General features: G+C 36.5%; 2 protein-coding genes and 2 long non-coding RNA genes across 6 annotated transcripts in view; all 4 read right to left on the bottom strand.

The window, feature by feature from the left end:
* The window catches only part of LOC126410483 (uncharacterized), a 17610-nt gene extending 14295 nt beyond the window's left edge, over positions 1 to 3315 (bottom strand). The window contains exon 1 of the long non-coding RNA XR_007574543.1: positions 3064 to 3315. This is a non-coding gene — a long non-coding RNA (uncharacterized LOC126410483). The remainder of the gene's footprint in view (positions 1 to 3063) is intronic.
* A 14174-nt stretch (positions 3316 to 17489) lies between these two features.
* On the bottom strand, positions 17490 to 24317 carry LOC116262043 (uncharacterized). The gene is made up of 2 exons (XM_031641055.2): positions 23890 to 24317; positions 17490 to 17811 (listed from the first exon to the last, which is right to left on the bottom strand). The coding sequence occupies exons 1-2, from the start codon at positions 24103 to 24105 to the stop codon at positions 17656 to 17658; spliced, it is 372 nt and encodes a 123-aa protein (XP_031496915.1). The 5' UTR covers positions 24106 to 24317; the 3' UTR covers positions 17490 to 17655.
* An 11299-nt stretch (positions 24318 to 35616) lies between these two features.
* LOC126410463 (uncharacterized) lies at positions 35617 to 37008 on the bottom strand. The gene is made up of 2 exons (XR_007574500.1): positions 36386 to 37008; positions 35617 to 36157 (listed from the first exon to the last, which is right to left on the bottom strand). It is a non-coding gene; the product is annotated as an uncharacterized LOC126410463 (long non-coding RNA).
* Positions 37009 to 44801: 7793 nt separating this feature from the next.
* LOC116261701 (protein DCL homolog, chloroplastic) lies at positions 44802 to 56817 on the bottom strand. Of its 3 annotated transcripts, none has more exons than XR_004174357.2 (4): positions 56169 to 56817; positions 45753 to 45867; positions 45168 to 45404; positions 44802 to 45073 (listed from the first exon to the last, which is right to left on the bottom strand). XR_004174357.2 is itself a non-coding variant. In XM_031640504.2 (3 exons), exons 1-3 carry the CDS (start codon positions 56585 to 56587, stop codon positions 45228 to 45230), a joined length of 711 nt encoding a protein of 236 aa, XP_031496364.1. In that variant the 5' UTR covers positions 56588 to 56816; the 3' UTR covers positions 44802 to 45227. The 3 variants fall into 3 exon arrangements, 1 of the variants encoding a protein (XP_031496364.1); XR_004174356.2 differs by having other exon boundaries at positions 44802 to 45061; XM_031640504.2 differs by having other exon boundaries at positions 44802 to 45404; positions 56169 to 56816.
* Positions 56818 to 72089: the final 15272 nt, after the last annotated feature.

Below are 72089 nucleotides of genomic sequence, written 5' to 3'. Positions count from 1 at the left end.
GCCATTTTAGGCTAAAGTCAACCAAATGTGAGCTTGAAAATGGGTTATGGAAGCTCCTGGTGATTTTCAAACATGAGAATTTTCATAATTGAAACGTTAAAATACATTTTCCTAGAGTTCTAGGTCTATTGCATGAAAATTAGATAAAATTTAGGGAAATAGAGGGTGTTCTGGGGCAAATTGGTCATTTTTCTTACTGGAAAAAGTTCGATCATATGGGTCCAACTGCTTGGCATTTGGATTATAAAATATGTATATGTGAGATCTTTGGCCTTAGCCTTTGAAAGATATATGAGAAAATTAGTTCATTAAAAGGGGTAAAAATGGTATTTTTTTGTAATAAAAATTTTGGGGGTGTCTACAAAGAGGTTGGCAGCTTGCTATTGGCCAAATGGTCAAGGGAGTGCTATTGGCAATATCCAGCAGTCCCTCTCTCTCCCTCCCTCTTTCTCCCCCTCTCTCTCTCTTTGTATGATACAAGGGGTTTTCATGTTCTTTTTGTCATTGGCAAAGGGCTTTCCTTATCCTTTTGAGGACTTGCATTAATCATTTCACATATTGAAAGGACTAAAAAACTTACTCTAATTAAAGCCTTTTGAGGTTCTTGGACAAACTTTCCTTCATTCATTTTAGGAACTTTTGGAAGGTAGACTCTATTTTCATGAAGAAACTCATAAAAGAGCTTGATATAATGACCTTCAGACAACAAGGAATTTCATGTTGTTTATAGCTGAATTTTGGATTGCGAACGATTGCAACCTTTCAAGTAGGCACTCATTTTCTTTTTCTTTCATTTTTGCTTTTCCATCCTTCCTTTTGAATTTGTGGCCATTTGGCTCTTGAATTCTTTTGCTTGATTTTACTTAAGTTGGCCTTCACCATGTGGGGAAAATACCTCACCACCCCATAGACTACTACAAAGCCTCACTGCTTTGTTGATGATGTATAGCCCTGTCATATGTAATGTCATGTCTATCGGGCTTTTTTATTGAACTTTTGTAATGAGTTTTTAAGTTGGCAACTGCTAGGCTAGTTGGCCTTAAGGTACAGATATGAAACACCTTGGAACTTGCTTGCTCGAGTTTAGAAGGCACAACCAAACAAAAGTTTATAGATCACATAATTTTGCATAATAAGCACAAATCAAACATTACATCTACCTGATACTCTCAAGTACTGATCCATAGGGAATGGCTATACTTTTTCTAAGCCCATTTTCAACTCATTTTATAGTGATTTTGCTTGACCAGCCCGAATTAACTCAATCGTTGTCCTCACATGAATTTCATTAGGTTAAGATGGTACATTTGATCATTTTAATCAATACTATTTACTGAATTTTGATTCTCTCAAAATCATTAAGTCTACTTCCATGGTTCATAAAATGACTTTGTTGAGATTCTTCTTTCTTGAATCTCCTTTAAGCGATAATTAGAGATTTTTTCTCTCTCATGCAGTAGAAAATTTTGATAAACAAGTCCACTTGAGGTATTCAGTTTCAAAATTCACATGTTTTACTTTTGAATGCTGGTGTGTGCTTAAGCATGGAAAGCAGTATGCGTGAAGAATGGGGTATATCAAGGCATGAGACAAGGCTCTGGTGCAACTAGATATGACATTTGGTGTATTTAGGTGTTAGCTCAAAGGCCCTGTTGTACCTAAACATAGAAAAAGAGATGCATTTTGGCATGAGACGAGCTTCTATTGCACCTAGACACTACATAGGGTGTGCTTAGGTGTTACTTGAATGCCTCATTGCACCTAAACACATAAAAAAGGTGCATTTAGGCATGAGACGAGGCTTTGGTGCACCTATACACTACATAGGGTGTGTGTAGGTGTTAGCTCAACAGCTCTGTTGCACCTAAACCTAGAAAAAAAGGAGTGCATCTAGGCATGCAACATAGCTCTGGTGCACCTAAACACTACAAAGAGGCACATCTAAGCGTGTGACAAGGCTCTAGGATTTAGGCATGAGACAAGGCTCTGGTGCACCGAGAAACTACATTAGAGGTGCATTTAGGCATGAGACAAGGCTCTGGTGCACCAAAAAACTACATTAGAGGTGCATTTAGGCATAAGACAAGGCTTTAGTGCACCTAGACACTACATAGTGGCACATTTAGGCATGAGACAAGGCTCTGGTGCGCCTAGGCAGTAGAAAGGAACACATCAGGTATGAGACGAGGCTCTAGTGTGCCTAAACACTACAAAGGAGAGCATCTAGGTGTGAGACAAGGCTCTGGTGCGCTAGATACTAAATAGGAACGCATCTAGGTGGGAGACAAGGCTCTTGTGTGCTAGACATTAAATAGGAGCCCATCTAAGTGTAAGATGAGGCTCTAGTGCTCCTAGTCCACTACAATGATGTGCATCTAGGCATGTGATGAGGCATTGGTGCCCCATAAACTATAAATGGGTGCATCTAGGTATGAGACGAGGCTTTGGTGAGCTTAGACAATAAAAAGGGTGTATCTATGTGTGATTACCTACATATAGACTTGAGTTCAATGCTCTTGCGTGACATTTCTTGTGAAAATTTTGATTTGCAAAAAAGGTTGCGCCAAGGTGCAAAAACTTCCATGCAACATGTGTGCATTTTCAAAATTTTGTACTTGTTGGTGTTCAACATTAATCTTTGTAGTACTTGGAAAAAGAGTTTGGAAAACATTTGCTTGTGAAATTTTAAAATCTCTATGAAGTCCTTTTTATGATTGCAAATTTGAAGACATGTGCATTCAAAAGGTTTTCAAAACCTGAAGTTTCTTTTCCCTTCCTAGGAAAAAGGTCTGGATAATTGGGACACTTGGGAGGTTCTTTTTTTTTTAGAAAACCTTTTCAAAATGATGTTGAAATCATTCCTTTGAAACTTTATGGCTAATTGGAAATTGTGATAAAAATCACCCTAGTTCTAGAACTGAAACAAAGATGAATCATTGATCATATGAAATAAGGTAAGTACGACCATCAGAAAATGTAATCGTTATTCATGCCAAGAACAATAGTACATTAAGCTTAAAACTTTTTCAAATGGAGTAAATTAATAGGATCAAGTAATTTTACCTCGTCTGAGGCGGTAAGAATTCTTGAAAAGAATCTTTTATCACATATAGCCCATCCCTCTTTGGTGCCCACTTTCTTCACTGATGATGCTTCGATGGAATGGTCGATCTGAGTGCTTCTCTCGATGAATAGCTTAGCATAATGTTTGGCTACCTTCTAGCAATAAACGTCGACATGTTTTGCAACATTCAATCTTTTTCTCTTCGAGGAGGTCTAATTGTAATATACTGATATTGATCCATAGGCAATGTTGTGACTGCTGCAAATTTGAATGTTATCTTTTGTACATGAAGTGGCCATTACTATATCTGTGCTATATGCTAACTCTACAGGGGTTGCATTGGTGGCAGTTCTAACAATTGCTCTATATGCTCATAATGCATTATGAATCTTTTCATGTCATCTTGACATAACTCAACCACTCATTATATAAAATTTTGATCAAGATATTGTTTGTAACTTCTGCCTAGCCATTGCCATGTGTGTAGTAGGATGCTAAAAATTGATGCTTTATTCAAATTTTTCATGTGTTCATTTTTTGAAGTATGTCCCATTGTCTGAGACAATATCATGAAGTACCCTGAATCTACACAAGCTGTTCTTGTGAATAAAAGCCACAGTATACCTGCCTTCTACTGATATGAGTGCGACAACTTTTAGACACTTGGAGTAATATTATGTGGCCACACCGAAGTACTTATAACCATTAGATGCAGAAGGATTGATGGGCCCTACAACATCAAATGCCCACATTAAAGAAACCCATGGTAAGACCACTGAGTGCAAATATGCAGCTAGTGCTTGGATGGATTTTGCATAAAATTGGTCTTTGGAGCATGTATTTACATATTTGTAGTAATCTTATGGCATTATTGGCCAATAATAGTCTGCTTTGATCAACTATTTGTTGAGAGTTTGATAGTTTACATGGCCACCACAGGTTCCTTTATGAGCTTCTTTGACTACCGCTTGTGCTTCATCTTTGTCTGAACATCTAGAATATCCTATGCTAAAGCCATACCTCTATAAAATTTTGGCCAGTATGAAATATCAATGAGACATTCTTTGAATGGCATGCTTTTCTCTTTTGGACATGTCTAGAGGGAAATCTCTGGTTTACAAATAGTTCTTTATTTTCTAATACCACGGTGCTTATTATGATTCCACGTGATTGACTTGTTCTGTTATTTTATAAGCTAGTTGGGCCAGCATTTCAACTTCAAAGGCTCTACAAAGCTCAGATTTCTTAAGGCAATGGTAGAGCCTATACTGGTTAGAGCGTCTACAAACTGACTGAATTCTCTTTTGATATGTAGAAGTTGAAATTTGTCAAGCTATTTGATCAGTGCATTGGTAATCTCTTGATATGGCATGAGTTTGGAATCCTTCACTTTTTAGTTTTCATTGAGTTGATTTACAATAAAAGGGAATCTCCTTAAGCATGAACCCTTTTGACTTTAAATTTCAATAGTATCTTGAGGTCTTGAATAAAAGCTTCATATTCTGCCACGTTGTATGTGCAAACGAAATCCAGCCTAAGAAAATATGGTATTATTTCTTTTTGAAGTGAGATTAGAATTATTTCTATTCCTTTTCCCACCATCTTCTTGGAGCCGTCAAAAAACAAGGTCCATGTTTGTGCAGACTTCACATGTAAGATTTGCTTATCATGATAGTTGTCCTCTATTTTCAGCTCTTCTGACATGAGAAAGTCGTTCGACCAATCAACTATTGCATGTCATTTTATAGACTTCTGAGGAATGTATTGTTAATCATACTGTATGAGGAGTACTTGCCATTTAGTGATTCAAGTATTGATAAATTATTGTTCAAGGATGTACTTTAGGGGATTCAAATGAGAGATCACCTTGACTTCACTTGATAGAATGTAATGACCCAGTTTTTGACACATTCATATCGATGTTGGACAAGTCTTCTCCATTGGTGAATACCACTTTTCATATTGGAAAAAAGTCTTGCTCACACACATTGTGTGCTCAGTTTTGCACTCTTCTTCATAGTGAGCTAGAAATCCATCACAAGCTAAGTCATTCATAAAGACCGACAATGGAAGTGGCTTTCTCAATGCCAGTGGCTAAAGGATAGGCGGATCCAACAGATAATGCTTGATATGTTCTAGAGAATACTCACATCACAAGCCAAATTCAAATTTGACCCCTTTTCTAAGAAGATGGTTGAATAGTTTGCATCTAAGAGCTAGGTTGCTATAATTCTAGAATTCTGCCTTGTAAGCTTCTCCCCTTAAGAATTCTTTGGGGATGCATATCAATTATGGCCTTGGCTTTCATTGCATCTATTTCAATCCCTTTTTTACTGACCATATGTCCAAGAAGCTTTCCTAATTCAACACTGAATACACATTTCTATGGGTTCAACTTCAGTTGGTATTAAATAAGCTTGTCAAATACTTTCTTGAGGACATTAAGATTGTCAGTTCGAGTCTTGAATTTGACCAAGATGGTCATCACATATGCATCTATAAATTTATATATCTGATCATGAAAAATTGTTAACATTACTCTCTAACATGTAGATCCTACATTTTTTAGTCTGAATGGCATCACCATATAGCAGAAGGTACTTGGAAGAGTTGTGAATGCAGTCTTTGGTTGATATCCAATTGCTAACTTGATTTCCTTATAACCTAAACAACCATCCATGAAAGAGAAAGCAAAGAAGTAAAAAATAGTTCAGATCACAAACTTCTTCAATAGAAGAGACAAGACCCACAAATGAGAGAACTATGCATCAAACAAGTTGGTGCAGTAAGTCAGGAAACAAGAATTCTATAGAAATGACTAACATTGCAACAGTTTTTGCATGAGTTTCAAAGAGATGAAAAATAGGGTTATACAATTCTTCTAAATCTAAAATTTGATTTATAGGTTCCCTACTTATCAAAGATTCTATGAAAACTTACATATTCAAAAAAGTGCTTCTGACATTAAAACGAAAAAGTGGCGAAGTTTCTGTAGATATGCTTTTCTATAGTGAACTTTTCAAGCACTTGATTTTATGATCTTATTCAAATGAGGTAGAAAACTTGGTTTTGGCTGAAATTTTGAAGGTAGACTCATGACAAGACAGAGAAACTAAGGAATTTGAAAGAACTCAAAAAGAGTAACTACATAGAAAATAATACATGTGCAAACGTTAGTAGAAATTTTACTTTCTTCAAAGTTCTATCCAACCAAAAGATTTAGTTGAGGAGCCAGACACATACAGCAAACTCCTAGATTTTATAGAACTCAATTTGGGCCCTTGGATTGAGAGAACTAAGTTAATTAATTTAGGGAAATTTCATAACTTAGCTCTAAAAAAAATCTAAGATAGAAAACCAGTTTCTAATATTGACATGACTTGTACATCAAATCATAACACAAACTAGACACGTCACAAAACCAGTTTTATTATGCATTGTGAAAACAATTGCTGGTTTGAGAAATATAGTTATTTTAATTTATGTGAAAATTAGTCTCACAACATCAAGTCTGATTTTCATTTAACTTAAAACTTAATATCTCTTAAACTATATTTTGATGAAAATCCCCTGAAGTGACAGTGTTAATCATGTGTTTCAATCATCTAATCATATTAGAATTAATATAAAGCAAAAAAAATGATAAAATAACAACTAATACATAATTGAATGAAACAAAACAAGCAAATTATGCATGAAATCAACAAACTACGTGCATCTACCTGTGCATGTGATCTATGTAAAAGAAGAAAACTAATGGAGACCAATGGGAGGTCGAAGAGTAGCATGATGCTGACATGAAATCCATGAAGGGGGGGAGAGAGATACTTGCCTTTTCCTCTCCTCTTCTTCTTCTCTTCTTCACTTCTTCCTTTTCTCTTCTTCTACCTTCTTTTCTACTTGTTAGTCCACACCCAAAACTTTTGTAATACCATGGAACCTTAGAATACATGCCAAAAGAAGAATAATCTAAGGTAGCAAAATAACCAAAATAACTAAGTAAACAAAAGAGAAGGGAGAGGGTATACCTCAGAAAATTGTGCCACATGGGGAAGAATAGGGGGTGTATGACCCCCCCACCCCTTTTTATAATGTTTTTGCCTAACTTTTAGCCAATTCTAACTAATCAGCTTTTTAGATAATAAAAAACAAGGGTTGACACAGTGTCACATGATTCAATAGTTAGGATCTCCCTAAAAATCCAATCAAGGGCCAACATTTGCTTGATGATGTTGTAATTATATTTGATCTTCCACGAAATTAGAGTGGCCCAAATGAGGGGAGGGCACTCTAGGATCTTCCCTCTTAAAAATGATAAAAAACCTAGCCAGCACTGAGATGGACTGCCAAGATCGATATGTTTAGAACTCTTGATTGAGAATTTGATGCTTGATCTGAATTCCAGTTATGCACTTTGAATTTGGATTTAGATGAGAAGTTTAGATCTTGCTAAAGATTGAGAAAAGTAATTTTGAATATCGGATATGAGATTCAAAACTAAAATAATGTATATAGATTCAGATTGCATAGTTGGAATTTAAAATTAGGATCTGAGATCTAGATGTAGAACCTGGACTCAGCCTGGGTTCAAGCTCATTGCTAGGATGTTGACTTGTGCTTTATATGAGTCTAGATTAGGTTGGACGCACGTCAAGAATGGGCTCAGGGTCAATTGGGTTCAATTTTAGGTCAAACTGAGCTAATTTGTTCTAGGCTGGGTTCAAGGTGGGTTCAAACTTTGTGTGAGCTATACTGGGCTTAGGTTTATTATATGAAACATTTAACCTAAATTCATGAGGTTTCTAACTTAGGAAAATATGAAAATGATGCAAATTTGGCCCAAAGATGCATCTACCCCTGGCACAGAGACGATGTTTTGCTAGTCAGGGTGGACATCATACCATGCAGGATGAAAGGCAATGCAAAAATATATGTTCATGTGAAGTTTCATGGAAAAATGACTTGATTTGCCCTTAAGAAAATTAAAACTTTCAAAATTAACCAAGCTGTAAAATAAAAATGTGAAATAGACATATTTTGTTCATGAGAAATAGACATATTGATACTCCTCTTCAAGTGACACTAAATCCATTGATATGTTCATATTCAAAACTAAAATACTGAATTGATCAGAAATTAGCTCTAAAGCCACAAGTGATCATCTCTGGATTCATATAAGGTTGAGTGGCACAAGAAGGTGATGAATTGTACGATATGGCTGTGATTTCTCTAAACTAAAACTGATTATACTATGTCGATTTGTTTTTTATCAATTTGTGTAAAAAATCACGAATTTGAATTCTGGATTGTGAGAATTTGAGCTCATAAACTTTGAGTTGTCACTAAGAGCTCTAGACATGCTAGAGAAATCAGTGGAAATGGAAGATGATCTAGATTCTTGATGAATTAACCTAAAGATAGTCATTTCTGACACTGAAGAACATGTTGTTAGCTCCACACAGCATGACTAGCCATGAATTGGGAGAATTTCAGCTGAGACTCTCAAAATAAATGAGAGAGCGATCTTAGTGTTAGGACAACTGTCTAAAGCTCAAATTAGGATAAGTGAGTGAAGAATAACTTTGAAAATACTCTCTTGGCACTAAGAAGACTTTAATATAGGTTCAATGGAGATTGACAAGGTGCCATTGCTGACAATTATGCAAATCATTGAGCCAATGAGCTCATTTCAGTGAAAATATATGGAAATGGAAGGCTTATGATGGGATTTTGCTTTAGAAATTGAGGGTTTCACTAAAAATAGTCTACCGGTACAAAGTTGGCGAGATCAGCAAACATTCTGGTGTGAAGAATTGCTAAAAATAGTAGGGCAATTTTGAGCTAAATTTGTCCAAATGTGAGCCAAAAAATGAGTTGTGGAAGCATTTGAAGATATAAGAATTTTCATAATTCAAATTATAAAACATAATTCCCAGTATTTCTAGAGCTATTTCATGAAAATTAGATGGAATTTGGGTGACGTGAATGTTGTTCTAAGGCAAAATGGTAATTTTTCTTACTAGTGACAGACTCGGTGTTTTGGGTCCAACTACCTGGCATTTGGATTATAAAATCCTTGTCTATGTGGTCTTTGGCCTTTGCATTTGAAGGATATTTGAGAAAATCACTTCATTAAGAAGGGTAAAATAGTCATTTATCGCAATAAAAAATTTGATGTGTTTGTAGGGAGTCTAGCAGCTTGCTGTTGGCCAAATAATCAAGGGAGTTCTATTGGCAACCAGCACTCTCTCTCTCTCTCTTCATATATATATATCAACAAAGGGTTATTCTTATCCTTTGCCAGCATCTCGACAAAGGGTTCTCCTTATTCTCCAGTAGTGTAGGCATCGTCTGGTGTCTATGTCTACTTCCTTTAGGGAAAGGAGCGAATGAGGGAGGGCCGTCATGACTAGGGGTGGGTATCAGGCCGGGCCGGGCCGGCCCGTCGGGCCCGGCCCGATAATATTGCCGGGCCAGGTACCAGGCCGGGCCGGCGACCTCCCTCCTCCTGCCCGCCGACCTCGACCGCTCCGGCAACGCCTGCATCGTGGACTTCGGCCTTGCCAGCCTCGCCTCGCCAGTCGTCGCGGCTTGACCGACCGGATACCGCGCACTGGAGGAAGTCACCGGCAGCCCCGTCGGAGGAAGGCGGCGTCGACCTGCCGCGATGGGTTTAGTCGGTCGTTCGGGAAGAGTGGACGTCGGAAGTACCGGGAAGTGAAGCGCAGCAGCCGCAATCTAGGAGGTAGACTATCCACCAACTGCTCCTTTCCTTCATCCTCTTAGTCTATTTCTTGCACCCCACATGGCATCGACACGCCCAAAAGGAGCTAAGGTGTGTGTGTGCCAGGCCGAAAAGAGGGTTTTCGTGGGTTTCCGTCTATGAGCTTTCCATTTTCTTCTGTTTCTTTACTGGTTGATGGATTTTGATGAGTATGATTACTTAGAGCAGACCATTAAGAACCCTGGATTGCATAATGCGTCCACGGAGGGTGGGAGTGGGAATTCGGGGAAGTGGCAGCAATCCGAGAAGAGTTCCAAAGATAGGGATGATGGGGATGGGGAGATCATGGAGAGAGCAATCGCCGTCCCACGAATCCTTTGAAAGGGGGAACTGGGAAGGGGAAGGGGGAGGAAGACGGGAAGGGGGAACTGGGAAGGGGAAGGGGGAGGGAGACGGGAAGGGGGAAGGAGAGACGGGAAGGGGGAGGGTCGGAGGGAGCCTGGTAGTCGGGCCGACCGGGCCGCCGTCGGGCCTGCCTATCCTGCTTGGGCCGGCTTGTCGGGCCCGGGCCGGGATTTTCCCGGCCACCACCTCTTACACGAGAAAGTACATATAATGAAATAGTGTATTTTGACAAGTGGAAGCATTCTAACCGACTGAGTTTGTTGCTTTTGCAATCAATGGTCGCTAAGAACATACGTGGTGCTATCCCACCTTGTAGATCGGTGAGAGAGTTCTTGGATGCAGTTGAGGCTCATTTTGTCAGCTCTCATAAAGCCAGAGCTAGTACCCTAATGTCAAAGTTAATATCTATGAAATATCAAGGAGGGGGTAACATTCGCCAGCATATGTTAGAAATGAGGAACATTGTTTCTCAATTGAATGACATGAAGTTGACTATTTCTGAATCTTTCTTGGTATTCTTTACTTTGACCTCTTTACCAGCTGAATATACTCCTTTTAAGATCAGTTACAACACACATAATACTGAATGGACATTCAATGAATTGATGTCTAAGTGTGTTGAAGAGGAGGAAAGAATGAAGGGTGAGAAGTTGCAAAGTGCACATATGGTTTCTCACTCTGGGGCTGGTAAAGTTGGCATAAAGAAAAGTTCAATGAAAAGGAGTGCCAAGAAGAAGTCAACATGACAAACTGCTTCTCAAACTGCACAGACTAACTTAACCCCTATAAAGTGTTTCTTTTGCAAGCAAAAGGGGCATAAGAAGTCAGACTGCATCAAGTACAAGAATTGGTTAGAGAAGAAAGGTAACATGTCATTTGTTTCACTTGAAAGTAATATGTTACATGTTCCTATTAATAGCTGGTGGATTGACTCTGGTGCTACTGTGCATATTGCCAATAATTTACAGAACTTTCTGAGCAAAAAGGAACCAACACTACATGAGAGGAGCATTTTCTTAGGAAATAAAATGCGCTCACATGTGAAGGCTGTAGGAGAATGCCAGATTAGGCTTGATACTGGCTTTGTTTTGGATCTTCATAATGTTTTCTTTGTTCCATCATATAGTAGAAACTTAATTTCTGTATCAAGACTGGACAAATTTGATTTCTGTTTAAAGTTTGAGAATTCAAAGATGTTCATTTATAAAGATCTTGTTGAAATTGGTTCTACTATTTTGTGTGATGGTTTATACAAGTTGAATGTGAAGATCCAATCTCCTGAATTGTTGGTTTCTAGTCATTGTATAAGTGGCAATAAGCGTAGTACCATAAAGGATGATTCATACATGTTATGGCACCGCCGTTTGGGTCATATCTCTGAAAAGAGAATAAGGAGACGCATAAATGAAGGGATCTTACGATCTCTTGATTTTACAGATAACGACATATGTGTATATTGCATAAAGGCAAAGCAAACTAACATATATAAAAAAGGTGCCGAGCGATGTACTGAAAGATTAGGAATTGTTCACACAGATGTTTGTGGACATTTCCCTTCTTGTTACACAGGTGAAAAGCTCGGTATTTGTATCTCTACTTAATCTTTGAAAAATCCGATGTGTGTCAAGTTTTCAAAGACTATAAGAAAGAAGTAGAGAAACAAACCGGTGAGGTTATCAAGGTAGTCAGATCAGATAGAAGTGGTGAATATTATGGTAGGTTCACTAAGATGGGACAAAGGGAGGGACCATTAGCGCGATTTTTAAAGGAAGAAGGCATTGTGCCTCAATATACTATGTCAGGCAGCGGCTACCAAAATGGTGTTGCTGAAAGAAGAAATCGTACGCTTAAAGAAATAGTTCGAGCTATGTTAAATTACTCTACTCTCCCTCTAACCTTGTGGGGTGAAGCTCTCAGGACAGCAGTGCATATACAGAATAGGGTTCCTACTAAGGCTGTTCCCATAACTCCTTACGAGTTATGGACAAGTAGGAAATCTTCTCTTTCTTATATGCACATATGGGGATGTCCTACTGAAGGTAAATTGTATAACCCCTACATAAAAGCTTTTGATCCTAGAACAACCAGTGGTTTCTTTATTGGTTATCCAGAAAGATCGAAAGACTATAGGTTTTATTCTCCATTTCATACACCACATATTGTGGAAACAGATAAGGCTAACTTCCTGAAAGATGGCTTATTTGGGTTAGATGCATTACAAAACCTCACTTTTGAAGAAATACAGGATACTGAAAGTAGACCTGGTAAAGAGAATATAAATGTGTATGATTATGTTGTCTTCCAGGATGACATGAATGCAAATCATACAGGTAATGCATCAGATCCAAATGAATTAAATGTAGATCATACTGATGAACACGAACAGGATGTAGACATACAAATTGAAAATGATCAATTACCTGTTCGTAGATCTGCAAGAGCCAGGAGATCTGTCATATCATCAGACTATGTGGTATACCTACAAGAGCCTAGTGATTTCATAGATGTTGATGATGATCCTTTCACATTCAATGAAGCCGGTGAAAGCAAACAATACAGGTTCTGGATTAATGTCATGAAAGAAGAGCTTGACTCTACGGCTAACAACCAGACATGGAGTCTTGTATCGTTGCCTAAAAGAGTAAAACCCGTAGGGTGTAAATGGGTCTATAAGACCAAGAGGGACTCTAAAGGCAACATAAAGAGATACAAGGCAAGATTAGTTGCTAAAGGATTCACACAAATTGAGGGCATTGACTATAATGAGACATATTCACCTATCTCTGCTAAAGAGTCAATCAGGATTGTCCTTGCACTTGTAGCTCATTTTGACTTAGAGCTACATCAGATGGATGTGAAAACGGCTTTCTTGAATGGTGATTTGGATGAAGAGGTATATATGGATCAACCTCAAGGGTTTTCTGAGAGTGGTAAAGATCATTTGGTTTGCAAGCTTAATAAAGCGATTTATGGACTTAAACAGGCCTCACGTCAATGGTACATTAAGTTTTTCGAAGTCATTACGACTTTTGGGTTTACAGAAAACATCATTGATCGATGTGTGTATCTTAAGACATGTGGGAGTAAGTTCATAATTTTGACTTTATATGTGGATGACATTTTGCTTGCTTCAAATGATATTCAATTGCTAACAGAAACTAAACATTTTCTCGCATCTCATTTTGAGATGAAGGACATGGGTGAGGCTTCATTTGTTCTCGGCATTGAGATTCATCGAGACAGATCTAAATGTGTTTTAAGTCTCTCCCAATCAACATACATCAATAAAGTTCTTAAAAGATATGGGATGGAGAATTGTTCTCCTATTTCGGCACCCATAGAGCCTAAATGATTGTCCAAAGAACGAATTTGAAAAGGCACAAATGATCAACATTTCATATGCATCTGCGGTTGGCAGCTTGCAGTATGCGCAGATTTGTACTAGGCCTGACATTTCCTTTGCTGTTGGCATGCTTGGTAGATTTCAATCTAATCCAGGCATGGCACATTGGAAGGCCGTAAAGAGAGTCATGCGGTACTTGCAAAGGACAAAAGATTACATGTTGACATATCGCAAGGTGGACCATTTAGAAGTAATTGGCTATTCTGATGCCGATCTTGGAGGATGTACCGATAGTAGAAAGTCTACTACTGGTTTTGTTTTCCTTCTATCAAGAGGTGTCATCTCATGGGGGAGCAAAAAGCAGACTGTGACTGCTGCTCACACCATGGAAGCAGAATTCATTGCATTATATGAGACTACATCACAGGCAATTTGGATAAAGAATTTCATTTCACAGCTCAAGATAGTGAATTATATTGATAGACCACTTAAGGTTCACTGTGATAATGAAGCTGCAGTGTCCTTTTCCAACAACAATAAAAGTATTACTTCTTAAGCATATGGAACTTAAGTATTTTGTTGTTAAGGAAAGGACAGAGAATCAACTAGTGTGTATTCAACACATTGGAACTACAGATATGGTTGCAGATTCTCTTACTAAAGCGCTAGCATCTGGTATGTTCTTTGAACATGTTAAGAGGATGGGTTTGTGTAGTTCAATGTAAACACGCTATTATGCAAACATTTATGAATGTGATCACATACAGTTTGTTGATTCTCATTAAGTTTGTTGTCTATTTATTTTGTATTCTCATTTGTTTGTTGAGAAGTTTTGTAAGACAACAAAGTGGGACCTTGGAATGGATTTTAAGGCTAATTCATTCATTTTATTTACCCTTGATATCGACTTGGACTAGTGGGAGATTGTTGGGATTTTTCCATCTGGATAGTCCTGCGTCGATACGGGTCCATATCCGTTTCGGACCCTAAGTATAAATACTTGTGTCTTGTGATGGTGTGAGACACATTAAGTTTTACCGTCTGGGTAATCGGTCCCCTTAGCCATACGTGAATTGCCTGTCCCCATCACTGGGCTGTTATGGCTGAGGAGAGAAACTCATTGCCGCCGCCGCCCTTGCGTCTGGGAAACGACTCTACGGGGACTGTAGCCGTTCTTCCCACAGCCGCCGACATTCAGTCGGCGGTCGCCTCTATAGGTTCTTCTTCCGCCCTTTATGAAACACATGAATCATGAATGTCTCTTTCGATTTCTGCATATTCGTTTGTGCGCTATCTAGATTCCTAGCAAAGTTCCAATAGTCCTTTCTATGAAGTGCTTCTTCTGTAAGAACTTCTGTAAGGAGAAGGGACATAGGGAGGCAAACTATGATGGCTTATTGAATAATCAATCCTACATGCTTTGGCATTGTTGTTTAGAACATATATCTAAGGAGAGAATCCAACTACTTGTGAAAGAAGGATTTTTCAATCCATTGATTTCACAAAGTTATTAACGTGTTTAGACTGCATTAAGGCTAAGTAGACAAACACATACACGAAAGGTGCGAAATAAGCAACTGCATTAATTCCTTAGTTTGATTATCTATCTTAGACTTCAAAATTTTCAAATCAAAGGTAGAGATGTATATACAAGAAGTAATATTCAACAAATGTGACAAAATACCTTTACTCCATGTAACATGGGGTAAATTGTGCCATAAAGGTAGTCCGATTAAATAGATGTAGCAAGTACTATGGTCATTTTACTGTGATGAGACAACTAGATGGACCTTGAACACATTTTCTCAAGAAAGAAACGTTGTGCCTCTGTACACCATGCTCAGTAGAGCATATCACAATGATATAGCTGAAAGGAGAAACTGTACGCTTAAAGAAATGTTTTGTGCTATTTTGAATTATTCAACACTCCCTATTACATTGTGGAGTGATGCTCTAAGGATTGCCATGCACATTTTGAGTAAGGCTTTTACGAAAGTTGGTTTTAAAAACTCCTTCTAAGTTACGGATAAGTTTGAAGCATTTGCTATTGTACATGCACATTTTGGGTTGTCCTACAAAAGGTAAGTTATGTAACCCTCGTATAAAGGCTTTTGAACTCAGAGAAAACAGTGAACCAAGCGTATTGATGTCAAATACCATTTTATTCGAGATATTATTGCCTGTGGTGAAACTATTACATTGGTATGGCTAATAACTTGCCAATGCTTTAACCAAGCAAGTTCCAATTGGCAAGTTCAATCACTGCATGAACTTGATTGGTATTTTTACTCCTTAATATGAGGTCGTTTCGGGCTACTTTGGTGAAGAAGGTGGAGTATATTAGCTATTCTGTCAAAATTATGATGGTGTTCAAGTCAAGGTGGAGATTTGTTACTTGTGCCTTGAACTCTACAGAAGAATGTAAATTCACATTGAGAAAGAGAAAAGGCATCTTGGTTTTCTATCTAAGGCGAAGGCTCCATTTTTTTATTTAGAGGCTATTTTCTTGAGGTATTTTAATATCTTTTTTCCTTTCAAGAGAGAGAAAGTTATTTTTCTTTTATTTGGGTTCCCTCTCCTTTTTGTTATTGGTCCTTTCAAGGATTTGCCGAATTTGGGAAAGAGTGGTTTTATTATATTGCCTCGTAGCCTCTATTTGACTTGATTATTAGTGGAATCGTGCTCTTCCTTTGCCCATGGATATAGGCATATCACCAAACCACGTACATCTTGTGTTGGTGCATTGCTTTTGTTCTCTGCAATTTACTAGACAACTTTTGTGGTGGATTACTTCGATCGGACAGTATTATTTTCTTTAATAGATATAAATAGTCATGCAACACTTGACCTAATGGAGATCATGATTTACATGCAATCTAGTAGACCAGTTCTTACGTTGAAGAGTGTGTGAAGTTCAAATAACATAAATGGCTAATTATTGGTGGATAGTGGGTTCGCTTAAAGGGGGTTGAAAGAAGCCTTTCATGTCCGTGTTCTTTTTCTGTGATGATAAAAGAAATAAATAAATAAATGAAAATAAAAAATTTTATAGCTCGCCAATATTGTAACTCGAGCAACGCCAGATTAAAACCTAGTTTTGTAGTAATCTCAGTCACTGTAATCCGATACTTAGATTTGGTTTCCATACATCATCCAATCTCCAATCGCTTACGTTACGTTTTGAATTAAACTGTATCTTTTGTCTGCTTTGTGGATTATAAAGTGCAGGATTTTTCAGTTATTATTCATGTCATGTCACCAGCTTCCCCATCCAACTTGTTCTTTGATTCATGCAGGTTGTTAGCAACATGTGAAAATATTGATGTTGCATGAACAGGAGAACTAGAAGGCAGAATATCCTGTTGGACATTCGTGAAGATATACGGTCACTTCATGTGCTTATTGGGTACACCAAACACGAGTGACCATTGAGACCAAGAGCATTAGCAAACCCTTGCCACGTTCAGGATTCCACCGGTATCAAACAGCGGACAGTCTCAAATAGTCAAGAAGATGCCTCGTGTTAGCTTAAAGCTCCACATTGGAAAACTTGCTGGAAGCTGGCCGCGTGAACAATTTGAGCACTTATTTCGCGATAGCTTGTGAGAAAACATAACTTTACATGCCTCATATTAACAGAGATGCGACACTTGCTACAATTGATTATTGAGTCATGCGATGAACTATTATCGAGTCTCAGATGAGTAGAATCTTCTCAAAAAAAGTTTAAATATCTATTGTTAAAAGGTGGTTTAGGTTCGCTATATTGACATTTCTCAAGTTTTTTTCTATCAGTTCCTTCCCTTTCTCTACAACACTTTTTATAAGGAACTTTGTAAATGTCAAATGCATATTATATTATATTTGCTTTAATGTAAAGAATGAAAACCAAATTATTGTCATTCAAACGATAGCGCAGTTAAGTAAGTGAAAACCAAGTCCGGAAGCCGTCATCCAAACACTCAAAACCAGGTTTCCAATAACTTTCAAACCCAAACTTGTCAGAGAATTAATTCATGACGCAGAAAAGTAGCCCTCATCACTCACCTGGTACATGAACACGTGGATGTTCTCAAAGTGCTTCAACTTGAAGGCATACTACATTGAAACACCAAACTGTTAATGATCCAAGGGTTCGACAGCAGTCTTAAATAGAAGAATGTAAACCTTATCTATAGAGAAATACAAGAAACCTCCCGTGGTATGTGTAACATATGAACCAAAGCTGGTGCCCACAATGCAGTGCCAAGCAGGACCACATGATGAATCAAATTCCTGCAACGAAAAATTTTAATGTTCACAACTCAATACTTCTGCAATAAACTTAATAAGCAACCATATTCTGAATACATTAGTTCTTCCCTACTTTTTGACAGTCAAAGAAAGTTGTAGAAATCAGCAAATAATTAGTGAGACGGACAAGGAGCCTACAGCAGAAACATGGAACTTGGCCTGGCTTTCTGTTGCTTTACTGTATACTACCAGTTTTTCTCAATTAACTCTGAGGATATAATATGAGGTTCAGCATAGCCATGACCATAAATACATTGACCAAATTATTTTGGTCAGGTATGTCAATTCATGTACCTAAAAATATAAAGTAGCCAAATTGGGTTCAGTATTTCCGCTGTAGATGCTACATCATGCATTTGAAAGAGCATTGAAAATCCAAGACCGATTAAGAAGCAATTTAGAGAAATTAAAGCTAAAGATGCTGTAAACAGAATAAATGGTCTGCTAGTTTCCCTGATCAGCAGTTGGACATATAAGCAAGGTCTTAAAGCACTTCTCCCCTAGAAAAAACCATATTGAGAAGGAAGTTCATGAAGAGAAAATATAGATTAAAAAGAAGACATTCTCGCATAAGCAGTATTGACTGTACAGTGTCAATCAGCCATGCGTTTGAAAGAGAAAATAGGAGATCCAAGGTAAATGACCAACATAAAGAAAGTAAAGCTGATAAAATTGCTGTAAAAAACCTCTGCTATTTACAAGTTCTTCCTAATAGGATTTGAATTCCCTAATCAGCTTTTCAACATAAAACCAAGTATGCAGTCTGAAAGCACTTCTCGTCCTAGAAATAATATATTGTGAGAGAAGTTCACGAAGTTAGTTCTTAGAAATATTGACAAGAAAAAAACATAAATTCTTCCATATCCAGTATGCAAGTACAGTGCTAATCGGAGAGCCAGAAAACCAAATTCTAGTAGAAAATAAAGACAACAAGCTCTTAAATAAGGCCTTCAGACTCATAATGCCAAATCCTTCTACTGTAAGCTTGAATTGCTGAGATCACTTCATCTGAATAGATGACGTCAACACCTCCAGGCTGTGTGTCTCAAAACCTCCAAATTTGTAGCAAAATTTCTTACAGGGTTGTCACACCAGAGTAACTTGTCTGAAATTGGAGTCAACCTGGTTCCTAAGACAATCACAGGCAACATGTTCTTTACCTAAGCTGTAAGCTGTAGTACATGCCAAAATAGCTACTGTACAGATGTTTCATTTAGTTGAAATGGTCCCATCATATTCTTGCCTATCTTAGGCACTAGGCATCTATAACATCCATTCTCTGCGCCCACTGAAAGGACAGGCATGATTTCTGGCGTCTGTTTATCCTTTGTTTTGATGTCTGTTTGTCATTTGACAAGACAGACAATAAATGTGGATTTATGGATCTGAAACATAAAATAAAGGTCCAAACTAAATAACTTAATCAAACAAATAAAAGCAAATCCATTCTAAGATCCAAACTAAATAAATTATGTCTGTGTCAATCTCCCAAATTGAAGAATTTAGCTCCAGACAAATGAATGAGTGCTGCAATGATGATGACAGGCTTGATGGGGCTGCCCCTTAGTCTGCTTGAAGCATGTATGTGGGGGTATATTGGCCTTGTTGAGGTTGGATGGGAACAGAATCCATTACTGAAATAACACTACATATACAGGAGTCCTGTTGTGAGCCCAGTGCTAACTAGCCTCTGCCTGGCATATGACTGGTCTGAGCCTGCTAAACTGAGTCTGATGATTCATATAACAATAGGGAAATAGATCAATCATGAAAGCATGTCAATATCCACCGTTTTGACATTCACCCCAAATTCCCCCATAAGACAAACTGACAAGCTCTCACGCCTTCTCAAGCCTTTCGCCCCCAGAAGAACTACTTTAACTGCTAGGTAGACAAAACAAACTTTTCTCTAATGGAATCTGAACGACTATGTCTTCCTATGGCCATCATGAAGTCTTTTTGTCATACTGCCTGGATCACCCAATAGAATATGACAGATAGTTATCGCAACCACATTACACTATACATGATCCTGGTAAAAGTTCTACATATAGATTTTAACTAAGCACATATGGGTGATAGGGACTTCATCTTTCATTTTAAACCAAGACAGCTTGTAGGGATGGATTATCTTTTTGGTCTTTAGGTTCAGAGCATTAATGCTACCTGCGGAAGCCATATATTCACAAAATCTCCTATTTATAAAGAGTAAAGATATTACAAACATTACCCCTGCAGTGACAGTAGGTCCTAGAAATATTGGTCTGCAACAACTTGGGGTCAGATGGGGTTCTTGGGTCACCTTAACATGATGCACAGAGAACAAATTGTGCATGGTGTTCCCTTCACACATCAGAACCTCCCCACTATTATTTGAATCAGTCTTTGACTCACTTTGAGTGTCTTCGTTCTCTTACGGGTCCCTTCATTAGGCACTACATTGACAAATTTTTTTACCATGGTAGGACACTAGGATGGACATGACCTAACTCCTAACGCCTAAAACAATGGAAAAAACGTCAACACTTTAAGGGACTTATGTATTAAATTCATGACCTTTTGGTCATTATTGGACGGAGGTTGGGTTGGAACTCTGAATTAGAGTCTACCAACTTTGATGAGTTTACTCCCCAAGTTAAAGCAGTCGACTTAGGTTAGTTGAAGACTTCACCCTCCGACATACGAGACTCCTGTTTACGTCTAAGGGATTCCTCCACTTTCATTGCGTAACTGTTGGCATTATCTATTATCTCTAATGTAATGCAATTGACAACAAAATAGATAATAAGTGAAGACCAAAGATACACGTGGTTACTTGTTGGCTCTCAGTCTCCACAAGCTAAAAACACAATGATGGGCGATGGAATTTGGTGGTATAGTTTGTGATAGTCCATGTCCCTTAGTGAAGCTCGAGGAATTCCTGGTTGCCCTCTCAGTGAAATTTGAAGGAATAAGCTTTGCTTGCATCAGCCGCTGCATCTCTACCCATGTGCGAACTATGTCTGGTTCCTGCCTCTCTTTGGAGCACTGCAATTCGACCCACCACGTCTATGCAAGCACCATCAACTTTGTAGAGGTTAAAGAAACTTGATGGTGCTCTGGAACTACGTAGTAGTCGAAGGCAAACTTTACAACATAAGTCCAGTCAAAGAAAGTCTCAATGTCGAACTTTTCCATGCAAGTCCAACTTTAGTTCATATCTAGATGGCCTCTTATGTGCCTACTTTGGCCTCTGATTTTTGTCCACCAGTCCTCAGGGGTGCTTGTGCCAAAAGGCCTTATCCTTTGGATCCTTGAATTCAGTAAAGTCATCACCTTGGTCAGCATATGACTATGGGCATCAACACTCTGTCCTAACTTGCAGGCACTCCAAGGATACCAACCCTCATTGTGCCTATGTGTCTATAACCCAACGGGTGGCCTGTGAGTGACCTTCTGGTACTAGTGGTGCTACTATAAGGTTTGGTGTGTCGAAATATATATATATATATATATATATATATATATATATATATATAGTCATATCTACTACAATGGTCAAAGGGTATAGTTGTCCCTTTCTATTTTGTTCAGTTTGTCCATCCGTTTCTGTCATAACTATGTACTAGGTTATTTATTGTCATTGTTTTTATAAGTAACGGGCAATGTGGTTAGGTTATAACCCTCACTAGGTGAGTTTTCTAATTTGTCTTGAAGAGGATGGAGTCAAGTCTATGTCACACGGGTACTCCTTAAGGAGGAGTACCCGTATGGTACGGGTACGGGTACGGCCCTGGTGCGGTCAACACAGTACCGGGTACGGTCAACGTACCCGGGATCATTTTTGTCCATTTTTGAACTCGGTCAACTTTGACCAAGTCCAAAGTTGTCCAGTTTTTGAGTTGAAAATTAAAAATCCCCCTCTCTTTTATTGTTTCCTTTTTCGTTCTAAACCTTTCTTGTACATAGTTCCTCACAACTTTTCATTTAAAATCTTCCATACAATGTTTCGAAAATCCATTCCTTCTCTATAACTTGACTCTTCGATAATAGTGTGAGCCATAACCATAGCGATGTCAATATATCTTAAAAGTGTGACCTGTTGTTCCTTCTAATCTTGATGATGCGACGGAGAATCAAGAAAGCTGATATATTTGTATGTTAATTACTTCCATACTGTGTTTTGTGAATATGTTATTCATTTTGAAATTTTTTGACATATATATATATATATATATCCGCGTGTGTGTACAGTCGTACCCCCGCACCCAAATTTTTTGAAAATGGTCCATACCCGTACCTATGTGACATAGAGTCAAGTGTGGCTGTAGTTGTTCTACTCTTGTGCAAAATGGAACCACAATAGATTATCTTGTTTTTTGTGATTGGTGTTTGTAACTCTGAACATGGTATCTATCAGAGCCAAAGAATGTGATTTTGGCATTGATGGATGGATGCTATTCGTTTCATGAAGTAACATTTCATATTCCATGGTAAGTGATCTTTATTTGTGGCTGCCTGTGGAGTTTGGCTACATGCTTTGTTTTGGATCAGCTTTGGGCGAGGTTTTTTGCTGTTGAGCCTTGTACCTAGCCATTGAGTAGATGCCCTCTCTATAAATAGAGGGCAGTCCTCCTCTACTTTTCAATCGTTTGTAGTTTTTCTTATCCATTCTAATAAAACTCCTATTTTCAGATTTCCGCCTTACTGCACATCAAGTGTTTGTGATTAGAGTTCTTTGAACCCAGTGAGAACAGATCCTTGGTGCTCATTTTTGGTTCTTAATCAGTTCTTGCTAATTTCCATTACCCATATTTCCTCTTCATATCACAAGCCAAATTTGAGTCAAATTGGTCCAAGCCAAGCCTACTTGATTCTTCAAGGACTCAAGTCAAGTCAACCTGCTCCAGCTAAGCTCAGCTTAGGAAGCAAGTTCAGGCTCAGCTGAAAATGTATTTTTCATATATGTATTAAACAAGCTTACTCAAGCCTAAACAAACCAGGTTTGCTGAGCGCAAGCTTCATTCAAAAAATTTCTCCGTAAATGTTTAAACAAACTTACTCGAGCATAAATGAGCAGACCTCACCTAACTCAAGCTCAACTAGTTAAAGATGGCAAGTGAAACGTTTTACTCAAACACAGTTTATTTAGTAGACAAGTTGAGCTGCAATCGTGTTTAGATAAGTGAGCTCGAGTTGAGATGAAGCAGCTTAACTCACTGTGCAACCTGCCCATGTGCGTAGCAGCATTGATTCAAGAAGAGCCCAATAAATGTTTTATGAATTTGAATCCCAAGAAACTAAATAAAGTGCACTGAGGTCCTTAATGGCAAAGAACATGTTCCATGTGCTTAGATTTCAATTCTTGTCTTCTTCTTTTTCATGATTAGTTAATCCTTCTTAAACTTTAGTAGAATGAGTAATATCAATTATCAACCACCTTAAGCACAGACATATCACGTTGGAAAAAGGTCCAGTTTTGCTAAGCAAAAGAGGCCAACTATTTCCGCTGTTCCTATTCTTGCTTTTGCGTTATTGCACCTTTTCATATGGCACTGATCTCTTAGGCGTAGGCTGTTTTAGCTGTATTTGGTTTCCGCTAAAGAGAGTAAACAATAAATAAAAGTCGATAAACATTAATCAAGTACTTTTATTGCATCAATACAGCATAATAAGGAAGGTAACATAAATATTTAACCTGAGCATATTTCATCTCGAAGTTTAGTTTCGGCCGGCTGACACTGAGTCTTACTAACATATTAACTTTCAGGGATATGCACAGGAACCTGATGCAGAACCAAGAAACGAAACACAACAAAGAACTGCATTTCCAAATATTGCTAGTAACCAATAAAAAAAAGGATTATAATCTGAAAGAAAAAAACAAAAACAGAAAGGACCATTATCTAAGAAAAAGAAGAAACAACCAAGAAAAGATTTTTCAATGAATGCCACGGTGCTTGAAGGATGAAAAAAACAAAAAAGGGAGCAAAAACAGAAAAAAGGAAGGTTTGAGAGTGAGGATGAGCAATGACGAGGAAGGGATAAAAGGGTGGAAGATGGAGAAGGGTGTATCTTTACCCTTTTAATGGCGAGGGCTAAGCATTTGCTGTCGAGCTTCTCCATTGAATCGAGCATTTCCCTGGCACACCTGAAAGCTCGGTTCTGGAGGTGGGTGGGCATGTCAGAAGCGCGCAGTCTGACGTTACGCAGCCGCTGCTCCCCTGCCTTCTTCTTCTGTATGAGGGAGTTCAGGAATTTGCTCCTCTTCTCTAGCTCTTGTTCTGCTCTCTCCATTGTTTCACCTCACCATATATTTCTCTCTCTCACCCTGACCAATTCCAACCCTCTGTCTTCTTCAACCATGGCCTCCTCGTGTACCATTCAAGAAAATATACAATTTGAGAAAATAGACTCCTGGAGAACGACAGGAATTCCCTTGGAAAAATATAGCCCGTCTCTCTTTTTACTTTCGCTTTGCACGGTTTTCCTCGGCCTTGCCTGGTGCGGGTCAATGATCTAAATTTACGGGATGCGTAGGCAGTCCGCGGCCGAAGCGGGTCATCTGCGCGATGTTTGTGCTCGGGACTTGTGGCATGGTGTGAAATAACCAAAATATCCCAGTTCATTAAAAATGGGACAGTTACAAGGACAAAAAAAGAAAGAGAGAAGGAGATTGTAAAAATCATTGTCGAAAATAAAAATTTCCTTTTTTGAAAATCATCAAAATACGCTGCATCCCCTTTCTTTTTCAGTGGATATTAATCGCATGCACAACGCCATCAAACAAAAAAAAAAAAAAAGGCTCTCTGATAGAATGAGTTGCGTGCACCACCAATGTACAAGGAAAAAAACGAAGTGAGAGCAGGCTAATTTGGTGATTTTAAAAAAAGTAATGTTGTTATTGGCCTTTTAACTTTTACATTAGCTTTTTTTTTTATCGTTTTCACTGATTGGTGTTTTTTTGGTCATTATGCAATCTAAGTGTACAATAGATGCCTTTGACTGAGTGACAAATGAAAAATGAACAATCTAGAAATGCCCTCGACTTATCCCCTAAGTAAAGGCATGTTTCGAACATATTTCCTCCACTGTTTGTGCACATCTCACCTTTGTTTCCACAAATCCACTTACCTCTTCGTTTCCACATATGCTTATCAAACTCCACTATTTCTTTCACTCTCTGCCATTTTCCCTCCTCTTGAAGCATCTGACAGCTTATTTTTTTCAGTCTTCCTACCATCTGCCCTCCCCTTGAGGTGTCTAACCTCTAGTAGGGACCTGCTGGTAGATGACGTCTTCATTATACAAATATGTGAAGTATATAAAAACTTTGCTAGAAACTTATTAACATTATGCATGACAATAAGTATTTAAGTCACTTGTTATATGTTCAAGGGAAGGTATTGGAAGAGCAGAATGTGAACGAGATTTTGTCCAAACATAGTTTTACTAGAGCATATAGTACTTGGTCATGATCACGTCCATTGAGAGACACAATGGGATTTTACACATGTTTATAATCTTCTATGTCAGATTACACTCAAGCACCATCTGCAAAAACATCATCATTATTCTAGCATCAAGTATGTGTCAACTATACATTATCATTTTAGTTCAGTTTATTTGGATTATATAATTGTCATTGAAATATCTATCTATTGAAAACCTGTTTATTTAGTGGTGAAGTATGTGTAACTTTGCAGATATCATTATCTAATGTTAGCTTCATACATAACATACAATTGTATTAGCATTGTACCGTTATTTCAACTATGCAACCATACTATAGTAATGGCAAAAGAAGCATAACATAGTAATCATGTTGTATTTTTAAAATGCTAGGATCATTATGAGGACCTATGCTTTACTATTTTAGTTCACATGATCGATATGATGCTACTACAATTTTAACAACGTACTAGTTTTTGCTATTGAAGACTTGAATAGTTAGTGGTGAAATATTTGTAAATTTAAAGGGACATTTGGTTGTGTTCCATGAATATGCCCTAATAATTGGGCTATATTCATGGAACACCATGTTATAGTGTTTCATGAATCTAAACCATTTTTTGGAGTAGGTTTGTATGACACTATTTACTATTATATTAACCAAAGACCCCCTAACGAAATAATTGTTTTAACACTGTGAGTTTATTGTCATTATACCATTGTATCGACTTTGCAGTTGTAGTGTAGTAATTGTATGACAAGCATCACATGGAATGGTATATTAAGTTTCATAAGATGCTATTATCATTATGACAACATTTCATGTTTAGCTATTAAAGGTTTGACTATTAAAACTTTTACATGTGACTTTAATGCAAGCCTGATCTATGACACAATCAGTCTCCTATCATTTACCAATATATTGACCATACTACTATACTATAGTTATTATGTAGTCCTAGCATTTAATAAAAAGTTGTCACATTTTTTACAAATGTTGTTACTATTGTGACAACATACAAAGTTTAACTAAATTGTGGCCTATAAATGCAGTTGTAAATGTTGAAGACAGCAATCATGAAAAGACAAAAGAGATGGGTAAAAAAAATGTAATTAGTGTGATTATATTGAAGAAGATTTTGAATGGGGTACTTATTTGCCTAATATGCATAAATCAGGGAAAGATTTTCTAGTATTTGCATGCATGAATTAATAGACTGGTGATAAATTCTATCGCGTTTGTGAAAATTATTTTGATGAACATGAAATAGAGGAAAGTATTCTAGTGGATATGTGCATGCACATACAACACAATAGTGATCTTGACACAGGTGAGGATTATCATGAGGTGCATGGAGCAAAGGATAATATTCCAATAAATGGGTGCATGAACAAATAAGTGATGAATTTTATGCATGCAAAGATCATCTTGATGCACACATACTAAGGAAAAGTATTTTAGCATATATGTGCACACACAAATAGAAAGTGGTAAGTTTGATGCACATGAAGGTAATAAGAACACACATAGGGTAGAGGAAAGTATTCCAATAGATATATGCATGCACAACAAGGCTATGGTGAGAAGTGATAGAGGCAAGGGACCTGGCAAGGGCTATGGGCCCCCTTCCCACCTCCCCCTTTTGATTTTGAAAAACAAAAAACCACATGTTAAAACTTACAAAAATTATGGTCTCACCCCTTTACAATATATTTAGCCCTAGTAGAAATTTTGGAAAATATAATTCGGCCTTCTTAAGAAAAAATTCTTGGCTCCACCACTTATGGTGAGTTTGATGCTTACATAAAGGAATGAAATTTAGTAACAATCAAGAAACCTTCAACTTCTAGAACAAGTATGCTTTCAATCTTGGGTTTGGAGTTCAGCTACAAAGAAGAAACTTTCATCTTGTATAATTAGTATGCACTCACCCTTGGGTTTAGTGTGTAGAAGTTGAGAAAAAAAAATCAAAAAGTGGTTCTTATATATATATATATAGGGGTATGTAAAGATGTGGATCTCATACAAAAGATTGTAATTAAGGGGCTTTTAAATGGTAATTTTTTTTGTTAGAATGTTCATTACCGATCAGAACCACTTCTTGGCTACCCTTACAATTGCCTGCATGTTGGGGCCATGTTAAAAGATAACACACGCTCATGCAGCAATTAAAGGGTTTATGTTTGATGCTAGTATCTCTCTAAGGCAGATATACAACTATATCGACAAGTGGGATGAGCAAGACAATGCATCATTTAGACCATCAAACCTAAAGAATCACCTTCAGTGAAAGAGATAGAGTGTTATGAAGTGGTGAAATGCATGTTGTAAGCTATTTCCAAATGAATTGAAAATGGGTTTTGACTTTTATATTGCCTTCCAAATGGATGAGCATATGTCAAGAATTTTTTTTTTGTATTTATGTTCATGTTTTGCTTTGTTCCAGGTGCACAAACTTATCAAACATCACAAACATAGCCAATTGACTAATCACATGAATTTATAGCATATTAAAATATTTATCTAAAAATCAGTGTGCTATTCTTTGAACTTAGAGCAAGAGACTCCAATCCTAGGTTACTAGTGAAGAAGAAATTGGGGACAAGCATCTATAAATTGACACATCTTGCAATCAGAATGTGGAAAATTTTGTATACGTAAAAATTATGTTATAAAAGTAAGTATTTACATCGTTGATGCAAATTGGTTCATAAATTCTAACTCCATACACAAGGCCATTCCAAAGAGATTCTATGAGTGATTAATGCTTAATCATTTTCCTATTTGCCCAAATTGCACAAGAGCATCACTATAGAAGGCATGTATATCATTGAAAGAAGCTCCAAAGATTGTTGTTTTTAGAAAATTATAAATTTGTAAAGCAAATAGATGTAAATGATAAGATCATGACAAAATTTTTCTTGAAAATCCTTTCTAACTAAAAGTGTTGGAGTTAGTTTTCATGATAGAATTGTTAGCATGAGTGCATAAATTTAAAATGATAAACTGTAACTCTTTTTCTCAAAAAATTGTTATGAATGCATATACCAAAAACAGTAATCATTTCTAAATTACCTTCAAGTAATGAGAATATGCTCAAGAAAAAACTATGTCTTGATACTATCATTCATGTCCATTTATATTATAAGTTCATCAAATTTTCTAATGCCAACATTTGTCATCACTAGTCACATATAGATGCCAGTATAGTGAAAAGCTCCTTCATATACTTCAGCCCTTGAACAAATTTGTGTCTTTTCTACAATTCATTTGTGGAATTTCTTGCTTACAATCTCTTTTACCAAGTGCAAATATGAGAGATAATCCATGAACATCTAAGATAAGAATCCATCACTCCAAGTCTTTTGAGGTAAGGATGATGGGGATTTATGATGGTAGATCATTTTGAACGTCAATCATTATGATAGTATGTTGGGATAGTTACATGTCATGTTGACCATCCATCACAATACCATTTTTGTCGTAAATTAATGAATTATGAAAATGATGATGAGTCTTTATGACCCAGAGCATCATGAACCATTGATCATTAAGGCACACATGTTAGCTTTCTTCATGCATGCTGTTGGACAAGTGAGCAAGCAATACTCACAAGAAGAGGGCACTTGTCACTATTGAATGTCGTTTGTATGCTAGTAACAAGTAAATAATAATGAGAAGAGGGCAGATGTCGTTCTTGAAGGCCACTTTTATGCTAGAAGATTGCATTAATAAACTCCAATCTCACATGTCTAGTGCATTTTTGGATTCTAGATGAAATTGGTAAGCAATTCACAAAATTGTGTGCAAAAATATCATCTAGTTTTTGCTAAAACTAAGCAAAATCTTGTCACTATGTCACTCTCACTTCACTTAGTGAGACCTGATTTAATTTCCTGCTCAACCAAGATTAGTCAACCTAGGCCAAACTAAGGTCAGGTTCAACAACTCCATTTAGCATAGGGGGAGAACTTGGGAAATATAATTGGAAGTGTTAGCTAGGCTTGTGGAAAAAACCTTCAATTACCCCCAGTTTCCCTTGAATTAAGGTACTTCAAAGACAACTTAATTTTCTATTATTCAAATACTATGCTCACTAATTTCACTCTCTTAGTGGCCTGTGTCAATCTATGTATTATTTTGAGCTGAATTTTAAAGGGATTTTTTTTAAAATTTCTGCATTTTTCAGCATTTTCTATTTGTGACAACCCTGGTCTAAGTTCCTCGGCTACCTAGAGAAAACTCCATTAAGAACCTTTCTAGAGTCCAATTTATCTAGTTTTCTTCATTAGTTTGTCACTTTACTTGTGGTTTTAGCATAAATTGAGGCTGGTCAATCTCTAAAAATTGAATTATTAAACAAGTTTTTGCTGTTTGATAAATAAGAAAAATGAAAGCGTAAATAATCCAAAAATCCTAGAAATTTGTCAAGGGAAAGTAGCGGCAATTTGGAAATGCTTCCATGTATCATGTTTTGGATTTTCTTAAGTCTTATGCATATAAATCCTACATTTTCATGAAGCATTAATTTTTTCATAAGACTTAGCAAGTTGTACAACTGAATCCATCCATATAATCAAGATTGGCTCACTTATAGACTTCATCCAGAATTAGGGCATGCCCTAGGTCAAAAACTTGAAAGCTGTCCAACCCTATTTTCTCATATCCAAGCCTACTAAGCTTAGTTGGAGATGGTTGGGCCAAGTAAACTTATTTCTAGCAAACTAAGCCCACTGGTTTCAAAGTAGCTCACCGAGGTTAGGCCTTAGACTAAACCTAGTCCCAATTACACCATGTGGAAGTAGTTTCATTGAAAAAAGTTTGACAACATGTTCAATTGAGGAGATTGGATGAATAGCTCGAGTAGATCGTACAGACATGATAAATCTGGAAAGTATGGTAAATTTCAAAAAGGAAAAAGATTCTAAAATATATGAATAACTCTGGATAATCATCCATTCAGCTATACACAAGAAGATATTTGAAACTTTGGAGTTTTAACCACTAAGGATTAAATGTGAGGGGTTTTTAAACTAATCAATAGAAAAATAAAAGGAAACCACACAAAATAGAAGTGAATCTTAAAATGGAATACAAAGGGAATTGACATTAATAATGAAGGCGAAAGGAATATCTCATTGTAACACCCCATAAGTTTAATCTCTTATTGAAGATTGTGAGGGATCTTCAAGGGCTTATAAAGGGGGGTCATTAATGAGATGATTGTCCTGGTTCTAGCCATTTTAGGGTTGGAGCCGAAACTGCTAGGGGGCAGGTTTGAGATCTACCGAACCAGGGGCCCAAGCTCAAGAGTGAGTCGGGTTGTTACAGTGGTATCAGAGCCAGATTCAATACTTGGACCTGGGGTCCCACACACGTGGACGTGTGTGCCTTAAGGGATGGATTGTAACACTCCATAAGTTTAGTCTCGTATTGAAGATCGTGAGGGATCTTATAAAGGGAGGTCATTAATGAGATGATTATCCTGGTCTTAGCCTTTTTAGAGTTGGAGCCAAAACTGGTAGGGCAAGTTGGGATCCACCGAACCAGGGGCCCAATCCCAAGAGTGGGTTGCGTTGTTACACTCAAAATGGTATAAGACTTGTTCATTTTGTTGGGAATAATGTTAGAAAATACAAGTGACTATGGTGGGTGATAAAACTAAGATTGACAAATATTGATGAGCATATCGATTGAAGATGAGTCAGTAGAGACTTAAATTTGATCCAATGATAATGCTAACTTAACTCAAACTTGAAGGAACTTGATCACGTAGTGATTAAAAATATTTGTTGATTCCACTATTATGATATATCCAAGAGAATGTTGAGATAAAGAAAGTAAAAAATATATATACACAACATTTATATACAAACATTTCCTAAAAAATCTATCATGCATTTTTTTTCTTTTGGAAAGAGCTGGGGTTTAAAATCATCAATAGTTTCATGTTTAGTTATGCCTATATACCTTAGCAAAGCTCATAATACATGACATAGACCTCTCCATTGGGTTCTAAAGTTTGGTTTTCTTCATTCTCCTTGATCCATTGTCTACATAGAGGGCTAGTGCCTAAGTACTAGCAAAAGGGAGCTAAAACCTAGCTCTACAGGTTGGTCCAGTTGTAAAACTTTCCTCAGTTCTACTGCCTACAAGGTAAATCCAACAACATGATGACTAGGACAAACTATTGACTCTAATGCGATGAGGCCTAAGATGGTAATTAAAATCAAAAGAGAGAAAACATTGTTTTCATTCAATTCCTAAATTGAGGAGAGTTATATTTCTCTACGTCTATGCAAACATGCATAAATCCTCCTCAATTAGTCATAACAAACCATGCCTAAATTTACGTGGGACACCTTGGGCTCTAAAGTTCAGATGCATTTAGAATGTTAAACAAATAAAGATAAGCTTAATCAAACAATGACATGTCTCATCACGTCACCAAACTGTTTATACATAAAATTTCACCGGTCCACATGTTAATTGTTCTTAATTTGACTCACCTCTGTTGTGATTTGTGAGGGATTTTTAGGAAAATGGAACCCAACCCATCGGTACGAGGCTTGACCGTTATTGGCACTTTTACTAGGGGTAATCAAACCAAGGACTAAGCTTTACCCTTCTATTGTCTAAGTATTTAATAAACATCATGTTCATAATGCAAAAAATGAAACAAACCTGCCCTAAATTTTGAAAGTAATGGTTTGTTAAGATCTGATTTGACCTCAAAACTTATGGTTCATAATAATCCCCATTGTCATCATAGGCCATACAACGCTTTACCCTTAGCTATATGATGCATGCATCTCAAAGATTTGATGACTAGAATTATGTTACTAGGTTTGAAGGTCAAAAACTAGGTCTAGGTCTTAAGTTTTAGATTGATTGGTGATTTGGTTTGAAATTGAATTTTGAAAGACTTGTTTCGGATTGAAGGTTGAGTTTTAAATCAGTTCTTTGATAGTTAGAATTTTCTAAATGTTCAAATTTTGAGAAGATTTTCAAGTTCGGGACTTGGGGTTTGAAGTGTCATCAAGATTGATTTTTAAGGTTTTGGAAATGGTTTGAACTTTAAATTGTAACATGATTTAAAAATTGGGGCTTTAAAAAACTAAGGGCTTAGTTAAAAATAAGGATAGTTTTATGTTTTAGTTTAGGTTAACATTTTAAAACCCAAGATTCTGCTTTATGATTTTGTGATTTTGAAGCTTAGGCTCATTTCAAGGTTTAAACCAAGTTTGGAAAGTTAACCATTGCTTTGATGTTTGGGTCTTAGGTTTTTGGGATATCCTAATCATTTAAATCTTTGAATCTTTTAGAAAAAACTTGTTTTGAAATTCTTGTGTTTTTGAATTTCTTTGAAAAAAAACATGGATGCAATTTAAAAACGGTGTACCTAATTAGAGTTTAAGCAAGTATAGATTACTCTTATACCCAAGTTAGTACTTAGAGTAGAGTACTAAATCCATCTCATTTAAATTCTAATTAAAAGTGAAGTGTGTGCTTCATTAAACTAAATGTGCATGATTGATAAAATGATCAGTTATTCCCTTAAACCAAGATTTGTACCACAATTAAGGAATTAGTAGTTCTTAAATTTCATTTAAGTAAACTAGTTAAAGAGAAACCTAAATCTAAGAAAGAGAAGAAACATTATTCATAATGAACAAGAAAATTAGTAGGCTCGTTTGAAATATTAAGAAATGATTATTTTATTTTCTTACAACAAGAATAGTACCACTATTAAGGGATTAATCACTTTGGAATTTCATTTAAACATACTAATTAAAGAGAACCTAAGTCTAAAAGCTAATTAAAGAGAACCTAAGTCTAAAAGAGAGCGAGGCATATATTGTCTCTTTTTAAGTCTATTTGAGAAAGAAATTAAATTCTAATCTACTCTACTCTACTAAAGGAAAAGCATAATTACCTAAAAGGGTCTATTTGTCATTTCATAATGTAAAAAGGTTGGATAGTTCCAGTCAAAGGTCTTTTTTAACTTGTTTAGCCTGGCCAGTCCGTTCTTGACTGAGAAAAATACCAAAAAAACTCATCCTCACAAGGCTAGGCACAGCTAGGACAGCTAGCCAGGGCCAGCCTGGCCTGGCCTAACTAGGCACAGCCTACTGCCTGGCGGTGCTATTCATCCAGAACAGCCAGGCCAGCGCACGGCTCGGCGCGGCCGGTGCATGACTAGTGCACGGCTTGGCACGGTCAGTGCGCAGCCTTGACGTGTCATTTTGCTCTTCTTTTTTAAATTTTTTGAAAAAAATGTTGTAATTTCGATAAAATGAAGGGTATTTTAGGCATATTTTGGAAAACAAAGAGTTTTTGACATTTTGAAATGGATCCAAGGGTAATTTGGGAAAATCTTGGAAATCTTTAGATGAGAATGAAGGAAAATCTGTGGAAGCTTTACGATGCACCGAGTTTTGGGCACAATAATATCTGAAATGAAATTTTGGATTTGGATAGAGTTTTGGATGTAAATTTTGGATTTATTATATTATTTAGATCCCAATGGAGATTTGGATCCAAAACAGATTCTGAGAATCTAAATGGATCCAAAAATGCTATTTTTGATCGAAATAGTTATAAAAAGTATGTTGGATTTAAATGGATCTGAAAGTGACATTTTGGATATGAATGGAACCAAAAGTAAGAGTTTCGATCCAGATGGATCTAAAAGTCACGATTTGGATCAAAATGGAATAGAATGTGTTAGTCTGGATCCAGATGAACATGATGAACATGTATTATCACCTCAAATCTTTCTAAGAGGCTGTATTCAATTTATTTGAATAGATTTCAGTGATTTCAACCATTTTTACAGCAATTTGGATCTAATTTCGGACCTTGGGCCCAATCTCACTCCACAACAGATATCTAGATCCATATCCAATTCCAAATCTTGATCTTAGATCCAACATATCCTTCAAATTCATGTCAAATTCAAATCTCAACCTTGGATCCAAAACAAACCAATAGACCCATATCCAAATCCAAATGCAAGCTTTAAATCCAAAATCTAAATTTAGATTAGATTTGGATACAAATCATGAATCTCAACACAAAATCCAAAGTTAATGCCAAAATAACAAATTTCAACACTTGTTAGCATCGTGCGCACGCACACAAACCTTCCTTCTGTTTTTTGTCTCAATGTTGACATGCCCCAAAAACTTTAAAAAACATGTTTTCAGCCTAAAATACTTGTGTAATCTTTGATCTGAGCGTTAGATGTCGATCGGAATGCTTTTTCAACCGAGCAAACCTGATATGTATAAAAAATGAAGTCGGACCCATTTTTAACAAAAAAGCCATTTTGCCTTTTAAAATATGATTTTCAAATTTTTTTTTATGTGGGATCCCTCTTGGTGGCCAAGGGGCAAAAGCCAACCTTATTAGCCCAAAATAACCAACCACCCCACCCCCGCCCGCCCTTAATCCCTTTAATTCCTCTTGGTCAAGGGTTATTTAAAAAGAAAAAAATTGAAAGTAATTCAAAAAACATAAAATTAGCATGAAAATCTTATTAAATACAAAAAAAATCTCTTTATATATATTTTTAATTTTTTTTTTGGTATAACTTAACCGTTGAAGAATCTTTAGTGTTTTATCAATTGCAAACTTAGAGTTTTTTTTTAACTTTTTTTTGTGATAAATAAAATAATTATTACCTTGCTTGCTTTTATATATATATATATATATCTTTCTCTTTTTTTTTACTTTGATTTAAAATCTTTTTCCTAAGCTTTCATATATATATATATATATAATATATATATATATATATATATATATACCTCTCATATCCTTTCAAAAATCTCTAATATATGTCTCTCACTTAAAAACTTTTTTTTTCTTTGATTTAATTTTTTACAAATTTTCATATATATATATATATATATATATATATATATAACTTTCTAAAACCTTTTCTAAAGCCTTTGTCTGTCTTTTTTATTTAAAATCTTATTTAATTTATATATATATCTTTGTAATATCTTTCGTAATATCTTTCTCTCTTTGATTTAAGATCTTTTCTTTATAAATTTTCATATATATCGTTCTAAAACCTCTTTTTCTTTTTTTGGTGTAAAGTCTTTTTTTATAAATTTTCATATATATATATATATATATATATATATATATTAAAAGTTTTTATCTTTTCAAATTCTCTCTTTCTTTCTCTTTGTGGTGCCTCGATTTCCTGACCACAATCTCCATGTCAGAGTAACATTTCTCTACAAAATTTGCCATATTTTTTGAGTTTCTACAATAATTATCCGACTCATTCGATATGTATGCTCAACATTTGGAACCTAGGGCATGCTTCAATACCAAGATGTCACCCCTGCTCTACAGGGGCAAGGAAACCTGTAACGTACCATATAGATTCCAAAAGGTAACAGTAACGACAGCTAGAATTCAGATTTAACTGTTGCTTGCTTGTAAGCATGGATAGTGGCTAAGAGCCCTACCCATTTATTTCGTACATGCAAGGGAGGAGCCATTTGCATATTTGCAGTTACTAGCTTGATTCTCTCTACCAATCCAATCTCTCCTTACCGTAACCGCCCGCTCGCTGGACTATTGGAAAACCTATTTCTTGCGAGCTTGATTCTCTGACTTAGGGTTTAATCGATTGATCTCTCTCGTCCATGCCTCGTAAAAGCAAACCCTAGGGTTTAATCGATTGATCTCCCTAGTCGGTGCTCATAAAAGGAAACCCAGAATTATCTGATTCTCAGCTACTGCTTTTCTTCTTCTTCTTCTTCTTTCTTTCGCCCCTTTTCAAACGGTGTTGCAGCTGCATTGACGCTCGGCTGGAGACGCCACTGGTGAACGTGTTGCGCAGACGAAGAGCTGATCCATGGTGTCATTCCGCTGCAAAGAACCCAACATAGGTATCAGAGACGGAACAGATGAATGTTTTTTTTCGGATTTGATATATCAAGTTGCGCTCTGTTTTTTTTCCTGTATCCCTGAGAAACAGTGAACAGAGTTCAGCCCTAGCTGTCTGTCAAGGTTTCTGACATTTGATTTCAAAGGAAAACACTGAGAACAGTAAGAAATCAGAAAGAGTACACGCGCAAGACAGAGAGATAGGATTACCTCCGAGTTGTAACCTGCGGTTGAGCCTCTGGATTTTTTTTTTTTTTTAAACCGAACTCTGAAACAACAAGAGAACCACTGCTGCCTTAATTACAGCAGACGCGCGAGAGCGCGGACTACCCAGAACACCATGTCTGAAACTCTCTGCTCTGGCATCCCTTCATGCTGAGACTCAAACTCTAGCAGTCGCCGTTTTTTTTCTGTCCATCGCAACCGAGAAACCACTGCTGCTCCTGCTCCTGCTCCTTTTCCGGCAAAGACCCGAGAGCCAGAACAGAGGGTCTGACTCGGTTGGGTGCTCTGCCGGCCGATTTTTCTTGACGTGTCTAGCAGGGACCTGTTCGCAGGCATTGGTACTCGCATGTTGAGCCCTCTGTCGTCTTCCCTGCAACAACCCAAAGCCCAAATCTGGTGGGAAAAGGGCTAAAGACTGAGTATGTGATCGTTAGACATTGTTCCAGTCGACTTCTATGCGGTCGAAGTGGCAGATGACTTCGTCCTCTTGGTGGCGGTGGAGAAAGAACGAACTGAGGCAGCGGCGAAGGCACGGCGGGCGAAACCCCAGCAGAGGGTTTTCGCGAGAGGAGAGAGAAACTCTCGAGAGGTGAGAGAAAAATGGGTGAAAAAATGACAAAACTCGGGTTTGGATGGAATTTATACCAAAAATTTGAAAACTACAAATTTAGTCCTCCTTATTAGAAAAATGTTCAAAAATGTGGTTGCGTTTTTTAGAAAATAATGCCGCCGCGCTTTTATTATTAATTTTTTTTTTTCAAAAAGAGGCTTGCCAAAGTTGATTTCAGTAAAAACCCAGGATCTTATACGAATTTCATAGAGATACCCTCGGACTTATTATAAATTTCTATAAGAGGGTTCCAGAAAATTGTTTTGCAATTTTATCGCAAAACCAAGATTTTATCTATAATTTCGTAGACATACTCTCAGAATTATTATAAATTACTAAAAGAGTGTTTCGAAAACATGTTTTACAATTTCAGTGAAAAATCGAGATTTTATATATAATTTCGTATAGATACCTTAAACTTATTAAAAATTTTATAAAAAAGGGTTCTAAAAATAGTTTTGAAAATAAAAAGGGAAATTCATGCTCTGAAATTTAAAATTGAAATCTCTTGCTTCTAAGTGGTATTTCAGAATTTTGTTGGAGATGTATATTGCTAGTGTTGCAAATATCTAAGATGATTTAAATTCTTCCTTATTGTTCTGAACTTGTTTTTAAAATCGAAACTTAAAAACAACTTCCAGAGTGGGAGCCTCACCTCAGTAGGCTTATGCAATTTTGTTATTTTGTGCGGAAACGATCCAATGGCGGTATAAACTTAGTGTTTCTGACACTAACTAAAATCATATTTGGATAAAGATATCATGTTGAATCATATTCATATTGTATTTGAATTTGGATCCTCTTTCGTTGTTTAAATCTATATTGATTCTATCGTTGATACCATTGTCTTTGGATCCACATTGGTATGATCTAAATGAATCTAGATAACCATTTGGATTTTCACTTTGGATCTAATCATTACTTAAGATCCATATTTATATTCAGTTTTGGTTCATGACATATTCAGTTCTTAATTTGTTTAGATATTGGTTAAGAATCCATATCTTATTTATGTTGGTTCAAATTTATGTTATTATGATTGCTTTATGGATATTCGTTGCCATTTTGGGTTCATGTTGATATTAGATATGACCAAAATTTTGTTTTATACATCTATTTAGCTGTTGCATTTGGATCGAATAAACGTTATACTCTTTTGGAGTATGACCTGATTTGACCTATTTATACATTTTGTTCAAGATCTATATATTGTTATATTGGATCTAAACATATTATACTCTTTTGGAGTATGACTTGATTTGACCTATTTATACATTTTGTTCAAGATCTATATCTTTTTATATTGGATCTAAACATATTATCATAAACATTGATTTTTAGATCTAATCATTTTACAAGTTGTACATTTTCAATGTGAGTAGCACTAGAGTGCTAAAAAAATGAATTTCTTTTGCTTCTTATGAAATGATATTCCTGAGACAAAGATTATATTATTGTATGTTTATCCTAGTTAAAAGAAATGATTATATTATTGGATGTTGGTATGCTAAGAAGTGTAAATCAACACTCTTAGACATGGTGAGATCTATATAGCATTGTGCTTGGTTCATAATAGATTTAGATCCAGATTGACTTGTTCGAATCATTGGCTCTAAATATCCAAAATCACATTGAATCTAATATATCATTATGTTTGCCTTTTGTTTGCATTGTAAAATAACACTCTTAAACATGACGAAATCCATATTAACGAGATATTTTTTATTTGAAGACCTATTGTGCTAAAGTTCTAGTACATGAAATTTTATTTGCTCTTAATAGAGATGACTAGCTGGTACAAATTTAGATTTGTGTCATATTAAAAGTGAGAAAAACAAAAATCTTTGGTGTTGACTTAAGATTACTAGATTATTATTTGGGACGAGATATTCGTTATCTTTTCCTATTGTTGTGTTTGGATCTATGTTGATATGATCTGAATTTATATATTTGAACTAGTCAAATCCATATTACATAAAGTTTATATTCAGATCTAAATTGACTTGTTTGGATATGTGAGAAAAAAATTTGTATCCTATTTACATTGGTTCCAATACATGTTATCATGTTTGCCTTTAGATCTGATCATATTGTGATATCTGTTATCATTTTAGATCTAAAAATTATTCTAGAGAACTATTGAATAAAACATTATTTGCTCATTTTTATAAAAATGAATTTATTTTTAATACATGCTCAAGAGGTGTAATATAACACTCTTGAACTAAAATCAATACTAGCAAGAATGTGTTTATTTGAAGCTTTATAGTAGTAAAATGATAGTAGATGATAACTTTATTTTCTCAAAAGAGAAATGGACTAGTATTGATCTGAAGCTGAATCATTTCAAAGGTAAAGAGAAAAAAAAAATTCCTTTGGCCTTGCATAAAAACTAGGATGTCATTTGAATCAAATTATGATTGTTGAATCGTATTGTATAATATTTTAATGAGGATCATGTGTTTTAAAGTCAGATTAGTTGTATTGTGGATATTGCTAGTTTGGATTCATGCTAATATAATCTTTCTATTTGTGTAGCATTTGATGATTGGATCTATTTTATTGCTTGAGATCCACCTTACATACAACCTTGATTCAAAATTGAATATATAAATTTGGATATATGGTTAAACATCCATATTCTGCTTATATTAGATTCAATGATATTATGCTACTTGTTTACTTATGGATCCAACTGTGCTAGTATGCTACTAAGTATGTTCTTATTTGAGAATGAATTTGTTTTTTAATAATTGGCATGAGATGTAAGATAACACTCATGAATATAATAGATCCATATTGAGATCTTTGGAGATCCATAATACATGTCAAAATGCAGATTTAGAAATTAAAGAATATGTCTGCAAATACATATGTATTGGATACCCAAATAAAAGTAGGGCCTATAATGTTTTTATGCATGAGATTGAATTAACAATAGTGCAAATATAATGATTTTTCTGATGATCAAGTTTGTTCGATTTCATATGTTAACAAGCAGTCAGACAATGAACCAACTAAGAATTAGTTTGGTAATGAACCGACTGATGCTTATTAGTGATCTCAATAATCATCTTGTGGATTCATTTATGAATTAGTTAGGGAAATAACCAACTGAGTCCAACTCCTTTATTCTTCAAACATTGATAATTCAGTTATAAATGGTGATACTTGAATTGTTGTTTCATGTATTTGGTAGCGGAACTATGTTTTGAACTTTATGAAATGCTTGATAAATCTGTCATGACGGTAAGTGATTTATTTGCATGTTATGATTTAAATATTTGGTCATGAAAATTATTATATGAATGATGAGTTAAGTGAAATACTTTTTATGGAAGGATGTATTGATAAAAACTGTACAAGATGCAAAGTATTTCTATGATAGATTCTGAGATAATTGTTCATTCTTTTACATAGTCATAATAAAGATTATGCATATTGATGACTATGTAAACATTTGAAAATGGAAAGTACAGTTGGATATACCATTTGCGATATTAGAAAGCTTATACGTGTTATGTCATATGCAAGTCTTATAGCAAGTTTTCTAATTGGTCTTGTCATTTGATATTAAGAACATCCTGGTTTGCCTCTTTGTGAGGTGGTTAAAAAGTATCCAAGTTGATTTTATTGTTGAACAAGAAGAGAATAACATGTACTTTTCAAATGCCTTCATGATTGCTAACATTTTTATTAAGAGAATTCTTGATGATTTTTACCTAAAAACTTGTGGTCCACATGACACTAAGTTTTAATATGTTATGATGGTAAAACCTTTTGAAGAAAACTCGTAACTAGTGTTAAATATATTGAATATTTGAGTTACGATGAATAAACTAATTATAAAAAGTCATGTAACTAAAGGTTAAAGAAATCCACAAATAGTGGAAGTAATCTGGCAGTCTCATGGCCAAGTAGGAGATGTTGGATAGTAGCCAAGAGCCCTACCCATTTATCTCGTAATTGCAAGAGGGCCACTTGCAGTTACGAGCTTGATTCTCAATCTCTCATCACTGTAACTGCCCGCTGAGCTACGGGAAAACATATGAGGCAGCACTATATATGCTTAGTGATTCTCCGACTTAGGGTTTAATCGATTGATCTCCCTAGTTGGTGCCTCGTAAAAGCTAAGCCAGAATTATCTGATTCCTGACTACTGTTTTTTGTTCTTCTTCTTCTTTCTTTCACCCCTTTTCAGATGGTGTTGCTGCAGCATTGACACTCGGCTGGAGATGCCATTGGTGAACGTGTTGCGTAGACAAAGAGCTGATCAATGGTGTCGTTCCGCTGCAAAGAACGCAACACATACACTCCACATGTTGTGTTGGCAATAATAAAACAAAATAATATGTCATTATGCAGGGGAAACTCTTATGGCTTGGCTGCTCCGATCATCCGCATCTCACCTCACTAAAAGGATGATACTTACATAATGAGACTTCATAATCTAGTGAGCTGTTCACAAGAACAATATAAAATTCAACAAATATATGCACAATGCAACAAGAAAGAATCGATCTAATAAAAAATAAACAATAATAGAATTATATTTATAATTGGTTCTCAAGTTTATTCTTTGCTTATTTTACTATGTTCTTGAATTTTCCTTATCGTTCTCCTTTCTAGTTCGTTCTATCACCCAAAAGGAATTTTTTTTCCTCATTGTGTTCGCACCTTTGAAGGACCTTGATGCTGTAAGCCAGATCTTACACCTAGTGACCATTTTTTTTGTCTTCTACCCTTCTAGCAAGTTAGTGATGTTTCCTTTCGAGGAACCCTTTTTTTAGTACCCAAAATTGGCAACACATTAATTAACCAGAGAGTATCTTAAGGGGCTTGCTCCTCACCTCTTGTGGGCTTTATCCATTATGGACTTATTTTTTTTTATTGGTTACCATCTTAAGGAAGCCATGACAGCTAGTCATGATAGAGACATGATTTACAATTGTATTGTTAATTTTGATAAAACATTAAAAATAGTTGGTTAAGCATTCATTTTCAAATTAATCAATAAGACTATTCTCCAGTAATCTCACTCTGAACAAAAAAAATAATACCAATATAATATAATCGAGTAAATTTTATTGTTAATAATAACACTTTTTTCGGATAGGGTTCATATTTGACCCTCCAAAACCAACCAGAAATATGAAAACTAAATAATATATTTTGTACATGTTCTTTCCTTGTTAGTTTGGTTATGTTGTGGTATTGCAGAAAACCAACAAGTCAAGTTAGAATATGATATCATGATCCCACAGTAATTCTGTGCACCCTTTATTTGAAATCCCTAGTCTTGCATAAGTTTCTTATTTCTCAAGGGTTGTCAAACATCTTTGTTGTGTGAAATTTTTATTCACCAAAGTTCACAATTTGACATTTTATTCTTTTCAACTTTGTCATATACAGCTTTATAGAACTTTGTGTCATTAATTGAACTAATGGGTTTCAGTATATTATTTTGTTTTACAATTTATGATGCTTTGGCTTATGATAGTCATTAGGTTACTCACTTTATGATGCCTTTACTTTTGATAGTCTACTGGCAGTGTGTGTTGCAATTAATTGAATACTTCATCGAGATGTTTGAGTGAGAGAAGTTAGTTTTGCATTTTTTCCATTTTAGAGACTTTACCTCTATCATTGTGCCGACAAACTCAATGGAAATGCTACAAGAGATGAAACTGTGACATAACCAGCAACAACTAAACTTTTTAAGAACTTGAAAATAAGTAAGATAATCTAATTAGCACAGACAATTGAATAGATTAGCACAGCCAATTAAATACATCTAAAATCATGAACAACGTCATATAGAGCTTAAGAATTAAAGAATGAACCACAAAACAAGCTAGACTCACAGAAAGGAATATTTTTAATCAATAAAATCTCCAGATGCATTCACCTGTTCCGGTGCAGATTTGGCTAATGTAAGTAAATAACATGAATCTAGTTATAGGCTTCACATGCATGCCTGAAGCCAAACCTATAGTGTTCAACGTCCCTTCTCACATCTGTTCCCATTAAACCGCTGTAATTCACTTAATTTCACCCATTTTAGTCAAACAATTCTAAAATTATTAACCTTATGTGTCCACATAATCCTTTTAAAACGAAGGAAGCCATGAACACTAAATTCTCTACTAATACAAGCTATTATTTCAGATTGTTCACCACAAACTGACTAAAACAAAGACCTAAGCTAACAATTTACAAAAAGGAAATGGGAATGAAAGAAAAAAGCCTAGTTCTAAGACAGATTTTCCTTTGCCTCCTTTCTTCTACTCAGGAGGTCCCTGGTCAAACTCTCTTCTTCTTCTTCTTCTTCTGGCTCTCTAGGCCTCCCTCTCAGTTTTTCTCTTGAACGAAACAGAGAAGATGCTAAACAAACGATGAAGACAATGATAAGGACCACAGAAGCAAATCCACTGAAAATATTCGAATCCTTCTGGGTCGGAGTTTTCTCAGCGTCTTTTTTTTTCCCGAATCTACTTTGGATTGGGGATAAACTAAAGGTGCTTTTGATGCACCTGAAAAAAAATAAATTAAGTTTTTAAAAAATCAACAAAAGGACCTTTTCTGTGCACATTCAACACACTATAGGATGATATTCCCGTGGATGGGGTTGGGAAGACAAATATGCCTGAGATATTAAAAAGCCTTTCGACGGGATGAAAGTTGAGGATCAACCCCCCCGGTGTGCGTCTCCATAACGGTCACGGGACTGCCTAGCCGCAACTTCCCGGAGCAGGAACGAAACGCTGATCCACAATGTGTTTTCTCGAAACATGCTCAAATATGTTCAAATATAAAGGAAGAAAGACAGAAACGTAAACCGCTAACGTTTCAAGGCATATTCAGGCTTGTAGCAAAATCAGAAACAACAAAGAGGTCGCAACAGGGATTCAACCGTGTTGAAGAGAATTGCGGACAAAGTCAAAGATGATGAAGCCACTCGTCTGACAGAATCAGTTTTACCCCGCTTATGCCTCCAAAAACCCATAACATTAAGGAAAAGAAGCGAGAACGGAACATCTTCATAGGCAACTAAATTCCTCCTGTTCAGCTAATCGTTTTCCCTTTTAGTGTGGTATTAGCCTGATCGCACCGTTTGCTCTCATGTGTCCAAATTGATAAGCATTTGACACTGTCAAATAGTAAACGGCAATATCTCCATGGGATATTAAAAAGCCTTTCGACGGGATGAAAGTTGAGGCTCAATCCCCCCCGGTGTGCGTCTCCATAACAGTCATGGGACTGCCTAGCCGCAACTTCCCGGAGCAGGAACGAAACGCTGATCCACAATGTGTTTTCTCGAAACATGCTCAAATATGTTCAAATATAAAGGAAGTAAGACAGAAACGTAAAAGCTAACGTTTCAAGACATATTCAGGCTTGTAGCAAAATCAGAAACAACAAAGAGGTCGCAACAGGGATTCAACCGTGTTGAAGAGAATAACGGACAAAGTCAAAGATGATGAAGCCACTCGTCTGAAAGAATCAGTTTTACCCGCTTACGCCTCCAAAAACCCATAACATTGCTTTCATGCCCACGAAACTTCTCGCCAGAAAAAGGAAACTGGGTGGTTCGAGCGACTGCTATTTCTGCAAAAAACATCTCTCCTGCCACCACTGGTCCACTCGTGCTGCTGCAGGATGTTGTGGACCACGTGATACACATGACCTCTTCAGCTTTATTCCTAGTTGAATTACACGAGATTAACTCCCATTCTTTACCGTCAAGGACACCAGGCGTCCTGGCTTCAGTCACCATAGCATGCTCATATCTTAGCAAATGCTTATATTATACCAAATATTATAAATGCATACAATTCCAGCTCTATGCAGATGCAGAAAACCCGAACCACCAAACGACCACTGATACAGAAAAATACATGAAAGCAACCACATCAAACTGCTAAAGTTTCGGAGCTCAAGCAGAACGATTTGGTTGCATACAGTTCCATCCTCTTAGTACCGAGGCTGCTTTCATCATCATGCTTATTGACAAGGGCAGTACATCTTGGAGGGCGATTGCTTCTTTCTTACTGAGAAAGACACTACATTGATCAAAAAGTGAATTACAGCCGTAAAATCTACATGGTGCTAAGAACAACAACGATGAATTATTTTCCTCCTATGATGTTAACGCACCTTGAAGCACAATAGGCTATCATGGAAATAACTTTCCAAAACATGAACAAAATGCTGTTACTAATCACTTCGTCTACGATGTCGGAAGTGTCTGATGATGAAGCTATCAGCATAAAGTGGGTATTTCTTTCTAATAAATCCTTTAATGCATTTCCAAAATGAAAAGTCCACAGCCAGGCCATCCTTTCGCACTATGAACAAACAACGGGAATTCTCGAAGTCAGGATGAAAGCCGATCTGCATCAAAAAATAACATGCAATTATTGTGTGAAGCTGCAGAGATATCACAAAAAACAAGCACAAGAATCCATTTTCTAGCAACATAGGACCAAACAAGTTTTTTTCATTTTCCAATTTTCTACATTGTACAACAATTTGGCTACTGTTACGAACAATGTCATAGAAGAAAGAAATTGGCTCTCCCAAAGGAGGGATTAGGCCACAAGGCAGGTGCATAACAGAGCCCAAGAACTGAGCCACTGCAGTTTAGTGAGAGCATCTACTTTTTCTATATAAATTGGCTGCTGAAATTAGAACATTCAACAACTCAATGGCAAATAAAAGCTAAAATGTGTGTATACATACCGTTATGAAATCAATTCCACACCCGATCTTTTTTTCAACCTCCGGGTGGTAGGGAAGCAGCCTCTCAATAATTTTTTTCTCATGCTCCATGCTTAGTCTGTCACCACTCTGATATCTGCAAAGAGCATAATTCTATTCAAAAACAACAATCCTCACGCATTGAAGCCTGCACCAGCTACAATTTAAACAATAAAATAAAATCTTTAATAGCTTGCAGAGACACAAACAGCACCAGCACAATTTCTACAAGCACAAGGACAATAGTAGCTGTTAGGACGTCTAGGCTGTGTTCCTCCTAACGAAGATCCAAAAATGTCAAAGGCATGGGGTGATATACATAGGAAGACTTTTTAATGACCATCATACATTAAGTTAATAAATAGTTAGTTTGGAAAGTTCTCCATTTAAAAGTTTGTTTCATTGATAGATGATAGCTCTGGTAGCAAGGGCTGATCAAGATCCCATTAACTAGTGGGCATCTAATGGATCAGGGACGCCAAATCCCCAACTTCTTGCGATAAGGTTATCCCAACCTGTGACATCATTATGCTGTGAAAGAAATTGAAGTATATATATATTCTGAAATTCACAACATTGATGAACAAACAGGATAATTTACAATCACTTTCCTGCACTTCCGATGATTACAGGTACCATTTCATATTTCATAGGTAAAATTCGAATTTGGATATATGATTTGTTGTTTCAAGTTCAATATTAAGTTAATTTCCATTATGTTGTAAATTTGAGATTATCCAAGTTTTGAGATGTGAATCTAGAGAGCATTGTCTCAGAAGGAAAACATGATTTGCATATTTTTAATAATAAGGACTCTGTGGGGCCTGTTCTTCCTTTTAATCTTAATAATGAAATAGATCAACGGCAAGTATGTCAAATCATTCTCATAAAGACGTAATGTAATATATTTTAGTATGCTTGTTACTTTGTTAGTTGCTTTCCTTTATTACTTTTATTACTTTATGTTTCATAATTAATTGAGTGTATTTTGTTGTTTGTTTAAAATCTTATTTTTGTTATATATATATACATATATATATTACAAATTTACAAGTGAATGGAGCATCCGATCTTTTAAGAAGCATATCCCTTACACCAAAAAACTGGTGTAAGGAGAAACGCTCTCTCTCTCTCTCTCTATATATATATATATATATATATATATATATATATAAAGCATATCCCTTACACCAAAAAACTGGTGTAAGGAGAAACGCTCTCTCTCTCTCTCTCTCTATATATATATATATATATATATATATAATGGGGGATTGAAATCAGCCGATGCTACCTCTATGGCCAGATAGTTATTTTTTATTTTTGTGTCGCTAAAAACTGTCACAAAAAGTACATATATATATAGAAGGTTTCATTGTATATATATCATAGTCATAGAAAACATTTTTGTGTTTCAAATGGTGAGGTTTTTTTCAGGTATAATACAGCAAGCTTGAGAGAAGGAAAAAAAAATGGTAAATTTTGAAAAAATCCTGAAAATTAACGAAAAATGAAATAAGTAACAAACTAATAATACAAACATCAAAAGATAAGTAAATAAGAAGCAATAAGAATTAGAAAATAAAACAGCTTGGTATTAGAAAACGTGAAAAATGAAAAAAACACAAAAAAACGTATTTTTTTTATAAAAGCAGCATTTTTTAAGGTTTAAATGGCTGACTTATTTCTCGCATTTTTTTCGAAGAAAACATTTTTTGTGACTATATATATATATATATAATAGAGAGAGAGAGAGAGATGCACACATATATATAAAATAGAGAGAGAGAGAGAGATGCACACATATATACATTATAAAAAAAATTGAAGAAATAAGTCATTTACCTATAATATACATACACAAAAATGGAAACATGCATATCATATTTGATATTTTTGAAGGGCACTGGTTAGCTTATATATGTGTGTGTGTGCATGTGTGTGTGTGTATATATATATATATACTAGGTGCAAAATGCTATCAATTACCATGGTGGGCATGTTTAAACAACAATTTGGTTAATCAAACAAAAATTTAATTAAACAAAAGACACTCCACGTATAAGTTTGGATACATGAGGGTAGAGTCTCAGCCCTAGAAGGGTTGAGAGGCATGTCACGTGGATGCAGGCACAATTTCCAAAATAACTTGTGAGCATACATGTTTTGTGTCTATGTGTGCGGATATGTGCATATACGTATATATGTATGTGTGTGTGCGTGTGTCCATGGAGGATGATTCAATCATGTTGGGCACTAGATAGCTAAAATTAAAAATTTTTCACTAAAACAACTAAAAAAGTCACTATATTGGCATTAGCAATGGTTTATGCCACAGCAACAGTTTATGATGGCTTTAATGTATATACCTCTTAGAGAGAAATTTTTAAATTTTAGCCGTTGGACAACTATTTGTATATATATACATATGAGACAATTTTTGAAGTGCCACCTTGCCAAACTTAGGATGACAAGAATGCTTGGAAAAAAAAAACGAAAGAGGAGAGGGAAAAACCAGTCTTAAAAGGGGCAAATGGAGCCCATTCCCCATATATATGTGTGTTTTGTGTGTGGGCACACATACTATAGGAAATTTACTCGATCAAACTACACATTCCTGAAGAGTATGTGGGAGAATGGAAGCCAAGCAATAGGATGAATCAAAATATAAATCTTGAAAACTATGGAAAAATAAAATAAGTGAGAAACTAATGAGAAATCGGCACAAACCAGACACTTGGTCAGGAATAAAAACCAGACCCTTTAATTTTTTTCTTAAAAATTATTTTAAATAAAACGTAGACATCCTAATATACTTACAAAAAACTATTTTGATACAAAACATGCTTTGAATCAAGTTGTTTTTATAAAAAATGTTGATTTTTTCTATATTACCAAAATGTTGATGCTATGAGAGCCATACATTTTTGCTTATTATAAAAACACTATTAAAACCTAAAAAAAACACTTTAAATATCATATTTTAAAGGGTTTAATTTTTGTCCCTAACCTATTGTTATGTTTTCTAGCAATCACTCTATATAACAGGTTTAAACAGTGAGTTTTTTCTCAGATATAATACAACGAGATCGTTCTTTTCGAAAGAAAGGGAAGAAAACAGCAACTTGTAAAAAAATTAACGAAATTAGAAAAAAATAGAAAAATGAGAAACTAATAACATGATTGCAGCAATCAGCTTGGAAAGCATACATGTGTGTAGGGGCTCTCGAAATTCTGAAACCTAGAACGTTAGCTTCAGCAGTAATTATAGAAACACGAACGAACAATGGGGCCTAAACAAGCCAAAAGAAGTGAACAATTATGTTGGAAAAGGATGAGTGGAAGACTTATTTTAGATAGATGTTCTAGGCTTGCAGCAACACGTATGGTGAGATTTTCGAGCAATCAATAGCACTGGTGGGGATGGTTGACCGCTCTGGCATGATCTTCTACCATAACTCCAACATTGATGGTTTTTCCCCAAATCCAAACCCTAAGATGAGCCCTCTTCCCACTGAAACGTTTTCTTCTCTAAAAACTCCAAACAACTCATCACCTCCAAAGTCCAAAGAAGTCCAGGTTTTCTTTGTTTCCATTTTGACATTAAATTTTTTAATATTACTATCATGCCACTGTTGAGAAAATAATCCAAATGTAGCAAAAAATGGTGCGAAAAAACACACTTTTTTATTTTATTGATTTTTTATAAACAACACAATATTTTTGACGTTTTTTTGCACAGTGTTTTTTGCGTTTTTATCACATCTTTTTTAAAAAAGACGTGATATATATATATATATATATATATATATATATATATATATATATATATATGTGTGTGTGTGTGTGTGTGTGTGTATATACTGTGGGCAGATGACTCTTTACACCAATGTTGCAAAGTGTGCATTGCAACCTGTATCAGTCAGGCCAATAGATATATTGTATCTTAATGTATCGCCCTGTATCATAAATGTACTGTAAATTTATTAATTCAAAAGATAAAAAAGAAAAAAATAGCAAAAATTAGAAAAAAACTAGAAAAATACAATCTTTAAGAAAAAAACAAGTCATACCTAAATATAAGCATATATAGCTATGAATATTTATCAATGTAAGTACTTAACATAACAGAATCTAATGTCATAAACCATAGACATCAAGAAATAAGTTTAAGCCTTTAAGGTGTAATACATCATAAGATGAAATCATTCAAGGCAAATAACAAATGAAATATCATCATCATCTTCATTCTCGTTATCATTTCCTTCAAATTGAATAACATTGCTGATATTATCCAGGATCTCCTTCGAAAAAACAATTTCAACATCAAATCGGCAATTTTTTCTTAAAAACCGGCAGGAAAACCTCTTCTTCAACACCTAAAAATGCTTACAAAAGACGGAATGAAAGAGTTGTAAAACCCAATTCGAAAAAAGTGGGTGTAAACCGTTACTTTCGCGTCTTGAACCCATATTGTATGATATGTACGATACACATGCAATGCACCATCCTCTTAAGATATGGCTGGTGCATTATATTGTATTTCTTAATAGATACAATACATATCTGATGCAGTTCTGTAACGTACAATATATGAATCACTACTTTAGACAAAGAGCTAAAGGTTTGAGAAACCTTATTAAAGAAAAAGTTGCTGAACAGGCAGTTGGTGGACAAAGAACAACCTGGCAGCAGGAACCTTACAATTCCATGAATATGTCCATTTTTATGGTCAGACCATGGAAGAGTATGTAACTACTTTAGCTGCCAAACAACCCGAAATGCTTCCATTGTTTGAAGGGAAGTATTAGACTGAATGACAAAGACAAAGGGAAGCTAGGTTTTACCCAAGCAAGTACAGAGTCAACGAGGACGTCAACAAATTTGGCGGGAGAAAGTGTTGTGGACCAACTTTGTCTATCTTGACCAAGTCAATGGTATGACATTCCTTCTTACAAGCTAGGAAATGCTAAGAAAGCATGTGAAGCAATTGAAGCTAAGTCAAACAAGAAGCTCTACACTTGAGAATTTGCAGCACCATGGTGCAAAACTATGTCACATAGGTACGGGTACGGACCATTTTCAAAAAATTTGGGTGCAGAGTACGGCCGTACACACACGCGGACATATATATATATATATATCAAAAAATTTGAAAATGAATAACATATTCACAAAACACAGTATGGAAGTAATTTAACATACAAATATATCAACTTTCTTGATTCTCCGTCGCATCATCAAGATTAGAAGGAGCAACAAGTCACACTTTTAAGATATATTGACATCACTATGGTTATGGCTCACACTATTATCGAAGAGTCAAGTTATAGAGAATGAATGGATTTTTGAAACATTGTATGGAAGATTTTAAATGAAAAGTTGTGAGGAACTATGTACAAGAAATGTTTAGACTTTAGAGTGAAAAAGGAAACAAGAAAAGAGGGGGATTTTTAATTTTCAACTCAAAAACTGGACAACTTGGGACTTGGTCAAAGTTGACCGAGTCCGAAAATGGACAAAAATGATCCCGGGTACGTTGACTGTACCCGGTACTGCGTTGACCGTACCTAGGGCCGTACCCGTACCCGTACCATACGGGTAAGGAGTACCCGTGTGGTAAGGTGCAAAATCAAATCATAGTCATAGAAAATGCATTTAAAAAAAAACGTGTTAAAAATGTTAAAAACAAGTTAGGTGAAAAAAGGAAAAATGCATTTTTTAGAAAAAAATGCCAAAAACAGAATAAATGCAAAACCAAGGTGTTTTTTTTGCACTTTTTTGTTCTTTTCATTTTTGTCATGCTTTTTGTGTGTTTTTTGGCATTTTTTACATTTTTGATTACCATATTTCTATTTTCACATTTCTTGCATTTTATTTTATGATTTTGGCTACCTTTCTCTTTCTTGGTGAATGATTAATTGTTTTAAAACTTTTCGAAATTTTTCCAAGAAAAACAACTCAACCGTATTATACCCAACAAAATCCTCAGTCCTTTGACACCTGAAAATGATATGTGTCTATGGTGCAAACAAGGAATGAACTAAAAGGACCCTTAGAAAGTTGCAAGCTCTACAAGCCATGTCGATGTGCAGTGTTAGGTTCACAAACGAGGATAGACACAAGTTGGGCTAATTCCACCATTTCATGCATAGATTACGGCAGCAAGTATGCATGATGGCATAGGGTCAAATGGAGTGACAGTCAGTAAGGAATTGTCAGCTGCTTATATGACACTAGTCGACAACTAACTTTAACTGCTGCCTAAGAAACCTTTTTGATAATTCACTTGGATGGTTGCAAGGACATTCGAATTTTGTGTTTTGACAGACTCCCACAGCATTACTCACTGATGATTAATGGATGAAAGGATCCACAGTGATAGTGTGTTGGTCACGGGACTAAGTTGTAAATATTTTGACAATATAATACAAAATAAGAGGGTATCGGGTCAGATAGGATCAGGGCTAGTACCCTGAGCCCCGTACATTGACCACCCATATAAGTAGTTTAGGGTTGGGCGATCAGTGGTAGAGCAGCACATCCAAGTGCTCAGGGCAGAGTAGCAATTGACCATGGCAGGGCAGCTGACTATCACTTGCTGCGCGAGATGGTTGGGCGATAGGAAAACAACCCAAACTCCTCCAGCTGAACACTGACTGAAGGGGAGGGTGCCGACAGCAACAGGAACAGATTGCCGTCTTCTCGGCCACCTGCTAGACCCTCATTCAAGTATGCCTTTCAAAGTTCCACAAGGATCTACGATAGACCCAAATAGCAGAAATGGGGAGATGCCAACAGGGGTAAGAACACCCACTGGACTTTCCGAAATTCTCAGGCGACGACCCACTGAGCTGGGTTTTTCGTGCGGAGCAGTACTTCGAAATTTCGAATGCTCGAATATATCTGAAGATATTTAGGCATCTCACACATCGGTCCACCTGGAAGGACCAGCTATCCGCTGCTACCGCCAGTTAGTAGCCAAACAGGGCCGCACATCTTGGTGCTCCTTTCTAGAATCTTTAACGATTCGATGCGGGCCGTTCGTATATTTAGACTATAACATCGAGTTGTCTAAGATTCAGAAAAAAGGGTCGGTAATGGAATATCTGGTAGAGTTTGAAGAACTCAGTAACATGGTCAGAGGGCGGCCAAAGGAAGCACTCATAGGGGCCTTTGTTGGCGGGTTGAAGGAGGACATCAAGGTGGAAGTTCAGGCAGATCGTCCTCAGACACTTCTAGAGGGGTTTGAGATGGCCAGGGTAGCAAAAGAAAAGGGAGTTCATATGAGGAACAGCAACCTCTAGTGAAGGCACCACCGTGGAAACCTGCACTTTTGGCACCGTGGAAACCTGCACCTCTGCCCAGAGAAACAGGGGATTCCAAGCTGGTTAACTCAGAACCAGCCGACAAACAGGTGATGAGACGCCTCAGTCCAGTTCAGATTCAAGAGTGTAGGTGCAAGGGCCTGTGCTTTCAATGCGACGGCAGGTGGTCACCAGGGCACACCTGCAAGAAGTTATACATGTACCTAGTTAATGAAGAAGGGATTGAAGAAGAGGAGGCAGAAGGGGAAGAAGGCGCAGGCAGCCCTGTGCAGGCGGAAGAGGCAATGTCTGAGATTTCCTTCCATGCATTGGCAGGCAACAATGTACCGCAGGTGATAAGGTTGCAGGAACAGTTGTACGGCCAATCTGTTAGTATTTTGGTGGACACGGGTTCCACTCACAATTTTGTTTTGCAAAAGAACTGCCAGAATGTGTGGATGCCGGATAGAAGAGCAGCTAGAATTTAAAGTCTTGGTGGACAACCGTGTTAATGGTAGCACCCTGGTTTGTAAAGGGAAATGCCCGCAGGAAACCGTAGATGTGCAAGGCCAGAAATTCGGTGTAGAGCTATATCCCTTGGCAATGGAAGGAGCAGACATAGTGCTCGAAATTCAGTGGTCGATGCAGTTGGGCAAGGTTGAATGGGACTTTGGAAGAATGTGCATGACCTTCCATGGGCCGAATCAAGAGCAGGTGGTGCTAACAGCACAGCGAGTACCGACGAACGGAGATGAAAACCGACAAATCGTTAAGGTCGCAGGGACAGAGGGCAATATGCATCTGCTGTTGATGTCAGTTCAGCCCTACAGCTACCAGGAGCATAATGCCCATGGAAGGAACGAAGAGGGAACTCTTGAGTTCTTGAAGCCTGTGCTGGATCAGTATGCTGTTGTTTTCCAGATGCCAACAGGGCTTCCTCCCCTTACGACCTATGATCATAGGATATAAGTGAACCCAGGCAGCACACCTGCCAAGTTAAGGCCATACTGCTACAACCACATGCAAAAGGCAGAGATTGAGAAATTGAATACTTGAGATGCTACGCGAGGGCATTATCCAACCCAGCGTGAGCCCTTGTTCATCGCCTGCCCTGTTGATCAAGAAAAAGGATGTGACGTGGACGTTTTGTGTGGATTTCAGGGCATTGAACGCCGTAACAGTTCAAACAAATACCTCATTCTATTAATAGAGGATTTAATAGATTCCCTTAAAGAGGCTACCATTTTCACCAAGATTGACTTACTTACAGGCGGGATACCTCCAAATTAGGGTGGCTGCAGAGGATGCATCCAAGACTGCGTTCCAAAATCCAAATGCACGAAGGGCACTACGAGTTCAAGGTAATGCCATTCGGGCTCACGAATGCGCCAGCCACCTTTCAAGCCCTAAATGACATCTTTCATAAGTACTTTCGCAAGTGTTTTAGTGTTTTTTGATGAGATCATAAGATACAGTAGCAGCCAAGAAACACACGTTGGGCATTTGGAGACAGTCCTTAAACTGCTAAGAGACCACCATCTGTTTGCCAAGGCCTCTAAGTGCCTATTTGGCAGCCCACAGGTCACCTATGTGGGGCACACAATAGACAGCAAGGGGTTAAGGATGGAGGACGACAAGGTGAAAGCTGTAAGGTGCTGGCCTGACACCTACAAATGTTAAGGGTGTGAGAGCCTTCCTAGGATTGGTGGGCTATTACCGCAAGTTTGTGAAAGGCTTCGGGGAAATTGCCAAACCCTTGACAGACCTGTTAAAGAAGGGTGTTTGGCATTGGACAAAAGACAGCAACATGGCCCTTGAGAGGCTGAAGCAGGCAGTGACCTCTGCGCCCATGCTAGCACTCCCTAACTTTAGTGCCCCATTCACATTGGAGACCGATGCATCGGAGGTGCGCGTGGGTGCAGTGGTGAGTCAAAACCAGCAACCCATCGGGGCAGAAGATTCAAGGCATGCTCAGCTTATGAACATGAATTGATTGCCATAGTGTTTGCAGTCCAAAAGTGGAAACACTACCCGCTTGGACAAAAATTTTTAGTCCTAACTGACCGTAACAGTTTGCGTTTTTGTATGCAGCAAAAGGGACTCACCCCTGTCCAGCAAAAATGGGTGATGAAGCTTATGGGGTACGAGTTTGAGATTCGCTACAGAAAAGGGGCAGACAATAAGGCTGCTGACATACTTTTCTGGCGATTGGAGAGTGACGAGGAAGAGGCAACCAGCCTGGCTCAGCTGCAGGCTTTCATCAGGCCCACCGCTATTCTGGACTCAGCTTGAAGAGGTGCACAACTGTGTACTCCTCGTTTGATCCAACAAGGTAAGTTTCTGCTGTTTTGAGATGAGTGAAGGCTGATCAAGGGCTTGGGAACGACTCTCAACGCTGTATGAGCTGAAAAACAAGCCTGTGAAAAAATATACTAACCATTTTAACAGCCCTACCAACAGCACATCCGGTGCCGATGTGCAACTGGCTTGTGGAAGTATATTTTCAGCACTCATGTGACAAAGGTTAAGAAATTACCTTAGTTTCTCTATCACCGGAAAAAAGAAAGTGCCAACTACATTTTGGATTTACACCTGCAGTCCTATTTTGGATAAAATATGCAAGGGGGAAAAGAAGGAAAAACTTAGTAAATACATCACTGGTTTGCCATCTTCCATAGAAATATTTGTAATAGATCCACCCAACAGAGGTGGTCTACTGGTAAAAGGATGCAAACACCTATTCACAGGTAGGTACTAAGGACAGAAAATCATTTGTTATGAATGATAAAGAAATGATTGTTCCATGATTAGTACAGACACGTAAGCTGATCACGATCATGCAGGCTCAACTAGTAACACAGGAAAAGGAATGCAGCAAATCCAACAACTGCATATGAAGCCTATTTGGTGTAGCTTGTCATTCATGAGAACAATGAGAATGGGAAACGCCTGACCCACAAACTTACTGATCCTGATAAACCACCTAGAGAAGTTAGTGATCTTAAAAGATAGTTTTTAGTGGTAGCTTCATATTTCCTGTTGTTAAAATTTGAGAAGACAGGAAAAGATTGAGGGAACGAAGAACCGGACTCACTTGCCAGAGTGAAGAACCATCCTCACGAAGCCGACGAGAGGAACGGTATCCTCCAGAATCCGGTCTTCCCAGTTCACCCACCTCGAATCACCACCGCTCCTGCAACCCTCCGACCCCTCCTCAATCCGTTCGTCGTCGCCAGGATTGGCAATCCCCAAGAAGCTACCTTTATTCACAAGGCTCTTGGCATCCACGGAGGCGATTGAGGGCTTCCGAAGCAGCGCAGGGTCGTTGGTCTCGTCGTTGGTCTTCAGGGCGCGGGAAGGGTGCGTCTTTAATGGCAAGGTGAGGAAAATTGCAGATGATGTTGGGACAAATCCAGGAATTCTCAGGGAGGAGAAAGGGTAGGGCTTAGACGTAGCAGACCAAGGAAGAATGAGAGAGTGAAAGTGTGGGGCGGAGCTGCAAAATGAAGCCATTATCTCCCACACACGTCTCTACTTCGAAGGGCTTTTCTTCTTCAGTCGCAGAGTGGCTGAGACATCTGTGCGTGAGAGAGAGAGAGAGAGAGAGAGAGAGAGAAGCAAAAGAGGTCGAGAAATCGAAGACGCTCTCTCCCTGTAAGGCTGTAACTCTATCCTCCCAGTGCTCCTTCGATGCAAGTTGCGAACAAGTCCGTGCCCGTCACCGTGAGACGGATCAAATAGAAACCGTCGAGTGTTATGAAGCCTTCTTCTAGCTTCGGAAGAAGGAGAAAATACGATTACAAAAAATGACAACAAAGTTTTTATGGTTTTCTTTGGATACATCCCTAAAAAGAAAGGTTTTTGTCTAAACCTGGTTTTGTAAAATGAAATCAGGTTTTCAGTTTTTGTTTGGATAACCAGAAATTAGTTTTGGAGGTGCCTTCAAAAAAAACTTCAGCTGGATGTTAGTTGATAGATAGTTATCTTATCATGTTATATATATATATATATATATATATATATATATATATATATATATACCTACCAATGCCATACAAACCAATAATCTATAGCTAGCAAATGATAAGCATATCCTATCATGAAGCAAATTCATTATCCTATCACAAATCAGGAGGTGGTGATAGACAATAAAAGGGCTTTTGGCCAATCACGATTAAGGCTCAATAGCATCAAAATAAGACCTTTTAGTGACCAAGCAAAGGAACACCAATAGCAATTTTCAGTGACTTTTTTGATGAGCTACTAAATTCATAGTGGTTGTACGATTGTAAAGTTCAGTTAACTGCAAACAGATGTATAAGAAGTTACAGGAGTTCCTTCAATTACAATTTTAGTAGCCCTCTCTAATGAAAAATATCAAGTTGAGGAGTCATTGAAGCTGGTAAATCTTGACCGATAATGTCACAAGCCAAGTTTTTTACTCCATTTTTTTTTTATATATAGTAACAGAAGCAAAGATTGAGTCTTACTTTAAACAAACTTGCGTAATGACTAAAATGTGAACAAATCAAACACCAACAAAACATCCAACACTGTTTTAAGAGACACCCTTTTTTATCCTACACAAAGACACTTAAACTCAAACAACTAAAATATCTACCAAGCCCAAATTCAACGCAGTATCTAGATCGCCAATGCCGATCCATCACAAAAACTAAAGATGTCAATTCTGTAGCCCACGATATCTCAATAACTACTTATAGAGATAGAAAGAATGGTTAGATTCCTCTGATTATGATAACATGCAGCCATGAATGGAACATAGTGTAACAAAATAAGTATATAATTATATCAAACAATTCATATGAGGACTTCATGGTTGGGATCCATAAGTCATCAATTCATAATGCACCATAGAGTTATATCTTATTATCATAAATGAGGTGTACATGACCTCCACATGTTTGTAAAATTACAATAGTGGTCCATTAACAATGATCATAGTCATCATGACGAGCAAACCACATAAAACCCTGTAGACACAACTCATAGGTAGCACAAAACATGTCTTCACCAGGCAATCCAAACAGATCGAGGGTAACCTATAGTGAAGGCTCCTAAGATATCCCAGATCACCTTTGCAGCAGCAAGGTCTAACCACCGGCGTTACCCAAAGTGGTGGACCGGCCCCTTTAGACACTTGGGTTGATGGACCAGGAGACACCTTGCTCTCTAAACAAAAGTTTAATAAAACCCCGAGCCCTTGTGCCACTCAATACCATATGGGCCGTCCAGTACAAATGGAGGAGTGTGCAACCACAACAATCTCATGTTATGCCACTACCTCCTAGGATAAAACCAACCACTTGACCCACTCGCACTCTCATATGTCATTGCTGAAGCAAGATTGATGCTTTCCTCAATATATTTACCTATGGGATTATCATTATGAATCACATTTTGGAGTTTACCATAATGCCACCTTGGGCACAAATCCCAATGCCTTACTAGTTTAATCTACTACTTGTCTAGAGAAAATTCATAAGCCTTTTAAAGCACATCTACATAAGGGCAAATACAAATCATCACAAGGACTCATGTCAATGTCATCAGTATATTTGTATTTATATTGATCACAACCATGCCCTTACGAATGCATTTGCATATATATATATATATATATATATATATATATATATGTTTATGGCTGAACCTCACCACACCATGGCTTTATACTTAATATTCAAACTGTCGACCCCTAACAATCTGTTCATACTAGAGTGCATGACTATTTGCATTTAAGCACAGAAGGAATTAACCTATATTTATCATTAGTCTCAATCCTAGGCCCAAGAGGCACTCCTATTACTCACAATAACTTTTTAACTGGGTCTGACTTCATACAAGACAGATAGCTACATTTGAATTACCTCAACGCTTTGTTTAAGAACAGTAGGATTTATATATTATTGTTTATTACATCTATAGATATTTTTAGTTCCCACCTCTATAGGAATTTCTTTGTTCTCAGCAGTTGCTCTCAACATCCTGCCCTCATATTCATGGTTATCTCTTTTTTTTTCTTCGGTCTATTAGTAGGAAGAAACACATGCCCAAGTCTGCTACACTAATCTCTGAAACCACCTTCCCTACAGTTTTTTTCCCTTCCACCACATACTGCATACACCCTACAATAATAACTTGACTACTTGGGAGCTTGGTAGTTTCAGCCAAGAGTCTCAACCAATTATTAAGAAGTTTGATTGCAAACTTCAATTAGCTTCTATTTGCTTTTATTTTCATTGCGTGTCCTGTAGATCTTGTTAGCTTTACTCATTGAATGAATTTTTGTATAACCAAACGATGATTCCTTTGATAACATTCATAAGCTAACCTTAACCAAAAGGGCTATTCTAGCTCTTTGGATTTGTTCCGCTTATTTCTTTTGGCTAATTCATAGATAACATGGGAATCATTCTGTTCTTTAATCATATCTGTGGATTCACCAAATGATTGTTTTTTCCCAACCTTTCTAATCCTGTAAAGCTACTCACAGTTGCCCATCATGTCAGCAGAGGACAAATTAATATCTCAGAATCCCATTACCTAGATCAGATTGGGTTTTGTTATGTGTTATTATGTAATATAAGAGTTGCGTGCTTCTATCATGATCAAATATTCTCCTACATATCTAGTATTAATAACTACAAACTGAGTGACATTCATAGAGTACAAAGTAGCCCCATACTATATAGACCTTGTTTCAACCGTACATTTGCATAGGTCTAGTGTAATGTAAATATAAGACTGCCTTCCTTTTCTTTTTCTGCATTCTGTTATGAATTATACATTAACATAATGCATGAGATGTTTACAAGGATAGGGCAGAAACATAATAACTAAGAAATAGTCTTGATCTATCATGCTTATACTAATTCACTCAAATATACTTATGCAACTTTTATTATCACCAGGCCCATTCATGAAGGAACTTGCCATAGTTGTTATTCATGTCATTTCAACATGCATGAATGTTTGTATTCAGTCCAGCTACCAAAACACACATCTCACTATATATATATATATATATATATATAGACACACACACACACACACACGTAGACCTTTAATAAGAACAAGAGTTTTCCTGCTGAGTTTACTATTAAGCGACACAGGCTACTGAAATATCTGTTTATGCACTTCTGAAATTGGGTTATCGTCATGTCACAACACCCACTCATTCACCATCTGTCATAAAGTTGACCATGCAATATGCTTCCTTACTAAATCTGATCATATTCTAAAATCTAGGAGCAATTCTATAATCATGCTCAACCTTCAATTATCATGTAATGCATACTAGCACTTTCAAACTGACAACCTACTTCTTACTTGTATACACAATACATATTTACTTTTATACATCTATATTCCCGTAAGCATAACAGACATGGACTACATGCTGCATATACATCTGAATACTCCCATACCTTGTTACTGTCCAAGGTGCAGTCAATTCAATCCACTAGCAGGCTGTCGTTCCAAGGCAGTCTAGCATGATTCCCTTGCAAAACGTACGTTTACATATATAATTTCATATCACAGCTTGCCCCACCAAATAGAATTCTTCATGCATTATATATATACACCTACATACTGTACAACCCCTTGTTTCGACTGGTAGCTCCCTAGCTTCTTAGATCCTCCAAGGCTGGGATGACAAACACGTAAACCAATCCCTATTAGCTCTTGATCTTCACCCCAAGATACAAAAAAAACAAGAATTATCTCCCACTCTTCCCCAATTTCTAGTTGCTGAGGCCTTCCCTCTATGGATGCAGAGAATAGGAACCTAAAATGCTGCATTATATAGTTAAATAAGGCTAACACATGAGCAGCAACACTTGATTATGAATTTTCCAAGAATGGCTTCTCAGCTGCCCTCAATCTTCCTTAAGTTCTCATTTAACATCTTCAGTTACTACCTCTAGCCATGCATATATTAATTGGGCCTCTTTAATTTTTCATAATTGCACCTCTTTATGACATATTTGACAGTTTCAACTATACTTAACAGTTATTTGAATCTACCAGTTTTATATAAATGAATTAGCCTACACCCATATTAAAGTTTGCAATAATTAAGAAAAAGGAAAAATGTTGGGTCTTACAAATAAAGTAGTTCCCCTCCTAATGATAAATAATACTCACAGAAACAAAGTCTTGCTTAATTGATTGAACCTGCGCAAGTAATACAACTATGGAGGAAGTTGAAGAGTAAAATAAGGATGTCAAAAGGGAAGGTGCAAACTATGGATATTATTGTTTTTTTGTGATGATGATGAAAGCATTGATGCCTGTGAAGCTCTATGGAGAGTGGCTAAAGCCTTGCACTTGGTAAGATGATGCAAACAATTTTCTTTCTAATGGTTATAGTAGATGGAGATGCACTTGCAAATCCTATCCACCTTGCAAGAGGCTCAACTGTGTCCCCTTACACATGCCTAGTAAGAAGCTTCTTCATTCTACAACAACCACATAATCATAGATGAATAGTAATTGAAGGAAAATCATCAACTATAAGTTTTGCAATATATTCGCAACCAACTATAATCAAATAGATGTTTATTCCAATAAGATTTATGTGTGCGACGGATTTCTGGATTCATCTTATGAATGTGGCACCCTAAAAATATAAGGCCATACCAAACAAATAGCGCATATCAAACCCCATCAAATCTGTATATATGAGTCAATACAAACCACACATATAAAATGTAAATGAAGTCCAAAAATATGTGCTCATACAAACCATCACTATTATAGTAAGAAAATATAACACTCGATACCCTGCTTGCAATCTATGAAACACTATCATAGTATCTTTTTTCAACATAGTATCTTCGTCAAGCAATCATCTTCACATGACCTTCAGTATACAATAAATTGAATTGCATTACTATCATGAACATGAAATTTGAAAATAAATTATAGTTTTCTTGCTATACAAGAGCTGCTAAGGAAAATGAGAAAAAACTTATGCATTATCCATCATCAATATCTATCTCTTCCATTAACATAATCACCCATATCAACTTTGCAACTGAATTTCTAAATGTTTTCATTGCATCATGCTATGCACATTTAGACATGTGATCAGCTGGATGTTCTTGACAAGGTTGAACATCATGTGTTTGTGGTGGAATCCAATTTTCCCAATAATATCTAGATATCCAATCATCAATCCTATTTATTTGAATATAATTATGCAGTATACAAGTTGCAATAAAATATCGCTTTGTGTGTCAATAGGATATGGAACTTGCATTTTAAAACTACTTTGAGGCAGAGTGGGCACCGTATAGAAATTGTCAGACACAACAGACTAATGATCATGTTATGTATGAGTCTAGTAAGTGGTTAAGTGACATTACCCATTAGAATTGGCAAAAAACCAAACTTTGGTTGTGTAGAAGTTCAGCTAATATTCTAGCATCAGCTATAGATTATTCCATAACCCATATTTTCTGTCCAAGCCGACCATTCTAGGACCATTTTCTGAATAGGGAAAGTACCTAAGTGCATGTTAGCAGAACTACCACAACCTTGAATAACTTGGAACAAGCAAAAAGCAAATTACTTGGTTGACCTACCATAAAACAGACTGCTGGTCTGGCTTCGAATCATGCCAGGCTTATCATGTCTATAAGTTTTTCAAGTCAATGTGTGAAACCAAGGTAGGCCTATCTCCCGCCTTGTTCCAACTTATTTATGGATTTGATAAAAAACACAATATCGACTATGTACCAAAGCACATCCTTGCATTAAAGTGCAGCTATCTATCTTAATCCAAGAAACACAGTAGTTATAGAAAAATTCATAAGAATATGGAAATCCACATTTTAATTGGCAGCAATATGGTTAACATTTTAGAAACTTTTTGTTTGATTATATCAAACAAATGTACAAGGATATATATTCTTTATTCTTTACCCAAACCTCATTTTGGTGGGTTGCCAAACACACTCTAAGTAGTTTACCACTTCATACAACATTAATCTTAGATTTAAAATGAATAATCTCTTGTTTTAAAAAGTACTGACAAAAATTCAAGTTACCAATTGTTTGGTTTCTGTTCTAAACATGTCCATTAGCCAAAGTTAATTGATTCATATGATCAAGAGAGATACATCAATGGGGCTAAAACCCCTCTTCCTTTCCCCTTTCTCCTAGGGTCCAAAACTACTCTAAAGTTAATTGATTCACATAGTTAGGGGAAGATACCCTGAAGAGGTTGAAAGTCTCTCCACCTTTCCCCTGCCCAGGGATCCATGACTGCTTTGAGATATGGGTGGGCACTGATACACCTATCAACTAAACTGTTACACATAGACTATTTGTATTCTAGATGAGTAGCACCTATGAGAATCAAACTGATGACCATATTTTCACTGGCTTGCTAGTCCAACCAACTACGTATTAATTTACATATGAAGAACACTTTTTTTATTGACTTTGTCAAATACTTTTATGAGATACAATCAGTATTTGTAAAAAAAAAAAAATTGCTATTGACTAACTTAACTATATAATTTTTGTAATGGTACAAGATCCTTAACACAAGGACTAAAATATTGTCGACCATCCTTGTTTTTTGTTCTTTTACAAGACCTTCTTTTTTGTTATTTTAAACTAAAATAGACAAGTTGGATTGGATTGAAAGGATGAATTTTTCCAATTGTGAAGAATGTTTGGATATGTTTCTATAAGAAAAGCATCATCATGAAAATTCCTCTAATTTTTTGAGCTGCAAGTTATAGGCGCACATGTACTTGAACTGTTGGACTGAGATTGGAGTAGTGAAATATCCTAGCTCCGATGTCATTGGCATGTAGTTCATTTTTAGCCAAAGGTTGGTCTCTATCGGTTCAACCATTTTGGACCCCGTACAAAAAAGAGCATGCTCGGCACTGAACATACGAGGTTGTGAGCAATAGAGCCAGGGAAGCTGTCCAGGGCCATGGATTATTGAAAAATTAAATTTTACTATATAATGTTCATAAAAATTTTACTTTGGCTTGAGTAACAATTTTAAAAATTATATGTTGCCCCCTTATAAAAGCATCCTGGCTTTACCACTCATGGGGTGGGGGCAAGTCGAGAGCTTGAAAGTAACAATTTACTTTGGCACGTTTGAAACTGAAATAATAATGTCTTTAGGAATACAACAACATTGCCTTCCACTATCAAGTACTGCATTGCCCTCATGCCGGATGTGGTTGTTATTACAGAGGCGTAAATGCCCTTGAATTAGAGAGGCATAAACGGTCTGTGCATCATTATAACGATGTAAATGCCCTCCATTAGAGATAAACAATACCCTTGGTTCAATGCAAACGCTTAAATGGCAAAATCCCACGTGAAACCATCATTAGTAGATGCCTCTAGTTTTGACTAAAGAAAAAAAAATCTAATTTATTGATTCAAGAAACTTGACTCAGATCTTGAATTATGACGCCACAAAATTGGGGCTATTTCTTCCATCTAATTTTTGCAACATACGTACAAAAAGCTAGTTGGACAACAAATGAATAAAAAAAACCTCGAAAAATATATAGTTGTCAGTATTCTTCTATTGTCAGAATAGGCATAGTTTCTTGACTAGTTTCTTTGCTCACAACAACAACAAAGGCTTTGATTGGTCCTCTTTGGCTTCCGTCTTTCATAGCATTTGCTGCTGCAACCTGCACTCTTTCTAGTTTTTTAGTGGATATCCATTTAGTTTGAAGCACTTTTTATGGGTATGTCCTTGCATTTGGCAATAAGTGCATGCTATTTTCTTAACGTTTCTGTTCCAATAGAGAATTCTCAGATTCTTCTAATATGAACTTTGAATAACAAAACTGAAAGGCTGTGCCAAGGGTTGAAGTTGTGCCTCTTTGTGTTTTTCTTCTTGAAGGACAAACACATAAACCTTGGTTACCAAGAGAAGTAGCTCAGTCAACAAGATTTGACCTCCTAATTGTGTTGCATGATTCATTAAGAACCATGAGGAACTTGATAATATGTTCCTCTTTCCTCTTGCTGTTTCTCAGAAATAATTTTCATCGCTCCACAAGAACATACTGGTAAAAGATCATATAAGGCAATCTCATCTTAGAAAGCCTTCAACTTAGTGTATTAAGTGGGACTGACATGGATTCCTGCATCAATCTAGCAATCATTGTTTTGATTTGAAATTTTCTTGGTGCAGAGCTTTGTGAAAATTTGTCACATAAATCAATCCAGACTTCCCATGCAATGGATACATGAATAATATTGTCGGCAATTTCTCAAGACAACGAGTTGATTATGATGAAAGTTAATGCAAAGGAACGTGCAACAGTATTTATGAAGAAGTTGAAGTGTCCAACTTTTGGGTTCCCAAACAACCCTATCATGCGCATGACAAGTGCCTCTTCAGCTTGTCCTACATTAATTTTCAGTTTTTGTTTTTAATGCATATGTCAATTATGGCCATAGTGGAATCTCCAATAGTCGTGTGATTTATTTTTGTCAGTTTTTTTTTGTGTGTGTCATGTATATATATAGCCCTTTGGGTGGGTTAAAAGTGTGTGAGAGAGGCTTTCAGTGTGCTCAAAATTTTATTGCCGTGTGTGTTCAGATTTCTGCTGCCTTATGTCATGCCTTGTGACCACTTGTAGAAACAAATGGTGGGTTAGTGTGTTGTGTTGTTCTTGTGCTATATTTTTGTGTCATTCATAGGAACACAAGAAGAGGACGATGCAGGCAGGTCATTCCTTAAGAAAATAGTGGTATCAGAGCTCGAGGTTGATCCTTTCTAAGTATCATTGTGTTATCGTGATTGCTGGTAAAAGTGCAAAAGAGAATCCTGCAAGGTAAAATTGATCTGCACATAACTTGTTCGACAAAATTTCTGTGGAAAATTTTTTGTTCATTACGGCTAATGACATCACTACTTTAAATATTTTTCAATCACTAATACCTATATTTAATGGAGATAATTATGGATTTTGGAGCATAAAAATGAAGACTTTCTTTTTGTCACAAGATCTTTGGGATCTAGTCGAAAATGACTATATAGAAAGTGCAAAGAACTCCAAACAAGGAGAAAAGACAATTGAATCAATAGAGCAATGAAAGAAGGATTTAAAAGCTTTACTTGTTCTTCAACAAGTTGTAAGTGAGACTATCTTTACTCAAATTGCTGGTGCTACTAATTTAAATGAAGCATGGACTATTCTCAAGCAAGAATATCATAGTGATAAACAGGTAATAATAGTGAAACTCCAAACTCTTTGTACTTTGAGACATTGTTTATGAAAAATAATGAATTAGTCTAAGAATTTTTTTCAAGAGCTTTCATAATTATAAATAAGATGAAAACCTTTGAAGAGGTTGTTAGTAACTAGAAAATTATAGAAAAAATATTGAGGAGTTTACTGCCTAAATTTGATCATGGGGTTATGACTATAAAAAAGTCTAAGGATTTGACTGCATACTCTACTAATGAATTACTGGGTTCTCTTTTAGCCCATGAACAAAAAATGAACTAGTCAACTGAGAAAAGTGTAGAACAAACATTCCAAACCCAAGTCAAGTTGGATGACTTTAGCACAGAAAGAAAGGGAGCAACTGTATGAAAGAATGCAAGTCACGGGCGAGGTAGAAGTAGCTATCATGTACGTGGATGAGAAAGATTTGAGGCAGGCAAAAACAAGTTAGAAGGAAGTGACACAGAAAATAAAAAACATGGCCACAAAAACAAGTATTGTGTTTTTTGCAAAAGAAATAGTCATACTGAAGCATACTGCTGGGATAAAGCAAAACAACAAGCTAATGTAGTGGAAGAAAAAGAAGAAGATGGTAACTTGTTTTTTACTCATAAAGAGTCAAAAGAAAATATTGATCATGTATGGTTTTTGGATAGTGGATGCAGCAATTATATGACACGAAAGAAAGAATTGTTTTGTCATATTGATGAATCAGTGAAACAACAAGTTCGACTTGGAGACAATAAAAATGTGAAAATTGATGGTAAATGCACAATTGAGATACCAATTAAAGGTGGTACTAAAAGGTTGGTACATGATGTTTACTATATACCTGGATTAGCATATAACTTGCAAAGTGTTAGACAGTTAACACGAAAATGTATTTGATTTCATTTCATGATGATATATGTGAAATCAAAAGGAAATGTTCTAACATGCCACCTTTGGTAGTGCACATGACAAAGAACAAAATATTTTCAATCGAGCTTTCACACTTTCATGCATATGCCTTAGTTGCAGACATGAATAAAGTATCTAAGTTATGACACTTAAGATATGGACACTTGCACTACAATGGACTAAAGTTATTGGGGCAAAAAAAATTAGTTGTTGGTTTACCTCGTCTTACCATTAATGAAGATATTTGTGAAGCACGTGTGTATGGAAAACAATATCGCCTTCCATTTTCAGTTGAGAAAGCATGGAGAGTGAAAGCTCCTTTAAAATTAGTGCATGCTGACATTTGTAGGCCAACAAGAACTCCATCTACGAATACTAGTAGATATTTTTTACTATTCACTGATAATTTTTCTTGCATGAGTTGGGTGTTTTTTCTTGTTCAAAAATATGAAGCCTTTGAAAAATTCAAGAAATTTAAAGTATTTGTGGAAAAAGAATGTGAGAAGCCTATAAAAATATTTCATACTGACAGAGGGGGAGAATTTTTGTCAAATGATTTTGACAATTTCTGCAAAGTACATGGTATACGTAAATAGTTAATGGTAAGAAAAACTCCATAGCAAAATGGAGTTGCTAAAAGAAAGAACCACACAATGGTAGAGATGACTCGTAGCATGTTGAATAAAAAGCATCTTCTCAATGAGTTTTGGGCTGAAGTAGTGGCTACAACTGTGTATTTTTTCAACATATCACCAACTACAGCAGTTTGTAATATGACTCTATACGAAACACAGTGAAAAAAAAAGCCCTGATGTAAGTAATTTAAAAGTTTTTGAATGCATTGCATACTCCTTGCTTGATTGTAGTAGTCAAGACAAAATGGATAAAAAAAGTGGGAAATGTATTTTTGTGGGTTATAGTAATAAATCAAAAGGTTATAGACTATACAATCTAGTAACAAAGTCTTTAATAATTCAGCATGATATCATCTTTGATGAGAATGGTTCATGGGAGTAGACAACAATAGAAGATCAATATATCCCATTTGTTGAATCAACTTCTCACTCACATGCGTCATCGTCAAGTGCTACTCATTCAAAAGAGGCCAATTCAGATCATGAAGAAGATGCCAAAATAATTATAGATGGATTTTCTCCACCAAAAAAAGGTACGATTTCTACATGACATATATGCTTCTTGTTAATTTGCTTTTACGATAATTGAACCATCATGCTATAAGGAAGCATGTGGTAAAGAAGAACAGGAAAAAACAACGCAAGAAGAGATCATTACAATTAAGAGAAATGATACATGACAGCTTATAGACTTGTCACAAAGAAGGAACCTATAAGTGTGAAATGAGTTTATAAATTAAAGTATAATGTCGATGGAGGTGTGTAAAAATACAAGTCCAGACTAGTCGTCAGAAGGTATATATAAAAATATGGCATTGATTATTTTGAAACTTTTTCTCCTGTTGCTCATTTTGAGGCTATTAGACTAGTATTGACACTAGTAGCTCACTTAAAATGGAAGGTATTTCAATTTGATGTCAAATATGCTTTTTGAATGATGCTTTAGAAGAAGATATATATGTACATCAACCACAGGGCTTTGTCATAAGTGGACAAAAGAAGAAAGTGTATAAGTTGAAAAATGCCCTTTGTGGCCTCAAGCAAGCACGAAGAGCATAGTATAGGAGGCTTGACACATATCTTCATAGAAATAGGTTTTGACATTGTGAGAGTGAACCCACATTATACTTGAAAAATAAAGGTATTGACATGCTTGTGGCCTGTGTTTATGTAGATGACATTATCTACATAGGATCAAGTGATGTGCTCATTCAAAAATTCAAGAAAAGTATGATAAGTGAGTTCCAAATGTCAGATTTGGGTTTATTGCATTTCTTCCTTGGTCATCAGGTTGTCCAAACAAATAATGACATTTTTATCTCTCAAGAAAAATATGCATTAAACCTACTTTAGATGTATAATATGTTAGATTGCAAGTCATTTTCTACTCCCATGAACGCATGTGAAAAATTGACTTTGTTTGGTGGGACTGCTAAGGCCAATGAAACATTGTTTAGAGGTCTAGTTGGTGGCTTGTCATATTTGACTCATATACGTCTAGATATTTTATTTGCTGTCAGCTTGGTAATCATGTTCATGCACAAGCCATCATTGCACCATTTGGGGGCAGCAAAACGTTTTTTGCACTACATCTGTGAAACAACTGAATATGGAATTTGGTATAAATGAGATGTTTCTTTTAACTTACTTGGTTATACTGATAGTGATTGGGTAGGAGGTGTAGATGATCGAAGGAGTACAAATGACTATGTTTTTACACTTGGATCAAGTGCTATATCATGGTGTTCAAAGAAGAAAAGTACGATGGCATTATCATCTTCATAAGCAGAGTACATTGCTGCATCTGTAGCTACTTGTCAGACAATTTGGATGTGTCAAGTTTTGAAAGATCTTGGTTGAAGTCAAACTCAAGGAACCCCAATCCATTGTGACAGCAAGACAACTATAGTAATGACAAGAAATCTGATTTACCATGGACAGACAAAACATATTGAACTTCGTCATCATTTCATTCCTGAAATTATTGGTAAAGGTCAAATCATGTTGAAGTATTGCTCAACCAATGAGCAAGTTGCAGATGAGTTTACTAAGGCATTTTCATACCCAAAATTTGTGAAGTTTCGGTCTCACCTTGGTATCTCAAACTTTGCATTAAGGGAGAGTGATGAAAGTTAATGTAAAGAAATGTGTAACTGTCTTTATGAAGAAGTTGAAGCATCCAACTTTTGGGTTCCCCAACAACTCCATCATGCATATGACAAGTGCCGATTCAGCTAGTCCTACTTTAATTTTCAGTTTTTGTTTTTAATGCATATGTCAATTATGACCATAGTGGAATGACCAATAGTCATGTGATTTGTTTTTGTCAATTTTTTTTGTGTGTCATGTATATATATAGCCCTTTGGGTGGGTTAAACGTGTGTGAGAGAGGTTTTCAGTATGCTCAAAACTTTATTGCTGTGGGTGTTCAGATTTCTACTGCCTTGTGTCATGCCTTGTGACCACTTGTAGAACCAAGTGGTGGATTAGTGTGTTGTGTTGTTCTTGTGCTACATTTTCGTGTCATTCATAGAAACACAAGAAGAGGACATGCAGGCAGGTCATTCCTTAAGTAAACAGATTATCCATGACAAGGCCATGCTATTGCATCAATACCACAAGGTGTATTTTGTAGAGGATTCAGTAGGTTGAAAAGGTGTTCCATTGATAAACGCTAATTTGTTTTTGGCGGCAAGAGCCATTGTCATTGCTCTGCTCCAAGTAACATAGTTGTCTTTCGGCAATTTATGAGAAACCAAAATTGTCCTATGATTATCTGAGTGGGGAAGGTAGAAAGGATTTGTGAACTCAGCAACAAGATCAAAGGAAGTGTATGATCCATTCGATCCTCTATTTGGTTTGTTGTTGACAGGTTGAGAAGTATTGCTTGAAGCCATGATTACCTCTCTAATACCATGTGCAAATCAAAGCTATAAAGATGGATGAACTTGCAATTTACCTTAGTAGAATTCATTACAAATGCTCAAGTAGAAATGAGCATTTAAGATGCAAGGGGATGAAGAGCATGGCAAGGCATAGAGACAAACAAAGTATCACACACTTTGATGATGGAAGAATGGAACAAGTCTTTTATTCATTAGCACTATTTTTATACTTAGAACGAGATATTTTCTTATTGTCTTGATGTACAAGAAAACAATAAGCGGTTAGTGATCAGTAGGATCAATCTGACTATGGTGGGACCATAGAATTGTAACAGCTTCTATTGCACAATGCATAGTTTTTGAAGTAATTAATTAATTGAAGCATTTATTCTTTTAAAAGTATCCTTTGTGCACTTTCTATGACCTGAAAGACTGGAGATATGAATTTGAAACTCCTTAACAACTGCTGCATCATACAATGGTATTGGAATGGAGATCCCCACCTGATTGGTGAATAGCTAGTCTAGAGACCCCTCTGATGATCCAGCTTAGAAGGCTGAAGGGTCCATACATCATCCATTGTGGAAACTCTAACAAGGGTAGCATCAAATAGGACGGGCCCTGGTCTAGAGGAAGTAGTGAAAAGGGTGGGGGGAAATTGGCGGCTACTGCTCCTTTGACTTGAGGGAGCAACCATAGGCAACAAAAGCATCATTGAGGAGACAGATAATCTCCTCTACCCCTAACTTTAGCTCATATGGATGGAGAGAACCCACCCACTGCCGACATTGAACCCTCTACTCATCCTTGGCATTGCTGCCAAGCAACAATGTGTTGGCTTCGTGGTGCTATGTTAGTGGAGAAGATTCTAGTGAACTAAATGAGAAAGAACTAGCGCCATAACCACCAGTTCACTTTTTCATTCAGGTGGACTTCATCACTATTTTCCAAAGAGGAGGCTGAATTTGCAGGCTTTGATTAGACTTGCCAGATGTGGTGCTAGAAATTCCAGCTCTCGATTTTTCAAAAATCTCATCAAAAAGATAATCTTATCATTTGGAGAAAAAATACTATTTTTGATCTATTTCTTTTGGTGAGGCAACACATTGAGAGTTTACTCCAAAAGTTGCATGTGTATTTATTGACTTTGAAAAGGTAAGGAGCAATTGGTTATTCACCTAAACATTAGGTAGTGTTATGTGATTTATTATTTTCTTTTCTTTTTCTAAGTCTATGGATCAAGGGTTTTTTTTGTTGGGAATATGAGATTTTTCATCTTTTAACTATCTACTAGTTTCATATGTTGAATGTGGTTCCACAGATTAAAAGAATCTACCAA

This window comes from Nymphaea colorata, chromosome 10 (genome assembly GCF_008831285.2).
Source record: "Nymphaea colorata isolate Beijing-Zhang1983 chromosome 10, ASM883128v2, whole genome shotgun sequence".
NCBI classification, from domain to species: Eukaryota; Viridiplantae; Streptophyta; class Magnoliopsida; order Nymphaeales; family Nymphaeaceae; genus Nymphaea; species Nymphaea colorata.
Note: the sequence above shows the minus strand (reverse complement) of the source record. Positions and strands in the feature narration are given on the sequence as shown.

Excerpts from the sequence above, each read along its gene's own strand:
- LOC116262043 (XM_031641055.2), bottom strand. The coding sequence starts at position 24,105 with ATGGAGAGAGCAGAACAAGAGCTAGAGAAGAGGAGCAAATTCCTGAAC. Across the intron at positions 17,812-23,889 it reads TAGCCCTCGCCATTAAAAGG|GAATTTGATTCATCATGTGG; the intron begins GTAAAGATACAC and ends TTTTCGTTGCAG.
- LOC116261701 (XM_031640504.2), bottom strand. The coding sequence starts at position 56,587 with ATGGCTTCATTTTGCAGCTCCGCCCCACACTTTCACTCTCTCATTCTT. Across the intron at positions 45,868-56,168 it reads ATGGTTCTTCACTCTGGCAA|ATATCAGAGTGGTGACAGAC; the intron begins GTGAGTCCGGTT and ends TGCTCTTTGCAG. Across the intron at positions 45,405-45,752 it reads GTGGAATTGATTTCATAACG|ATCGGCTTTCATCCTGACTT; the intron begins GTATGTATACAC and ends TTTTTGATGCAG.